The 72089-nt window shown below is 34.3% G+C and overlaps 2 protein-coding genes and 1 pseudogene across 2 annotated transcripts; all 3 read left to right on the forward strand.

Moving 5' to 3' along the window:
* Positions 1-8543: 8543 nt before the first annotated feature.
* Positions 8544-12378, forward strand: LOC133338012 (replication protein A 70 kDa DNA-binding subunit-like). The gene is made up of 5 exons (XM_061546198.1): positions 8544-8770; positions 10636-11595; positions 11666-11918; positions 11989-12183; positions 12259-12378. The coding sequence occupies exons 1-5, from the start codon at positions 8658-8660 to the stop codon at positions 12370-12372; spliced, it is 1635 nt and encodes a 544-aa protein (XP_061402182.1). The 5' UTR covers positions 8544-8657; the 3' UTR covers positions 12373-12378.
* An 8399-nt stretch (positions 12379-20777) lies between these two features.
* On the forward strand, positions 20778-51801 carry LOC133338010 (replication protein A 70 kDa DNA-binding subunit-like). The gene is made up of 6 exons (XM_061546197.1): positions 20778-21361; positions 49857-50571; positions 50970-51031; positions 51102-51354; positions 51425-51619; positions 51688-51801. Exons 1-6 carry the CDS (start codon positions 20778-20780, stop codon positions 51799-51801), a joined length of 1923 nt encoding a protein of 640 aa, XP_061402181.1.
* A 9168-nt stretch (positions 51802-60969) lies between these two features.
* Positions 60970-72089, forward strand: part of LOC133338011 (replication protein A 70 kDa DNA-binding subunit-like) — a 32004-nt pseudogene continuing 20884 nt past the window's right edge.

Below are 72089 nucleotides of genomic sequence, written 5' to 3' on the forward strand. Positions count from 1 at the left end.
CATGAGATTTTTTCTAGGAGCCTTCATTAATTTTAGATAGTTTTTGAATGTAAAACTCATGGTGGAGGGTATAAAAAGTTAGTCCCGACCGAAGTTCTTGGCAAGATTTGGTTGAGCCTTCATCGTTATCAATACGATTTCCAATGGTATTTTATTTGTTGTTTTTCCAGAATAAATCTGATTTTTTTCTTTTCATATTTCTTTCAGATTGGTTTTTGTCATTATGAAACTCACTGTTCTTGTGTCGGGTGAAAAAGTATTACAACAAATAGGGGAACCGACCAATTTTAAAGAATCCACAGAATTTAAACAACAAATTGAACTCACGACTGGTTTCACAGCGGTAAGTATTGCTTAAATTATATGTTTTTAATATTTCAAAAATATATATATTTACATTTGGTCCATTCCAGTCCATGACTGCTAACGAAACTATCGCAAAAACTAAACCGGTTTTACAGATATTTGCTTGCAAACAAACTCAAAAACATATTTATCTATCACTTTCGGATGGTACATATTTCTGTAAGAATTGGATTTTAGATAAAGAATTGGAATACATGTTTTACGAGAACAAATTAACAGACAAAACGATTATTAGGGTGGAAGATTATATCATAGATACGTTGCCCAATCGTAACACAATGTAAGTCCATTCAAACAACATATTTCAACACTTGTATAACCAACTGCAGTGTGCGGATTGTATATGATTTTTTTTATTATTCGTCCCCACCACCCACCAATATTGCATTTATTTCGCAAATTGCTTCATTTGTTTTTTTTTATTCATTTTTTTAATTCAATTCCTATAGGCCTGTACTGAAAATTATGGCAATGGTCATTCTTATTCCTGGCGAACTTTTTAATAGAATAATTGGTAAACCTGTTTATTATGAACCGAAAATATCTACGATTCCTGAACTATCACAAGGCGATTTATGGGTAATTAAATTTTGTAATATATTGTGGTTTGTAAAATTCTAAATTTGCTTATATTTTTTGCTTTCCATTTTGTTCTTTTTGGTAGCTTATGTTAAATGGTTTTGGTGCGGAAAATTCAGTACTTCACGTTTTGGATGTTAAATGTGTAACTATTGGTTACAGCGAACGTACCCTTTTATTACTTACAGATGGTAATTCTTGTAATAATTGCTCCATGTTGGACAATAATATAAATGCCAGCATAAAGCAGAACTTAACAAAAAATACCACAATTATGGTGAAGAAATATACCAGGACCAGGGTCTCGCTAGACAATAACGAGATGTAAGTATTAAAAGTGTTATTTTGAAAACAAAAACATACTAAAGCACAGCGGATCGGATTTACGCTCCGTAACGATCCGAGATCAACTCGGGCAGGGATTGTCAAATCAGCGATAGCTCTACCAAATCAATGTTCTTTTGCACATGTGATCGAATCAGGTCGCCAGATTTGCTTGCGTTGAACCATACCCAGTTCCTGATGTCTGGGTTTGCTGGTTTTGCGCATATGCGGATGACTTGCTCATCATGATTGAGGGGGATAGTCACCTTGAACTTAAAAATCATGGTGTTCAAGCTATGCAGATTGTGCAGGCCTGGAGTGACCGAGTTGGAGTGGAGGTGGCCACCGAGAAGACGGTGCTGATGCTGCTGAAAGGCAGGTTGGACACAGCCATCCTCCATGCTTTCGAGCTGGTGAACGCGGAATAAGGTATTCGTGTACGGTTGAATATCTCGGGATAACGGTGTCCGAGCGGTTGAATTTTCTTCCCTGCGTTCGAGCTGGTGAATGCGGCATAGGGTATTCGTGTACGGTTGAATATCTCGGGATAACGGTGTCCGAGCGGTTGAATTTTCTTCCATACTTCGATCGGTTGAAGGACCATCGTGCGCGGTGTGCGGGCTTGAATAGGTGTTCTGTGCGTATCATATATGGTGGGCTTGTTATTGCCTGTACAACTTATGGTGCACCTATATGATAGAGTATAGCACTATCTTTCGGGAGTGTGTTGTTGATAGGTGGAGGACAAGGTGGACGAACAGCGAAAAAGGGTGACGGTCGTACGAATTTATTCGTGACGGGTCATGGCTCTCTCAATGCGTTTCTGAATAAAAGAGGCCTGTCCCAGACGGATTTATGTGGGTGCGGGATGACGGAGGACTGAAAGCATATACTGTCGGAATGCTGTTACTATGATGGCATTAGAGATTTAGCAAATATGCGTATATCGAATGGAGGGCGTCGCGGGATTTTAGAAGGGCTCTTGAAGACAATCGGATCTTTAGTTGTTTAAGTAGTTAGTGGAGGTGGTCCTCGTGCATAGCCCCCTTACAGGTGGGCTCGGTCGGTCTGCTGATGTTTTGCATCGTGTGGATGTTGTGAAGGCTGTCCGTGAGGGCAGTTTCGTTTAGTTTCGAACTGAGAGAAGCTTCGGTCTCAAGCTTGATTGGAGGTTATCCGTACCGCGGGTGGATCCAGCCTGACAGTTGGTATGGTCCCCTGGGGAGCTTCGAGGGGGTTGTGGTTTTGCCCCTCACCATTGGGGGGAGAGTGTGCCTTCTGCATGCTCTCCGATTGGTACAGCACTTCGGTGTTGGTGGGCGTAATTCCGCCTGTGGCTCAGCCACTGTGATGTAGGCCAATAGGCAGGTCTCATCTAAAATCTCTCAATATACTGTCTGGGTTTGCTCTGTGTGTTGAGGTATCACTGCAACAATTTGTGTCACCTGAGGTGGTGCTCAGATCTCACCTCAAACCGCTACTGGTCGCTGACTGGTTATCCTATAAGTGATTCCAGTACTACGGCTAGCCCCCTCCGTCTAGTTCTTCATCTAGTAGTATCACTATTAGTCTTCATGCTAGTACTCAAGTTAGTAATTCTACTAGCTTCTCTACCTATTCTATAGCTAGCACTCCGTCTAGCAATTCATCCAGTAGTATTTATTCTAGTGTTCCGACTAGCACTCATTCTAGTCCTGCAATTTTAACATAACATCCCATCCAGACGACAGTGTAGCTGACAGGTTTTCAATTGCCAAATAATTCCATCCGTCTGCCTTCACAAGGGGGTACCTACAGCAGCAGTACATGCAGGGGAGTGATCCAAATACCTTATTCTTAATGATGCAATTTTAATTGTAATGTTCTTAGAAATAAGGAAATTGTAATCACAAACGTCATGCATGAAGAAAACTTCCTCATTACTGCTTTGCTATAAACGAAGCTGACCAGCAGTTGTTCTCTAACCTCCTCCTAAAAATAGGGTTGTATTTGAAATTATCTCGATTTAGCATAGGATTTCTAGAAAATCGAAATATTGAGTGGATTTAACTTTGTATGGTAAATTGAGCTGGATTTAGCAATAAAATAGTGATAATGTTTATATTTACGAAATCCACTGGATATCAAATGTCAATTTCATACCGTAAAAACCACTATTTATGGTAAATTACTGGACCTTTATTCAGCGGAATTTATAATTTATTTCATGAATGAATTTACATTTATTCACACTCATTAAAATATACGCAAGTTTGAATATTTCAATTTCTAATTCCTATTTTATTAATTATGTTTTTTCTTCTATTTTTAGAAAAATTGGTTTATTAATTAGCGACCTGACTATTCTTGGTGAGCAAACGAAAAGTTTTGATCAACTTATTGATGCTGATGAGAACAAATTTCCAATTGTGACACACATACATTATGATCCCCAATCGTTTGGCAGTTATGATTTAAATGTTCCGAACACCACTATTGTCAGACATTATAATATAAATCAAAAGAATAATGAATTATTAGCGTCGAGGACCTATAAAAAGAAACCCAAGATTATAATCAAATATAAATATCACATTAATTTGAAATCAATGCTTAATAAAGCTCTTACATATGCAGTTGGTTATGGTGGTGGCCCTAAATCCAATAATGAAAAATGGATGCTTATATTAATACTATTGTTTATTTACTCTCTTCAAAAACAAACAAATAACAAGCCAAAACAATACAAATAAGTTAATATGATACCTGATATCTATAAGAGCTTCAAGTAGCTTAAAAATAAATATATATATATATATATATATAATAAAATTGAATTGAATCAAGTGAGTATATTTAGAATAATTAGCATGTCAATCGTAGAGTCCAAGGTGTATTTATAAGGATATAAATCCACCTCCAAAGACTAAATCATGGAAATTGTGTTGGCCGTATAAAATCTTTCCATAGGCGTATTTAACCTCCGCCGAGAATTCTGACAAGCACCAAGGGGCCGATTCCAATGTAGGCTAACATAATCTCCTCGATTTTATGAGTAGCTGGGATTTCTGGACAGATTTCCACACATAACATAACATGGACCAATCGACGAACGGGGATATAACTCAGCCTAAGTTTCCTTTCCGTCCCCCACTATGAATGAGCTTTCTTGAATTATTATTATTAAAAAAGCCTAAATTTAAAGACCATTTTTGAAATCGAGATGTAATATTGAAAATGCTTTTGACAATTTACTTTACAAACAATAAAGAAAAAAGTTTGAAACCATATGATTGTCACCAAGGTATATTCATAAGGTAACCGTATCAAGGCAGCTGATGGTAACATTATATGTCAAATAGAATTTTGTTATTTTAATTCGCCGGTAGATGAAAAGAGAATTTAAATTTAAAAACAAAAACAATGCGTTTGAATTTTTTTATTTTTATTGAAATACATGTTATGAAAGAATTAAAAAAACCAATGAGAAAAGAAATATAGTCGGACGGCGATAATATAAATCTGGAATATTGGACTTAAATTTTTTGCGGAGCAAAACTATGCGGTGATTATCTTATACTTCAGCCTCTAACAATACCATAGTTATGACCTTCATAGAAAACGAAATAAAGTTTTTTGGTCCATTTCAAAATATCATTGCCAAAACTATTGGTTTTGCCTTTGACCAGAACGGAAAGAACATCATTACTTAATGAAGTACAGATGGATGGGCACACAGATATGACTTGAATTTCAGTTGATACAACAGATAACATAAGAACAAACTCTACCCTTAAAGAAGATGAAATTTAAACAGACAAAAGATAGTGGAAACATAGTGGATAGTGGAACAAAATTCTACATCCAGTATATTTTGTCTGTATTTGTGAATCTTGGAGCAGTTACATTTTTGCTTGATTTCCAACACCGAAACACGTTTTGTATGCCTTTATAATGGTATTTCATTTGTTTCGAATTTCATTTGGAGTCCATGGAATGCATTAAAATTCAAGGATAAATAGTCAACGTCCGGTTCCGTTCCTAAGCTCTTCATTGAATTTAAGTCGCTGTTTGATGTTATTTTCCATTCACCAATCTGAATTTGCACAAACATTCACAATTTTAAAAATTAAAAATTAACAAAAAGTAAACAATCATGTTTAATATTTCAAAATGCTGAATTCTGATTGGTTGAATGAAATTCGCTTCAAATTTGATATGTTACGGCGAATCAATTATTATTCGCCTTGTTAACTATTTTGACATATCATGTTCCCAATTCGCCGATGCGGCTACCTTATGTATCTACCTTGATTGTCACTTACACCTTATTAAATACACCTTGGTAGAGTCAATGTGGATTTTTTCGTTATTCAAAATTATGGGAGGGCATAAGAAACCAAAGAGTATTTATAAGGTGAAGGTGAAGATAGTCATAGGTCTACCGACTAAAAATATAGCTGATAAATAAAAAATGCAATAAATGCCAGTCTTATGGAAAGAATTTATCCAAATATATTCAGCCTTATTCTGGACATTCGATAGGGAAAGATCTCGTTTGTGAAACATTTTTCGCTTTCACATTCTCGCCCTATTCTGGATGATGACTAGGGGAGAAGCAAAATATGCGGATTCGAATTTTCGAAAATGGTGGTTGAAAAAAGATTTGTGTTGAAATATTGTAATTTAAGTTGTAATGTGTGTTGTCCGTTGTAATTTAATTTCGTGATATTTTTAATATTTTATTTATTGATTGTTTTTACTTTTTATTGTATTTTAAACTTTATAACAATATAAATTTGAAATGACAAGAATCTGCTTAAAAATTGCTTTGTAATTAAAATAATACATACAAATGGCAGCTGTTTATTGTTTTGATGCAATTTGGTACAACAACTACAACAGATTACAAATAAAATAACATGTTTATGATGGCAAAAACCGCATTGAACGATGTCAAAGGCACATTTATTTCAAATCATGGCCATAATATATTTTTCATAATTTTTATTTGAGTGTTCACTGTTAATCGTCTCATCAGGCAAATTTTTCATATAATAAATATTTTGTAGATATTTTTCTTCAAAATATTTAATACATATATTTTGGAAGTGAGCTCCCTTTAAATTTATTAGCGAAAAAATTCGCACAAAATGTAATCACATTCTCCCTCTTCCTGTAATCCAAAATAACTATTTTTTCCCCCAAAAATGACTTGTTCTCTGATTATGAGATGACCTTTACTAAATTTGACCTTTTATAAATTTTTGACCTAATGGGGATTGAAATGAGTGAAATGTGTAGATATACGTAAATAAATAACAGCTATCAAATCAACTTTATATAATTTTAATAAAATACGTTTATATTTATCGATCTTAAATGCCAATTCTAAAACGCATACGTCAAATATTATCCACTGTATTTGGGAACATGTCTGAATGTGCTTTTAGATTTACGAAATTCACTCGATTTCAAATGTCAATTCCATGGCATATACATCAAATATAATCCACTGGATTTGTGAAAATGATTATAGTGACGTATACGCTATGGAATTGACATTTGAAATCTAGTGGATTTAGTAGTCTAAACGCGCTCTAAGTCTAAAAAGCTAGGATTTGTGTACGTCGTTTTAGAAACCAGAGTATAAATGCGTTTTAAACGTGCTTTAAATAACATCGACTTTAAGCCAAGCAGATGCGAAATATTGAAGTTGAAAACTACTGAAAATAATATTTTTAAAACCAATTAAAAATTCATGTTTAATGAATGTTATAGAAAGTTTACATTGTATCGGATTTCATTAACCCAGTGGGTTTTAATTGTCAATTCCATTATATATGACATACGTCCTCTTTGACCATACGTCCTCTTTTTTTAGAGGACAATCATCTATTTTAATTTATGTCCTCTATCTGTCATCTATTTCTATAATCTGTCATCTATATTTGTAAAAACTTGATCAATATTTATTTTTGTATACTAAAACAATTTAATAAATTTTATGAAATTTCCGTGAAATATTTAGTCTGCTCCAGTACTTTTTTAATAGTAAAAGCGATTTTACATATAACATTTAATCATGAAAACATACGAAAAAATACAACTCTCTCATAATGTACCAAAATTTGCAACTGTTTTCACATGTTGTTTGTTTTTATATTCGACGGCCAAAAGAAAAATTAAAAGAAAACAACAATTATTTATAGAATTTCTGTGATTTTAGTTGATTTTTTTTACATTCCAAATAATCACAGCATTACAAAAACAATTGCATTGCATTTTTCTTTTCATTTTCAAATTGCAAACAAACATCAGCTGGTCGGCATTTATATCATGATTAAAGGCATGTGTAAACAATTGGGGTGTATTTCAGGATTTCGTTAATCGAGTCGATTTAAAATCTTGTAAAAAGGAAACATTTCAAAATCGCTCTCAGAGTAAAAAATAATTTGAAAAGATCGGGAAATCAAATCTTGTAAATATGCCAAAATTAATACTTAATACAAAATTAATATACCAATACTTCAAAATCAACATAACAGCCTTATATAAAGATCACAAGACTATTCGCTTAGGACAAAAAAATTGATCGAAATTAAAGAACTTTAACCCTTTTTTTATATTTAGAAGTAAATCAAAATGTACGTTATATACACACACCATGATTTTTATTAAAAATATACTATTTTCATTTTCAAAATCTGGTCGACTTACAAATAAATGTAAATACCGTTTTATATGCCGTTCTTTTGAATTGTGTATCGATTTCTTTTTAAAATTTCCATTTAATTATTGTTAACCATTTATATATTATTTTTAAAATTTCAACAATTTAAATAACCTCTGTTTTGTTGAAAACCGCCTTCATATGTCGCACGCCGTTCTTTAGGTGCACTCAATCGTGTGTGTCATTCATGGGAAATTTCCCCATTGATAACACAAGCAAATATTCCCGCCTCTTCGGCGTGTTGATGCAACAAAAGGTTTGCAAATTACAAGCAGCAAACATTCATTCTAAAACAAAGCCGTCGCATAGATAAGTTGTTACATCTGCTGGTTTCGGAGAAGCAAAAAATACGTTAACAAACTGAAAAGTCAATATATTGTCAATTTATTTAACTTAATAATATACATACATTTATATAAATTCATTCCACAATGCCTGGCATTCCTGCACTATCAACTGGCGTCATACCGGTAAGTACACCCATTGATCATTCAACAAATGTTGCAAATGTTGTGAAATTGCAAAAATGTTTGTTTTGTTTGTTTAGCGAATTATGTCTGGCGAAGAAGTAGAAGGTCCAGTTTTTCAGATATTGGGTGCCAAAAGTATTAAAGGCGGTGAATCGGAACGTGTCCGTCTATTGGTATCCGATGGTAAATATTTCAATAGTTATGCTATGATGGCGACCCAATTGAATTCAATGTACCACGAAGAAAAATTACATGAGAGGACCATTGCTCGCGTGGATAAATACATAACATCTGTGGTCAATAAAAATGATGCTGGAAAGTAAGTAGCAGACATTATATTGTTGATTTGCTGCAAGACAGGCTTAACTCAAAAAAATGTGATTTTTGAGTTAATGATGCAAGATTGTTTGCTATAATAGACGTCAAGTTGTGTAAAAAAATCATATGAATATCTCTTACTCTAATTGAGAAGCTGATGAAGTTCCTCTGTCCCATATAAAGTGTAAGTAAATTGAAAACTTCAAACGCATTTTCTGCAAAATCGTTTTTTTTTTTAGTTATGCCTGTCTTGCAGTAAATGAGCGATATGTATATATCTTTCGTGGTTATATTTTTTAGATTTGTGTTTATATTTCTAGTGATGGAGATTTTAATTGCTCTAATTTCAATGATCAATGATTCACTCTAATATCTATATATTACCATTATATTTCCCAAGCAGGGTCTTTTGGAGTCCGTATGAATTTTATGAAGGATTTTTGTGTACAAAATTATCTATCTTTGCTTTGTCATACTCCTTTTTATACCCTTCACCACACTGTGGTACAGGGTATTCTGTCTTCGTGCATATGTTTATGACAGGCAAAAGGAAACGAGATGGACGCATGGTTCCTTTTGAGAATATGCATAGAATCACTTTCTAAGTCGATTTATGCATGTCCGTTCGACCGCCCGTCTGTCTGTCCATGTTAAATTGTAAACAAAGTACAGGTCGCATTAATGATCCTAATTGGATGAAATTTGGCACAGCTCATCTATTTGGCCCAATGACGAACACTATTGAAATTGGAAAAAATCGGTTCAGATTTAGATATAGTTCCCATATATATTTTCGTCCGATTTAATGTAAAAGGTGTACCAAAGTCCCTATAAATCTTCCGATTTGCACGAAATTTGGCATAGATAGCGTACGGAATTAAGTGTATAATGATGTAAAATTTCGTGAAAATAGGTTCAGATTTAGAAGTACAGATACAGCACATATATTTCCGACCGACTTAATTGGGTTCCAAATATTCAACGGGTGTCCAATTGATATTTGTTTTGAATCGATTTACATAATTTTGTCCCATTGTATATAAATATCACATATTTTTGTTCATCCAATTTAATGTTAATGGCCCTTCTGTTAGGATGCATCTTTTAAATATACCCACAGTGGTGAAGGGTATCATATAGTCGGCCCGTCCTTACTAGTTTTTCTTACACATGTTTTTGACAAACATTCTGGACTTGAATTCAGAACGCAATCCAATGTTTGACCGATGACTAGGAGACTATGTCATTGTAAATTGTGTGCTTTTAGGACACAAAAATATCAAAAACCATCAGGTCGTAGTTTTTGCCATAAAAAATAATAAATCTTCATTCAGGTCACGGTTTTTCTATAAAAAACGTAGACCCTCAGGTCGTAGATGTTTACATAGAAAAAAAATCACAAAACCTTCAGATAGTTGTTTTTTTTTATAAATTGGGGGCCTTTTGAATTCTTAATTACAAAAAAAAATATATAAAAATAAATAAACAAAAAACAGATGTTTGGACAATTTAAGAGGTGAACAGACGTTATATATCGTTCCATTAACTCGCGTGCAATGCGTATTGAGGCAGCTACACAATCCTAAACTCGTTTGCAACAAAAATACCAAGTTTGTTCCTTTAACTGTGGATCTTGAGTTGCTATGGATGTCGGATGTTTTTCAACGAGTGTATCCGCTTTGTGTTCTTAAACTGATTGTTGTTAATGTAGCAGCAGTACTGTTTTTACATAATGGGCTTAGGTGGTGACCGTCGTTGACCGCGACAAATTCTGATCATTAATCCCACGGCGAACTTTTTCATTTTCACTTCATTATCAGACCGCGAATATGTTCCTAATATATCTTCCGTTTTCCTCTTCTTTAGACGTGTTCTAATCATTTTGGAAATGACCATTCTTATGCCTGGCGAACAAGTGAAAGAGAAAATTGGCGAACCTACTAATTATCAAGATGCATTGGGAAAAGGTGGAGCTGCAACTGCTGCTCCTACTCCCAAAGCTGTCGAAAGCAAACCAAAACAAGTATATACCAATCACAATAACAACAACTTGGATTCAACAATCAATTCCGGTCTAACACATCCAATTGCCAGTCTTAGTCCGTATCAGAATAAATGGGTTATTAAGGTACGTGTTACAGCCAAATCGCCCTTGCGTACTTGGAGTAATGCCAAGGGTGAAGGTAAACTATTCAGCATCGATTTAATGGATGAATCTGGTGAGATACGTGCCACAGCATTTCGTGAGCAGTGTGATAAATATTATGATATGATTGAGGTGGACAAACTCTACTATATCTCCAAGTGCCAATTGAAACCGGCCAACAAACAATACAGTACACTGAAAAATGATTATGAGATGACCTTCACCAGTGACACAGTTGTCCAACCCTGTGAGGATGATGATGACAGCGGAGTACCGGTGATCAAATACGATTTAGTTCCCATTTCCCAGGTGGCTAATATGGAACCAAAAGCATCCGTTGATATTGTTGGAATTTGCAAGGATGTCGGCGAATTGCAGTCCTTTACGTCGCGTACTACAAACAAGGAGTTTAAAAAACGCGATTTGACATTGGTGGATACCAGTGAAGCGGCTGTAACTGTCACCATATGGGGAGATGAAGCCGTCAATTTTGATGGCCACGTACAACCAGTGGTTTTGGTAAAGGGTGGCCGTATTAACGAGTACAATGGCGGGAAGTCTGTTAGCATTGGTAATGGTTCGACGTTGAAAATAAATCCAGATATACCAGAGGGTCACAAGCTACGTGGTTGGTTTGATAATGGCGGTGGTGCCAACATAACCAATTCAGTCTCAGCCAGGTATGACAAATGTTTGCAGTATTAAAAAAGTTTATTCTGTTATTAATTCTTCGAACATATCTTATTTTAGAACCGGAACTGGTGGTGGTTTCAGTACAGAATGGCGCACGTTCCACGAGGCTCGAAACCTGGGTACTGGCGACAAACCCGACTATTTCCAAACAAAGGCCGTTGTACATTTGATTAAGAGTAATAATGCCTACTACAAAGCTTGTCCCCAACCCGATTGCAACAAGAAAGTTATCGATGAACAAAACGGCCACTATCGTTGCGAGAGATGTAATGCCGATTTTACCAATTTCAAATATCGTCTTTTGATCAATGTTAGTAGGCAGCAAAGCATTTAAATTCGATACAAATTTGTAAAATCCATTATTTGCTATTTTTCTCCAGATGAGCATTGGTGACTGGACTTCAAATCGTTGGGTTACATGCTTTAGTGATATGGGCGAACAGCTATTGGGACGCAGTGCCCAAGAAATTGGTGAAGCATTGGAAAATAATCCCACAGAAGCTGAAGAAATTTTCACATCAATAAATTTCCATTCATATGTTTTCAAATTGCGTGCCAAAGTTGAAACTTATGGGGTAAGATATATTATATCTGTTAAATTTGATTTCAGAAAATAATAAATATATATATATTTTTAAATTTTTCAATAGGATATGAGTCGCAGCAAATTAACCGTACAATCGGCATCTCCAATCAACTATAAAGAATATAATAAATATTTGATTGACAGTCTGAAAGAAATGACTGGTATTAATAAGGCTTAGTTTTAGAATTACAAAACAATAATTATACATCCATACACATACTATATTTCCGTTTATTTACGCATCTTGAAATCTATATGATTTTTTATTGTAATTTTTTATCATATTTTTTGTACTGTTTTCGTTTTGTTGTAAACCCGGAAAATTACATTGTAATTAAATATTATTTGAACTTAATTTTGGAGTTATATATTTTTATGAGAACCGAGAAGTTCTGAGAAGCAATAAGAAAAATAAAATATATTAAAATTATTCAAACCTTTAAATTATGTTTTTTAGCCTATATAGCTGAAGGTTATAATGGCATTGGATCGGAAAGATTGAAATTATATATAACTAAATTAAAATTGAGCTTTAAAATTTTGCACATCCACTCCTAGGATGTTTGGTATTTTCAAGGTTTAAACGCATTTTACGATCGAATTGGTTTTATCTTGGAATTCCGGTATTCCAGGAATGTGAAAAAAACAAGCGATACAGATATATGTTTTGCAATGAGTCCCATATTGTTGTTAGTCAAATCTGTATTCGCTTTGTTTCTAAAATTCTATAAGGCGTTGATTTAAAAAAAATGTTTTTTTAGAATTCCACAAGGCGTGGATTTAAAAAAATATATATATTTTTCAAGAATTCCACAAGGTCTTGATTTTAAAAAATATATTCTAAAGAATTCCACAAGGCGTGGATTTAAAAAAGGTATTTTTTAGGAATTTCATTAGCTGTCAATTAAAAAAATATTTCTTCAAGAGTCCTACAAGGCACGGATATTGAAAAAAATATATATTTGGTCAAGAATTCAACAAGGCGTGGATATTTTAAAAATTTATGTTTTTTCAAGAATTCCACAGATCTTTGATTTGAAAAAAGATTTTTTTCCAGGAACTCCAAAAGGCGTTGATTAAAAAAATATTTTACAAGAATTCCACAAGGCGTGGATTAATAATAACCAGTTTTAAACAAACATCGATTATTTTCCTTTGGACCAATTGACTATTTTTACATGGGGATGAGCGGGGTTGTGCCAGTTAATTTTCAACTAGTTAAAAACAAGTTATTTTATACCGATTCATAGTCAGGTTAAAAAAGTGCAGTTATTCATCGGTTAACCCTTTCTGTGTTTTTATCGAATATATTCGACATTTAAAATTACTCTCTTCCTTTGCAATTTTTCGGTTATCATATGTACCGTTAAAATTGATGTCTTTGTTTTTGCTGAAAGATTTGATTCCAACGTAATACTAGTGTCAATATGAATTTGACAAATAATGTTTTTAAAAAATCACCCAACAGGAAAATTGGGAACGCATACAATTTGAAATTGTTCTTTATTAATGTGCTCCCGTATTCAATTTACTCAATCTGCCTGCTGGGAAAGTTTGAGGAAGCAAATCTTTCTTGAAGGAATAACTCGCTATTCCCAGCATTGTCATATGTGTTACACATATATATGGCAATGGCTTAATTAAAGGAAATATGTGGAAGCGATAGAAATATGAATTTGATAGATGTTCATTCATGGTTTTCAATTTTTATTTTGAGGATTCGAAAATATTCCATTTTCAAAATAAAAATAATTTGATGATAATTTGTTTGTTTGTTTACATTTTTCTGTCAAATGAGTTGACACTAGTAGAACTAACAACAACAAATTTCCATGTGGTTGTTGTATCGTTTTTTGTACAACAACACTTGCTGTTACCTTTTATTATTATACCATGTGTATCAGTGAACTCTTCTACTGTGAAGGAGTCACATAGTTGCGGGAAGCATCTTCTTTTGTTACTAAATTTACGAAATCTAAAAATTACATGCGCAGCTGTTTAGATTCTGTTGAACGACTCGGACTTTATAGGTTATCCGTATTTGAAAACACACGTGTTAGTTAAGCGAACGCTTAACAACCGCCATTTTGTAAAAATCTATTTTTTAAGCCCGTGGGCGTATAATACTCATTTAAACTTTTTTAGGTCACGTCTTTCTTGTGAGCCGTCCGAGGACGAACCGAAAAAAATAATTTGTTTGTAAACTAGTTAATGAAAGACTTACAGTTAGTTAATGAAAGACTTACTTGATAATTATCTCTCACTTACGCTCTCACACACTTACTCTCGATTTAGTTCTGTTCAATTAAAGCAGTGTTGGGCAAAATTAAATTGAGAGCAAGTGTGTGCGATCGTAACTGAGAATTCACCATTAAAAACGACTAACGTAAAGAGAAAGAAAGAGAAAATATGTTTACCAATCGACCCTCCGTTACGGTAGCGTATATGGGTGAGCATGCCTGGTTTAGTTACTAAACTTTAATCTGACATCGACAGTTCATATTCTCAGACATCAGTTGCATTTTACTTCTCAGCGGTGAATAGTCGTGTCGCGTTTTTCTCAATCGGCAATCTGTTATCTCAATATACTCAATACAACCGGTATTTTATTATATTTTTGCAAGTGCACACATACATATCTACATAAACATAAACAAAAATCTTATTTGCGATCTTTGTTTATTTAAGTTAAAATACAATTTTTTTTTATATTCTACACCATTCATTTATAAGTAAGAATTTTGTTTGTTTGTATATTTCTATTCATAATTATTTCAGATTGTGAGAGATTGCGAAATAACACAAGAATAGGAAAGTAGTATATAATTCCATAATTAAATAGAAATCCTCAAAGGAGAGGAATCCGCCCAGTTCAAACACCAAAGTTCCCCTATGCTTCTCACGTATTCCTCCCCTACCTTGTCGTTGGCGCGTATATAACGGCTGCTCTTCTTGAATACATTTAGCTTTCGTTAATTACGCATACGATGACCAACGGCTACAACACTTAAAGGCTAAACACAATGTTCGCGTTGAGCGTTTTTTGCTATCGCGTTAACGCACGCAAAAAGTTAAAATATATTTAACTCCGAAGCGCAGCGCACAACAACTTCGAGCGTTTGTGTTACCGTTTCCTTGTGGCTGTTGTATTTTCGATAACATATAACGCGACGGATGGCTCAACGCTAGCATTCTGCTTACCCCTTTATTGCGGTGTACACACTAGCATTTTTGAATGGCACTCTTGCCCAAATTTTGCTTGTTTGATAGTGTGGCCTCACATGTTTGTCATTCATCAGGCAACCACAAAAATATTTATGGTTGTTGGATAGTCAGTAATCGATAAAAAAGTTGACAGTCAAAAATGATAGTGTGTACACCGCTTAAGAGGTCCGTCGCTTTATGTGTTATCGAAAATACAACAACCACAAGGGAACGATAACATCAATGCTTGATGTTGATGTGCGTTGTGCTTCAGAGTTAAATATATTTTAGCTTTTTGCATGCGTTAAAAAAACGGATAAAGCGAACAATCTCCTTAGAGTCTAAACACAACCAGAGAGTCTAGAGTCAGCGACGGTCGTTTACCGTGTGTTTCTTATTGGCAACGGGAAATCCCGACGGCTGACGTTCGCGTCCAGCGGCTTGACGCTTGAATAGACTTTATTAATTTTTGGTCAGAGTCATACATATCAAAAACCAGTAAGGAAAGTAGTAAAGTCGGACGGGGCCGACTATATGATACCCTTCACCACTTTGAGTATATTCAACAGATGAATCCTAACAGAAGTCGCATGTTTAAAGGACCAGTAAAATGAAATTGGAACCATAAACACGTCATTCTGCAACCGATACTAAATTGTTCATTTGGTCAGATATAGAAGCTATATCTAAATCTGAACCGATTTCAGGAAACTTAACACACATCATTCTAGACCTAATTTGTTACGCTGTGCCAAATTTCGTGCAAATCGAAAGATATATAGGGACTTTGGTGCACCATTTACATTAAATCTGACGAAAGTATATGTGGGAGCTATATATAAATCTGAACCGATTTTCAGGCAACTTTACACACATCATTCTAGACCTAATTTGCTACGCTGTGCCAAATTTCGTGCTTAAATCGACTCAAAAAGTGATTCTATGCATATTCTCAAAAGGAGCCATGGGTCTATCTCGATTATTTTTGCATGTTACAAACATTTGCACAAAAACATAATACCCTGTACCAGAAAAAAGAATTTGGTTCAAGAACATCAAAACCTGGGGGCTACCAGAAAAAATTGGCCAATATTTATAATTTATAGTGGAGAGATGTGCTACCTAATAAGAACTCGACGTACTAAATTACAGTCATTGGTCGAAAAATTCGATCAGAACCCTCAAAATACCAAACATTTTGGGGTACCGTTATATGGGTACTACCAGAAAAACTGGACCTATATTTATAATTTTTAGTGGAGTAATTTGGTACCCAATAAGAACTCAATGTACAAAATTTCAGCGAATTTAGTTATAAAACGAGCCCAAAAACCCGAAAATACCGAAAATTGGGGGTGCCCTTATATGGGGACTTTCCGAAAAAATGGACCTTTATTTATAATGTTTGGTAGGGAGATTTGCTACCCAATAAGAACACAAAGTACCAAATTTCAGTGAATTCGGTCGAAAAATGCGATCAAAACCCCCCAAAATACCGAAATTTGGGGGTAATCTTATATGGGGGCTATCCGAAAAAATGGACCTTTATTTATAATTTTTGGTAGGGAGATTTGCTACCCAATAAGAACTCAATGTACAAAATTTCAGCGAATTCATTTAAAAAACGCGCTCAAGAACCTCAAAATACCGAAAATTTGGGGGTACCCTTATATGGGGGCTATGCGAAAAAATAGACCGTTATTTATAATTTTTGGTAGGGAGATTTGCTACCCAATAAGAACACATTTCAGCGAATACGGTCGGAAAATGCGATCAAAACCCCCAAAATACCGAAAATTGGGGGTAATCTTATATGGGGGCTATCCGAAAAAATTGACCTTTATTTATAATTTTTGGTAGAGAGATTTGCTACCCAATAAGAACTCAAAGTACCAAATTTCAGCGGATTCAGTTAAAAACGCGCTCAAGAACCTCAAAATACCGAAAATTTTGGGGTACCCTTATATGGGAGCTATGCCTAAACGTGGACCGATTTTCTCCAATTTCAATAGGGTTCGTCCTTGGGCCAATTAAGTGACCTGTGCCAAATTTCATCCAAATCGGATCATAAATGCGACCTGTACTTTGTTAACAAAAATACATGGACGGACGGATGGACAGACGGACGGACGGACATGCATAAATCGACTCAGAAAGTGATTCTATGCATATTCTCAAAAGGAACCATGGGTCTATCTCGATTTCTTTTGCCTGTTACAAACATATGCACAAAGACATAATACCCTGTACCACAGTGTGGTGAAGGGTATAATTACAGTGCTGTTAAAATATGGCATATGGCAGTGCTGTAAAAAATATGGCATATGGCAGTGCAATATAGATTTTTGCTTACTTTAGTCGAAAATTGCAATAATTTTGCTCCGAGTTCCTTGGCATTATTGTTTATTAAATAATAAATTGAATAAATAAAATGTTCTGTCAGAAAATGAGAACAAAATAATTGACATTTTGTGCCGCTAAAACGGCATTTACGTTAAACTTTTTACCGGGTTAACCTACTTTGTGAGGATTTATTTGACATATATGCAAAGGAATTGACAATTGAAACCCACTGGGTTAACGAAATCCGGTTAAATGTAAACGTACTGTTACTCTTTCGTTTGGTTTTTACGCCTGCGAAAAAGTATGCCGCTGACTCCTGTCTCTCTGGTTGTGTTTAGACTCTTAGCCCATTGGCAAACCGCCGTTGTAAAGGAGACTCAGCCTAATTTACTATTCTAATAAGAACGGTGGCAAACTCTTTTATAAAGCTCGATCCTTTCCAACTGCAAGCTCCGATCATCTTCCTCTCACTGACTAATACGCCGCTTGCTGTCAGCTTTGTCAATTAATGCTACTCCCTTATCATCCGGAACCAAAAAATTACCAGTCTACAAAAACTTATAATTACATTTGTATAAAAAATAATACGAACACCCTCCACTTATAAAATAAAACAAGCAACATCTTAAATGGCTAAACAGAATGTTCGCGTTGAACGTTTTTTGTTATCGCGTTAACGCACGAAAAAAGTTAAAATATATTTAACTCCGAAGCGCAGCGCACATCAACTTTGAGCGTTTGTGTTATCGTTTCCTTGTGGTTGTTGTATTTTCGATAACATATAACGCGACGGATGGCTCAACGCGAGCATTCTGCTAACTTGACAAGCAATACTAGTAAAAGTAATAATTATTTGCTGAAAAAAAATCTGACTGCAATTAATTCTTATCGTGGTTATTATCCACCAGTTGCCGCCTAATTTGCAAAGATAAGAAAAGTTCAACACTGTACAACTTCTCTAAAAAGAGAAAGATTACTTTCGATACGACATATCGAAATTTTGCATGTCAAAATGTAGGCCTTTGTCACACTTAACATGATCAACAAACTCAATATATATATATACAGGTTCCTGTTTAGCCTATGTATAAGTAAATCGATTTTTAACTAATCGATTGTGACTTTTGATCTTTGAGAAAATCGCCAAGACGACTTTTCAAGATTGACTTTCGATTTTCTTCATAAATACTTGGTTTATTATCATGAAGCCCAAATTGCCCAATAATTACATATTCCAGAACTTTATTTTATCTGTTGACAACAATTCATATAAAAATCAAAAAATTTATTTGCTTTGCTTTTGTCGGTAGAAGAGGAACATCGATTTTGAGCAGGTTTGACAAAATCGAAAGATCAAATATAGACTTTTGCGTCAGAGATAAAAATCAAAACGTCGACTTTTGCGCTCGACTACGTATTCCTAGTAAAGCCTTAGCTCTTGATTCGACTTTCATCTGCCCACTTTCCTTCTTTGCCGCTGTACGGAGAGTGGAAACTCCTTCGCTGTTCAGGGATGCACCACTGAATAGTTTTTATTGATGCTTTATTTGGATAGTCTTTTCACCGCCAAAAAGTGTTTCCTAATTCGTGAAAATAGCTTCTTCTGTATTTTGAGTATTTACTCAAAAATTGGGTATAAACTCATTACTGCCGACCCACAAAGGTACCCCTATTTTGAGTATTTACCCAAAAATTGGGTATAAACTCGTTAACTGCGGAACCACTTGACATAGGCGGCCAAAATTTTGCATACATGTTTTTAATGTCAAAGCAAATATAGAAATCCAAAATGTGGTCCTTGGGTCCAAGTTTTGATATAGCCCCCATATAACCGTATCTCCCGATTTAAGATATTTTTGGCCTATTAGACACATTTTACAACCAAATTAACTGTAATTTGGCACAAAGTGTCCTTTTGGGGTACCAAATGTCCATGCAAAAATGTATGTAAGTAGGTCCACGTTTACTGGTAGCCCCCATACAAAGGTACCCCTATTTGGAGTATTTACCCAAAAATTGGGTGTAAACTCTTCTTTGCCGCTGTACGGGGAATTGAAACTCCTAGTTTTCTTGGGCCTATATTTGGATAGAGTTATTCGTACTTCTCCACTACCTTTAGGTGTTTCGTATTTCGTAGAAATCTCTTGTTGGTTTAAGAGTTCGGGTTTCTGTCGACAAATAGTTGGCAGTAACAATTTGAATTCAATACGATCTCCAGTTCAATGCTTCTTTGGTTTTCGAACTGTTTGTTACGGCAGTCAACAGCGGGATTTCTACTTGTGACTGCATTCTCCGCAGTTGTGTTCTGACATTGATGCAGTGGCTATCTGTCCATTCATCATATGCAGCACTCATGTCTCAATTTTATTTACTGAATGACACGAGGTCGCATAACTCTCCAGCGTTAAGGGGATCATTATTCAGGGTAGCAGACCTTATGCATCTCCACATGCGGTGCAGGTACTTTTGAAAGTATCTATGGCATTTACTATTGGTTAAAGTTATAACTTACATCGCCATTTCTTCTGGGCTCTGGTCTTTTCTTCATAGGTCGAGTATTTCTGCACTTTGTCATATATTATCTTTAAGAATGTTCAGATGCATAGTTTTGTCCGTATTTCCATTCCAGTTGTGGCCATACATGCCCAAATCATAACAGTAGCGCCACCGTGTTTTAATTAAAGTTCTGTATTGGGCTTCCGCCAAACGTATGACTTCCCATCTGAGCCAAATATATTAAATTAAGATTCATCAGAAAATATAACTATATTCCAGAACTCATTTAATATATAGTTATTTGCAAAGGCTGGTCTGCTGACTTTTGACTTATAATAGGATCACACCGTAAAATATATATGTATAAAAACGATTTCATCTTACCATATCTATATTTTATTATAGCAAATTAGAATGGCTAATTCTCAAATATGTCCAGTGGCCAATCTTTCAAATACATCTGGGAATAGTACTATTAAAGTAAGGCTTGTTGGCAAAAGTAATTTACGCCCCACCCGTAATGGAGGGAAATACTTTAAAATGGAATTGCAAGATTCATCTGGAAAAATAGGTGCCACAGCGTTTGACGATCACTATTTTGATATGCTCGAAGACGGTAAAGTCTTCCTGATCCAATATTTCAGAGTAAACAATGCCAATAAACAGTATAATAAATTAAATCATCAATATGAAATTACATTCACATATTCGACTCGAATCTGTCCATCGTCGGATGAAGATGTCCCCGAAATAACTTACAATTTTAAAGAAATATCGCAATTGGCCAATGTGGGATTAAATGATTCATTTGATTTGATTGGTGTATGCCAAAGAGTTGGAGAAATGCAAACGTGCGGCCAACACCAGAAACGTCTTTTGACTTTGGTGGATAGAAGTATGGCGGCGGTAGATGTAGAAGTATGGAATGATGAGGCGGCACTATTCGAGAATAGCCAGCATCCAGTTGTTCTTGTAAAAACAGGCAGTATTAATGAATATCACGGAACGAAAAGTGTCAGCACTAATAATGCTCTAATAATCGATCCTCACATTAGGGAGACAGATGTTTTAAGGGATTGGTTTCTTAAAGGTGGTGCGGCAAATATTCACAGGAACATATTTGAGTAAGTATCGTAAATAAAATGTGATATGTTTAATTACACTGTGCAGCACTAAAATCTTGAACCAATCGAGACCCCCAAAATCTTGAAGCTTGTGATGGTGGAAGAAAATCCCTAGCTGGGTTTTGCATTATTAGCTAAGTTTTTTTTTTAAATTTAAAATTTTTTTTTTAAATTTTTTTAAATTAATTTTAGCACAATTTTCGAATAATACTATATCTATATCTCGTAAACTATTCGAAATATTGCTTTTCTCTCTTAAGCAATATTTTTCCTCTTAATTAGATCTAAAAATTTTCTTTTGAGATAAAATCAATAAAACAACACCATCATACTGAAAATAGCACAACTGCAAGAAAATTAAAATTTCGACTTACTTTTTCCATGTTTAATTTTTACTTCAATTTTGTACCTATTTATTGAAAAAAGCATAGCAATTTTTATTTCTATAAACATACAATTGGGAGTGAATTTCTTTGGTTCATTTTGATGAATTTGTGAGGCTATAACTATGTGAAGGAGTCAACCAATGAAATCGGTGTTTTAAGAAGAGTTGTTTGATTTGCTATTGGCTATCTTTTTGTCATATATTTTTTGTCCGAGTCAGTAGCAGTTTCTGAAATAAGTGTGAAAAACATGGAAAAAGTATGTCCAAATTTTAATTTTTTTTGCAGTTGTGCTATTTTCAGTATGATGTTGTTGTTTTATTGATTTTATCTCAAGAGAAAATTTGTAGACCTAATTAAGAGGAAAAATATTGCTTAAGAGAGAAAAGCAATATTTCGAATAGTTAGAGAGATATAGACTCAATAATAAGTACGTATTATTCGAAAATTGTGCTAAAATCCTCCCCAGTCGAATATTTTAAAAATTAATTTAAAAGAAATCCTTAGCTAATAATGCAAAACCCAGCTAGGGATTTTCTTCCACCATCACAAGCTTCAAGATTTTGGGGGTCTCGATTGGTTCAAGATTTTAAAGTTGAAAAATGTGTCACTGTGTTATATTTATTATTTTGATTTATTTTTTTACATATACACACACAGTTGTGTTCATTAAAATACAGCTGGTTTGTTTGTGACAGAACATTTGTTCCATAAGCTGAGTTTAAAAAAATATTACCGACGAGTCGGTATTTTGCGCACCTCTTCCAATTTGAAAGATCATGTTCCTAGATATAGTCTTTCACTTGATCTTTCCATTGAATTCGTGGCCTTCCCCTAATGTGCGAGCCGTCCGTTGTCTCGCTGTTGTGCTGAGGCATCCTCATCCATTCTCACAACATGACCTAGCCAACGTAGTCGCTGCAGCTACATACGTCTGGCTATGTCAATGTCTGAAAATATATATTACAACTCATGGTTCATCCGATGGCGATATTCAACGTCGACACAGATCGGCTCATAGATCTTTCGCAGAATTTTTCTCTCAAACACTCCAAGAACTGCATCATCTGCTTGTGCATGTACCAAAGCTTCTGATCCATACAGCAGCACGGGTAGTATCAGCGTCTTGTAGATTGTTAGTTTGGTCTGGCGAGATATGGCCTTGTTTCCAAATTGCTTACTTAGACCAGTAGCATGTGTTGGCTATCACTATTCTCCTCCGACTTTCAAAACTGATGCCATTAGTTATATTTATGGCGCGGTACGAGTTCCACGAGTTGTTTTGTGTGCAGAGTGTCATATCTGTTCACCTTTTCTTCTCGTATTACCTTTTCCAGCTGTATGTTAAAAAGATCACACGACAAACTATCATCTTGTACGTGCTCACCTTATGCCAGTTAAAGTTATCCTGCATAGCCGTATTAATTTTACGGCTTTATAGTCAACGATTAGTTAAAATGTTTCGATGTATTTTTCGTGGATCTTTTCCAGGATTTGGCGCAGAGTGAAATTTGGTCAATGGTCAACACGCTATCTGTATCTGTCACCATGTTTCCATTTTCATCTCGATAGGAAGATATGCATGCAACAAAGCCTTCGGTGGTTCGTACTATTTTCTTTCATTAGTATTTTTTTAATAGAAAAAAACATTTTTTTCCGGAATAAAAGTGTTGAAAATAATAGAAAGAAATAAATTAAATTAAAAAAAAAATAAAAAATACAACCGTGCACTTACAAATCAACTGCACTACTATTTTAATGAACACAACTGAACACACACACACACATATATATATATATATATATAATTTGGATTTATGTATATACTTATATTTAGACCTCAATGGCTCACATTGGAAGAGTCGTTTAACTTGGGCATGGATAAGAGAGAAGTCTTCGTGACCAATGGTGTTATAAATTTAATCAATAGCAACAAAATTGTCTATAAAGCCTGCCTTCTATGTAGGAAAAAAGTCAACGAAAACGAATATGGCCAGAATCGCTGTGAAACTTGTGACATGGATGTGGACGATTTCGAATATGCTATGAATTTAAATGTAAGTGCATAAAATTAAATGACAAAAAAAAATGAGAATAAATAATGAGAAAACGTCACAGAAAAGGATTGCGAAATGAAAAAAAGAAAGGAAAAAATATAGATCATTACAAGGTTGACAAATTAAAATTGCAGAAATGGTTCAAAAATTTCGAACGAAAAGCGGTATTGGTTTGGGGAAAAAACTCTTATTTCAACAAGTAAAAAAAACTCCATAATCGTGCAACACTTATAATAAAATATTTTTTTAAATATGGATTTATGTATCCTTGATATAAATATTTGAGTATTATTTTATAGAAATCTCGTAATACTCTTACCGAAACAAACTGCTCAAAACATACCCCCGAGATATGTCATCGGATCCTAATTTCATATGCAAATCAAGCAAGATAATTAACTATGCGTTTAAGTTTACAAAAAATGCGATCAATCGTACCAGACACAATCTCCAACCCATAAATAATTTGAGACATAAGAAGAGCTTTGGCCACCCGTTTTTTAACCCACAATGGAAGAAATAAATTCGTTGAATATAGCCTACGAATAGAAGCAAATGTCCTTCTCGGAACATTGGGTTTCGAAAGAAAGTTTGTCGTCTACAAAAATGCCCAAAATTGTATATCTATTTACAAAGCTGATCTTGTTCCCATCCAGATAAATATTTAAATCGTCTACATTACAACAAAACTTGAAAGGATTAAGAAGAAATTATCCAATGATCATTGCCTAACACGACTAATGGCGGAAACACATACAGTATTCCCCGCTTAATTACCTCCACGGTTAATTAATTCGATTTCAGAATACCCAGTTATTTTCAGTACAATCTCTTACAAAATTGCACGTTTAATTACCCCCTTTTAATTACCCATTTCATTTATTTGCCCCTAAATAACCTACCCCAAAGTAATCGTACCTTTAAATCCGTACCATGTAATTACCCAATGTATTTTTTTAAATCTGGCAACTTCACTTAAAATGGCTTACATTTGCTAGTGCACTTGCCACACATGTGCAAATAAAATCTATTGTTTTGAAAGTTTTCGTGAAATGTCTCCGAGGAATACATCTTTGTCTATCAAACTAAAGCTCCAGTTAATATTTCAAGCAAAAAAAAGAAAGAAAGAAAAAAAAACAAAACGCCAGTGTCCACCGATATTTACCCTTGCAGGGTATTTAACCAGGGTCCACGGATAATTTCCCTAGCGAGGTAATTAACCGTGCTCGCTTAATTACTTTCCACGGATAATTACTCAAAAATTCTGACATTTTCACTGAGGTAATTATGCGGGGTTTACTGTACATAAGTTGGCTTCGTATAAAAATTAAATTTATAAAGGAATATCAAAGTCAAGCCCTATTTTCAACACTTATATTTTTTTACAATTAAAGCAGCTATCTTAACATGCCAGATCTGAAGTCCCTTAAGGAAAAAATTAATTGAGTTCGCTCTTCGAATGTGATAGGATTAGCACTATTGTTGAGAAAACAAAAGCGGTGTACAATTAACATTATCAAATCACTCTCTGAGGCTATTAGTATACAAAATAAATATCAAGGGACCTAACACTGAGCCACTGAGGCATACCATACGTAACCGAAGCCGACCTTGAAGTTATGCCATTGTATACAACAAATTGGGATCTATCAGACATATATGATAAAATAAGTTTACCAGCTGCAATTGGAAATTTTAATTCATCTATAAGCTTTCTAATTAAAATATGATATACTGAATTAAATGATTTTGTCAAGTCCATCGAAACTACCTCAGTATCTTTATTCAGATTCATATTCCCTTTAATTATTTCGGTTGCATAAAGAAGTAACCTTGTGTGGTGGTGTGATTCTTGCGGAACGCAAATTGACCTTTATATATGTATCTACCAAACAGGTATACGAATTATAATTATAAACCAAGATCGAAAGTGAGAAAATTAATCATTCAGGGGGAAACCATGATAATTTTGTTCTATTCCCTTACATTTTTTATAACAGTGAATCTAGAAACATCTAGAGAGTAAGTAAAAAATCTAGAAACATTTCAAAATCGCTCCTAGAGCGAAAACATCTGGAATCAACACATTTAATCGGTAATTTAACATTTCGTCCTAACGAATTTCGAGAATGAAGCCGAATAATATTTTTTTTCTAGATATGTATTTGTGACTGGACTGCATGCGTTTGGGCTGCTTGTTTTAATAATGTCGCTGAACCATTACTAGGCCGAAGAGCACATCTGGTAGCAAAACTACTTAAAGAGGATCCTTTAAATTGTGAGGGGATATGTAATAAAATAAATTACGCCAACTATATCTTTAAATTGAGAACAGAGATTGTAAAATTGGATGTATGTATTTTTATTATTATTAGAAATACAATTATTGTTAAACAATTAATTGTTGGTATTCTTATTTTCAGGATGGCACAGAACGACGATTTTATAATGTAATATCGGCAGAACCATTGAATTATAAAACATATAATCAAAAGTTAATTGACAATATAAAAAGAATGACATATGTAGGGGTTAATTAAAAGTTTATGTAGTATTTTTTTCTATATTTTATGGAATAACGTGTATATGGATCATAACATTATTACGCAATAATATATTATTTCGAATGAAATGTTTACCTGAACTATAAATATATAATTTGCCCACAATAATGCGAAAATACGTGCAACAGGTGGTTTAGGCCGGGACAATCAGCACTCGTTGTCTTCAGTAGAAGCAGCAGAAGCCGACTCAGTTTAAATGGGTATTTTTATAAGCCCAGGGCCGTTCATTTGGTTTGAAAATTACAAGAATACATTCGAAAGAACCTGAGCCAACTACTACCGTTGACGATATCCAAAAACCGACCATTTCATCAAAAGCCAATAATGTGTAGAAGACAAAGGTAAGTTTAATTTTTTGAATGAAAAGTCAAGTCCCAAGTCGAAATGTGTCTTACAGTAGATATCGGATATAAGTACATCTTATATAAGAAAAAATCGCATATAAGAAAGATTTTCAAAAACACCGAGGTTATACTTTCTCATGTCCGATTCCACATATAAGAAAAAAAAACGCATATAAGAAAGAAATCTCCGGCTTTTTTTTTAGTTTCTTATATCCGATATCTACTGTATTAAAATTTCTCTGCAGAGACCTTAATTAAAAACCACAAATACAATTTTGGACATCCTGTTGGCAGCCTAAACTAGTTATTGTTTTAGCAATATAGCTAATGACATACTTTTTGAGGACATGGAGAATATTTCCCTCCGGTCATAACTGAAACATTTGATAATCAAATATATATATATATATATATATATATATGAACGCCAGTTATACGTGGAGTTCCGGTATAGGAAGTCCAAACGCCGTAAAGTGCAGCAAGGAGTTCCCACAGCATAGATATATCTCCGGAACTGTTTAACCTTTACATTCCCCGGTATTCCAATCCGCCAGATGAAATTGAGATGATTACGTATGCAGATGACTGTACGATCATGTTGTGGGGCCCAACGGTTAGCAATATAACGCTCAAGACCGGCATAAGTCAAAAATAGTAATTTTTGAGTTAATTGAGCATAATCAAATCAAAATATTTTATTCACATTGATTGAAAAACGGCAGAAGTTCTTCTGTTTTCTGCAAAATCGATTTTTTTTAATTATTCCGATCTTGCGGCAAATGAGCGATATGTATACGTAAACTTGAACTCGTAATCTTGCAGATTAAACAGCCTCTTTCCACTAGAGGAATATGAAAATAACCGTCAATAAATCTTCAGCCACATGTCTACAATTTGGACTTCGGAGATGAAATGTCTTTATATTGGGGTCACTCAGAGACATAGAACTCAAAATATTATTATTTATATATTATTCGGTTACCCTGAAAATACCAAAATTTAATAATTTAATTTTTTAGGGAAAATTGTTACTTAATTAGAACTCAAGATATAAAATAACAGATGACTCGGTTGGAAAATATGTTTAAAATCTTGAAAATACCGAAAATGTGGCCAGTTATGTGGTTTTTCCTGCTATGACTCGGATTTTTTATCTAAGTATTTGACTGGAATTTCATAAAATGTATTTATACCCTACACAACTATTTTGTCAGAGCGTTATAGCTTTGTACCAAGAGTTTGTAAAGGGCTAAGCAGAATGCTCGCATTGAGCCATCCGTCGCGTTATATGTTATCGAAAATACAACAACCACAAGGAAACGATAACAGTAAAGCGCATATCGTTTCCTTGTGGTTGTTGTATTTTCGATAACATATAACGCGACGGATGGCTCAAAGCGAGCATTCTGCTTAGCCCTTAACGGCGCGAAATATTGGTCTTAGACCTACCTTTATGTCGATCTAGGCATGTGTGTCCGCCCGTTCGTCTGTCTGTCCATTATAAATTGTAAACACGGTAGAGGCCACAGTTATGGACCAATCGTCACGAGTTTTCTTCGGACCTAATACTTAATATTTGCCTGTTTTGATAAAGATCGGTCATTATTTAGCGGGTCAAATGGACCCTGACTTTTGTGTGAAAAATGAAGGACATATACCCCAGAAGTCGATAGTATATCCAAGAGGAATGGTTGACCTTTAAATTGATACCAATTACATTGTCGTAAGTTCTGGGATGTGGTACGTACACTTCTATATTTACAGGTGCTTACGTATTCAGATATTATTCAGTAATCCATTACCACACTGGAGGGCCGATCGCTTTGAAAATTTCCATTTTTGTGTTTATTTTTCGAGTCGATCTATTGGCTACAAGCCAAACATCACAACACGATGAAGGGAATCTGGACAAATAGCTAGAAGGTCTGTACTGAATTCGGAAAATATATTAGTGTCGGGCAAGAGGGTGCAAATATCACGGGCAAGAGGGTGCAAATATCACGAAATATTGCCAAGGCTCGAAATAAACTCTAAGTTACTAGTTCCGTGGTAGTTGTGTAGGGTAGGGTATGGTACGGTCGGCCCCGATTAGATTTTAGAAATATAGATGACAAAGATGACCGATTATAGAAATAGATGACAGATAGAGGACATAAATTGTATAGATGATTGTCCTCTAAAAAAAGAAGACGTATGGCCACCTTAATTTTATACAACGAATAATAAAACATGTGTATAATAGACCTCCGCAAACCATAGTCTGAGGGTGTATATTTGTCGGCAACACCGAGTGGCACTTTTTATTTGTTTTCGTTTTAAAATTATGAATACATCCTTCAAAATACCCAAAAAAGTGCGAGCATGTCGTTATTTTTCTGAAAATGTGTTTATCGAATATCAAAACGTTTTTTATAACCCGTCATCCATACAGCAAATCAAAGCGATTAGGATAATTTTGAAATAAACATAATTTTCATAGTTATCTGTTGTGAAAAAGCTTGTCCATGGAATTGCATATAAACAACACATTCTACCCTAACAAATAGTGAAAGTTTCATCCAAATATCTCAAAGCATTCTAAAGTTATATCCACTTGAAGTTGACCTTGTGTCCAAAATATAGCGGCTACACGATTCTGTTTGCCTAGTACCTCAAATGAGAAAACACGAAGAAATTGCATCTACGCAAACAATAGAAAACTGAAGCGGCAACGTTGCCAGACTATTTTTGTGTGTTATGCTTGAGTTTTAATGCAAGTTGGTAAATTGTGAGCATACTTTCAGGCGCATCACACACAATAGAAATATATGCGAAAAATGTCGATGTCAATGGGTTGTAATGTAACGCCTAAATGTATGCTCATCATTTTGAATCTAACAATAAAACACTATGAAAGCGATCTGGTAACACAGCTAGCTAGTTGAATTTTTTGGGGTTTCTTTTCAGCCTTTTTTCCAGTTTTCGGTACTAGGCAAACAGAATCGTGTAGCCACTATATTTTGAACAAAAGGTCAACTTCAAATGGCTATAACTTAGGTATGCTTTGAGATATTTGGATGAAACTTCCACGATGTGTTAGGGTAGAAGGTATAGTTTTTATGAATGTCAATAAAACAAACATATTCAGAACGGGGAATTATGAAAATGGTGCTAATTTGAAAAATTGCCCCAATTGCTTTGCATTGCTGGATGCATGGGAATTTAAGTCATTTTCAGAATAATAAGAGCGTTTTCGCCTATGTTTGTGTATTTTGAAGTTAACTTCATAGAAGTCCTGCTCTATATTTGCAAAAAAAATAGCAGTAAGGAAAGTAGTAAAGTCGGACTGCACCGACTACATGATACCCTTCACCACTATATTCTACATATGTATCCATACAATTGCATGTCAATTTTCCTTCGAAGGAAAACACTCACGTCTTTCTGCAACCAATGATAAATTTTATTTCATTCGAGCCGATTTGGGGTCGGTTTCTGGTATCAAATAGTGGCGTTGAAGAAGATACCCCAGAACCAATAAGAGATGATGGTATAGAATGTATACCACCTAGCCAAGATGAGGTCATAAAAGTAATTAATCGGCTCAAGAACAATAAAGCAGTAGGAGCCGATGGGTTACCAGCCGAACTATTCAAGACTGGTGGCCAGATGCTGGTCAGGAGCATGCACCAGCTGATTAGTACAATTTGGCTTGAGGAAAGCATGCCCAATGATTGGAACGTCAGCATCCTGTGTCCCGTGCACAAAAAAGGAGACAAAACGATATGTGTCAACTAAAGAGGAATAAGTCTCCTTCCCATCGCATATAAAGTGCTATCCAGTGTGCTGTGTGAGCTATTGAAGCCAATGGTTAATGGACCATATCAATGCGGCTCCAGACCTGGCAAATCCACCATTGACCAGATTTTCATTCTGCGCCAAATCCTGGAAAAGACCCCGCATTCGACAGCCCTATCCGTTCAGAGGTGTTTAAAGCGTTCGGCATTTCTGCAAAATTAATTAATAACTTTAAGTGGCACAAGGTCAGCAGTTAATGTATGAAAGGACCTATCGGAGCCCTTCAATACCGAACGAGGATTCAGACAAGGTGACAGTTTGTCGTGCGATCTTTTTAACATCCTGCTGGAAAAGGTCATACGGGACGCAAAGGTGAACAGAAATGGCACTCTGTACACCAAACAACACATGTTACTCGCCTACGCCGAGACATCGATATAATGGGTCGAACATTGAGAGCGGTAACAGCCACCTTTGAACAAATTGAAAAGGAGTCTGCCAAAGTGTGTTTGGCAGTAAACGGCGAGAAGACCAAGCTGATGGTATCAACACGCAAGACGTCCAGTAGACTCGGACCTACTGTGGAACTTGAGAACTACAGTTTCGAGGTAGTTAAAGACTTTATATACCTTTTGAAATTCGGAGAAGGATTGTGATGGCCAACAGATGCTACTATGGTCTAAGTAAGCAGTTTAGAAACAAGGCCACCTCCCGCCAGACCAAACGCACACTTTACAAGACGCTGATACTACCCGTGCTATTATATGGATCGGAAGCATGGGTACTTGCGCAAGCAGATGAGACAGCTCTTGGGGTGTTTGAAAGAAAAATTCTCCGAAAGATCTACGGGCCGATCTGCGTCGACGGTGAATATCGGCGTCGAATGAACCACGAGCTTTACAATTTATACGCGGACATCGAGATAGTAGTATTGAGCTGCAGCGACTACGGTGGCTAGGCCATGTTGCGCGAATGAATGAGAATGCCCCAGCTCAAAAGGAATATAAAAACGAGACTACTGATGGTTCCCGTAGAACGGGAAGGCCACGTTTTAGATGGAAAGACCAAGTACAAAACACCATCTTGGAACGTGGCCTTCCAAATTGGTGGATTTGCGCAAAAGACCGACGCGCTTGGAAATCTTTTTTATGCTCGGCTTTACGATATTTTACGATATTTACTGATTAACTGTTACATTAGAATTTATTTTATTGCATTTCTCAATGATCATAAGAATTGCACTTGCCAGAAAATTAATTAGAAAACATACAAAATGCCATAGCACTTCCAATACAATATAAAAAGGGTTCTAAAAGTAAAATGTTTGCTTTGATTTTGTAACAGAGTAAAAGAAAAATCTATTACCAAGCTTGGCGTAGTCGTAAATTTTATATAATGCCGACCAAAAACGCCAACGAGAGATGGCGTACTGCGACTACGCCTACCGTAATAAGGGTGTTTATAAAACCAATATGGAAACTATTAATTGTTGGTATTCTTATTTTCAGGATGGAACAGAACATAATCAAAAGTTAATTGAAAACATAAAAAATGACAAATGTAGGTGTTAATTAAAGCTTTATTATATTTTTTACACAAAAATTGTTTTCATATTTTAAATGTATATGTTTAACAGCAAATTTCGGTTGTCGCATCACATTGATGAAACGGTGTTGTGGTATTGGTATATTAAAATTGTTGTAATTGGGCAAATAAATACCCGCAACAGGTATAGGCCCGTGTAATAGGCACTCTTTGTCTTCCGTAGAAGTAGCAGCAGCCGTCTTACTTCAAATGTATACTATTATAAGCCTAGGACCGTCATTTGTGTTAGAAAGGAACACTTCTAAAGAACCTGCGTCTACGATTCGAAACGACCCGAGTCTTACGTCAGTCATCTCAGTCCATTGTGTAAAATCGAAAGGGCTGCTACAACAACAACAACTACCGTTGATGATCAGGGACCAATCAATTTCAAAAAATGCCAATAATATGAAGAGGACAAAGGTATGTTTAATTTTTTTGGATGAACAAGTCAAGTCGTACTATCATTTCGTGGGGTCCAATCGTTGTGGGCATATGTGTAAGGTTGAATCTCGTTGCTCATCTCGCATTCACAGCGTAATCATAATAATGCATTTTTTATCCGTGTGTATTTTTGGGTGATCATAAATAAAGACCATAATTGTGTCAAAACCCAAATTGCATTGTAGTTTTATGTATTAATATGTAGGATTAGAGTTAAGGAAATATTATGAATAAAATGAGTTCACCTCGAACCACGGAGGCATCAACACCGCGTGTTTCATTTTTAATAGTTTTCTCCCGTCACACCTCGTGATGAGCTATATTGTTCAACAGTTGGACTGCGGAGATGAAAATGCCATGAATGTGCAGTTCGAGTGGGATACAATTCGGACTACCAAATACCCCAAAAATTAGGAACAAGGGCCTAAAGTTGCTTGGCGACGGGAATTGTGGCGTAGATTAGGAAACTATGATTACCTCTTTTAAAGCGATTGGTCGATTAATGGCCAGCTATACGGTACCTGTAATGTCCGCGAATGGAGAAGTATTCAGACCCGTCAGAAGGAAGAGACCCCCTTACGTCAGCATAGCAATAATGTTGGAAAATTCTACTAAAACCAGCTAAATACCGATAATAGTTATAGCTAGGTATATTTACAAGGGCCACGTTAAAACTTAATGATCGCTTTCTTGAAATGAATGGTAAATTAGAGCATCTTTGATTAGAAAATGTTGCAAAAACACTCAAAATACTGTAAATTGGGCGGAATCTTTATAATGATGCGCATGATTTGAATCATGCCGATCAATAGATGGCGCCATAACTTTATTCGTATTGCAGATCTTAAAATAAAAGTGGTGTCTTTCGAAAGGTACAATTAGATCCAAAAATATATCATGCAAACTTTAAACTTGATTTATGTTTCCTCTAACATTTCACCTACTTTAGATATTTAAATAAAATTGACTTCTCGAAAATCTATGCCAACTATTATATAATTGGAATCAATATAAGCAATTGCGTGAAGACAAAAGGTATTCTGAATACATGCATATGCTGGTGTTTCTTTGGTTTGCTGGCCACGAATCTTGCAGTTTTCGTTACATTGCTGATCGGTTCGATTTGGCAGTATCAACTGTAAGGTTAATAACAAATAAGCTATCAAAAATGTCTCGGCTATCGATGTTATTAATTGGCCATGCGAGGAAAAAAATGCAATTGGTAATTATATTCCAAATCAACAATCACTTTTTCCACACATATAGTTATAAAATAATAATAATATAATAACACTGATTAGTAATATTAAAGGTAATATTGTTAACCAAAATATAGATAACTTTTAAAATAATCAAACGATATCCCCGACCCCCTACAATTGCCGCCGAACATTGAAATAAGTAAGATCCCTCTACATGTGTCGCCAATCATTACAAAAATGTAGGTTACACCATAGTTGGAAAAATCCAATTTTTCATCACTGATATAGAACTTCAACGTGTGAGATTAAAAATCACGGTGGACAGCCAGTTCGTCACAATATTAAGAGAGGTCACTAAAAGCCAACCAATTTTATTGTTACAAAGTTGTGAAATTTTGTCATAAAAATAGGATATAACAATAAATTAAATCTTTTCGTTCACATTTTATATTTAAATTAACACAAATTTCAATATTTACAATTTGTTTGTGAATGACACTTATTCAATTAGTTACTAAATGTTGTTCGATAACTTTTAAACATATTTTTACATGTTAAAACAAAAAAGAAACAAAAAACAAGAAAAACAAGAATTTCATAAGGCGTGGATATAAAACCAAAAATCAAGAATTTAATAAGGCTTGAATTTAATTTTTTTTTTAAGAATTCCACAAAGCGTGGACTTTAAAAAAAATATTTTTTTCAATAATTCTTGTTTCGGCTTCTCCTTTAACTGAGATAAGCGGGAATGCAAAAAAATATTAATTTTCTACCTAGCGAATATCCAGAAATTGAATTGAATTTTACTTCGCAACGGTCAACAGTCGTGTCGTGTTTTCTGCAATCTAAATATACTCAATACAACCGATTTTTGTTATATTTTTGGAATTTCAGACATATATATCTACATAAATAACAACAAAAATATTACTTGCGATCTTTTTGTTAATTAAATTAAAACACAATTTTTTTAAAAATATTCTACACCATTCATTTACAGGTAAGACTTTTATTTCTTTGTATATTTCTATTCATAATTGTTCCAGATTGTGAGAGATTGCGAAATAACAGAAGAATAGAAAACTAGTATATAATTCCATAATTAAATGGGAATCCCCAACGGAGAGAAATTCGCCAGTTCAAACGCCAAAGACAACGACGTTAATTATGCATACGATGACTAACGGCTACAACACATAGGCTGAGTCATCATAGTCAGAGTGAAACCGAAAAGCCATACGATACTACATGCTATTATAGTTATAAATAATGTTCGAAGAAAAAGAAGACGACATTATTCAAACGAATATGCAAACTAAGAAAGAAATCGAAAGTATGGTTTCGAGAGCACCCAAACGATACAGATATAGTTTTATTCGTACTTCAATGTTTACAATTTGTTTGGCTACTAAATGTTGCTCGATAACTTTTTAACATTTTTCATTAAATCCTCGACATTTTTCACATGGCGAGGATTTAAAAAATAATTTAATTTTAAGAAATTCACAAGGATAGAATTTAAAAAAAGTCAAGAATTTCATAAGGTTTGATTTTTTTCATGAATTCCATAAAGCGTGGATTAAAAAAATATTTTTTTCAATATTTCTTGTTTCGGCTTCTCCTTTAACTAAGTCAAGCGAGAATGTCCAGAAATTGAAACATATGTTTTTAATTTGTTTCGTTTCAAATCTTTAAATAAGTTTGTCAGCACAAACAGCTGTTCTGATTAATATAGCTTTTTAAATGTACCTTGCAAATTGTTTCTTTAATCTGACATCGACAGCTCGTATACTCTCGAACATCAGTGGCATTTTTCTTCGCAACGGTTAATAGTCGTGTTTTCCGCAATCGGCAATCTGCTATCTAAATATACTCGGTACAACCGGTTTTTATTATATTTGTGGAATTTCAGACATACATATCTACATAAATAAGAAAAATATTATTTGTGATCTTTTTGTTTATTTGAATAAAAACACAATTTTTTTTAAATATTCTACACCATTCATTTACAGGTAAGAATTTAGTTTATAATTGTTCGCGATTGTGAGAGATTGCAAAATAACAGATGAATAGGAAACAAGTATATAAATCCATAATTAAATGGGAATCCCCCACGGAGAGAAATTCGCCAGTTCAAACGCCAAAGACAACGACGTTAATTATGCATACGATGACTAACACATAGGCTGAGCCATCATAGTCAGAGTGAATCCGAAAAGCCATACGATACTACATGCTATAATAGTTATGGTAATATTTATAGTGTTTCAATGCTATAATATGGCAGAGTGAGTGCTATAGAGTGTAAAGCCTAAAAACACCTAATTTCACAAGGCGTGGATTAAAAAAAAACAAAAATCAAAAATTTCGAAGGCGCGGGTTGAAAATAAAAAAAAACAAAAATCAAGAATTTCACAAGGCTTGAATTTTATTTTATTTAAAATGCGAATAAATTAAAATAAAAAAGAAACTCAAACAGAGACAAAGCGAGTTCTTGCTATAAACCATGGCTCAGCGCAAGCGAGACGTGCAACCATTGCACAACTCGCGTCGTCTCGCTTGCTCTATTCCATAATTATACACACGGAGAGGTTTATAGCATCGTTTAGCGGCATATAATAGCATCGCTTCTTACGCGTACTCTGATGTCGGCCTTAAGAGGTCCGTCACGTTATTTGTTATCAAAAACACACTGTGGTGCAGGGTATTATGTCTTTGTGCAAATATTTGTAACAGGCAAATGGAAACGAGATAGACACATTTTTCCTTTTGAGAATATGAATAGAATCATTTTCTAAGTCGATTTATGCATGTCCGTCCGTCCGTCTGTCTGTCCATGCACAGGTCGCATTTATGTATCTTTCGATTTGCACAAAAGCTGGCACAGCGTACTAAATCAAGCCTAGAATTATGTCTGCCAAGTTTCGTGAAAATCGGTTCAGATTTAGATATAGCTCCCATATATATCTTCGTTCGATTTAATGTTAATGATGCACCAAATACCCTATATATTTTTCGATTTGCACGAAAGTGAAAAATTGAGCCTAGAATGATGTGTGCTAAGTTTGGTGAAGATCGGTTAAGATTTATTTATGGCTCCTATTTTCGTCCGATTTTAGGTACATGGTGCACCCGACTCCTAATGTTTGTCCGATGGACACAAAAATTTGCGCAACGTATCTAATTGGTGTAGATGCAGACATAGCTTCCATATATATTTCGCAATGGTGTCTGATTGAGATTAAATTTTGAACAGTGCGGCATATCTATTAGCGTCTATTAAGTTTGCTATAAATCGATTTAAATAAGTTTGTCCCAATGTACGCAAACGACACTAAATCTGCCCGAATTAAATGAAACATAGCATATGTTTCAGAATATACGTTCGGATTGACGTTAGTCGGTTCACATATAGATAAAAATCACATATTTAAGTTTGTTAAATTTCATGTCAATGTTCCTTCGAACAGGCGAAAAGGATTTATATGTAGAATATACTAAAGTCGTGAAAGGTATCATATAGTCGGTCCAGTCCAATAGGGCTCGAATTGGAATGCGTCGATCACCCACGACCAGTTGTGCCACTAGAGTGGGCCCTAGAGTCACAATGGACTGAATGGATTGGGAATTTGTATAGGCGGACGTGAAATGGTCTGAATGAATTGTGAATTAGTACATCGGTCGGACGTGAAATAGCGGACCTAAACGGATGGACTTGAAGTTGTTCCTGCGATTCAGCACGTGATGGGTGTGTTGCAGGGATGGCCCGTGTGACGAATTTTTAGGTTTTCGACTGTCAAAAAGGAGTAAACGTCGAAAACGTCATATACCTGTATAAAATGTAATAAATGTAGTAAACGTCTTTTATTTCAATATTATCAGCATATATATTTATTTTCAAGAATATATATAATTTTGACATATATCTGACTTCCTTAGTAGAACTGATAAAAATTTCTAAATTTTTTGAGAAGAAAATTTTATATTAATTTGCATGGTACAATTATAAAAGGTAACAGCAAATCCTAGCTGATTTGATTCCAACGTAATATAAGTGTCAATATGAATTTGACAAATTAGGTTTTTAAAAATCACCCAACGGGGAAATTGGGAACGCATACAATTTGAAATTGTTCTTCATTAAATATGCTCCCGTATTCAATTTACTCAATCTGCCTGCTGGGAAAGTTTGAGGAACCTAATCTTTCTTCATTGAATAACTCGCAATTCCCTGCATTTTCATATGTGTTACACATATAAGTGGCAATAGCTCAATTATAGGAAGGATGTGGAAGCGACAGAAATATAAATTTGATAGATTTTCATTCATGGTTTTCAAATTTTATTTTGAGGATTCGAAAATATTTCATTTTCAAAATAAATATAATTTATTTGTTTGTTTACATTTTTCTGTCAAATGATGTTGACACTAGCATAACTTACAAAAACAAATTGCCATGTGGTTGTTGTATCGTTTGTTGTACAACAACACTTGCTGTTACCTTCTACTATTATACCATGATTAATTTGAGTAAAGCATGCGTAATTTCTAAATTGATTAATGGAAATAGCTATTTTGTCAAAAACCTAATGGATTTTGGTAGGTTTCCGACATTTCATTCCGTCATTTACGTCACTATTTCTGACATTCCATCTCTGGTGTGTTGTATCAGATTGCACTCTTGACATCTGGAATTGATTTTGCACTCTCGCAGAGTGTGAGTTGTGGAAAGGCAATTAGTGCAGCTATTAGGCTTTTCCAGTATTCGCACCTTCTTTCCCAGTGACATGGTGATGAAGCGCTTGTATTTGTGTAGTGGATGCTACCGTCGACTCAAAATGCAGAATTTGTTTTCACTTTTCGAGCCTGTTTTTTCCTTTTGTCGCTTGTAAGCCCGGTAAAACCAATTGTCAGCGACACGAACGCGACCGTCGATACCGGGAAAAACTTTTATTACGCGACCTAACTTCCACGCTGGAGGAGGTAATTGCTCATGGCGAATGACGACAATATCATCCGTTTGCATATTGACCTGGTGTCAACGACACAATATTTTCGGTCATTCATTGGACAAGGATGCCTAGAATTCAAGCACGCTTCAATTCGAGAAAGCATCGTAGATAACTCTTCAAATGTATATTTAATGCAGGCATGCTTACCCATATACGCTACCGTAACTGAGGGTCGATGGGTAAACACATTTTCTCTTTCTTTCTCCTTACGTCAGTCGTTTTTAATTCTCAGTTACGCTCGCACACACTTGCTCTCAATTTAATTTTGCCCAACACTGATTTAATGCTAGTCGCATAACTTCTTTATTTTCTATGAAGGGATTCAAGTATAAGATTGAGCTCTTGGAATCAATGGACCTGCCATTCAGTAAACAATCATATTCTTCCGCATAGTAAACCTTCTGAGCTATCATAGCCAGGCGTAACTTAACCATATTTATTTCAGATGTCGTTGGATATTTTTCTTGGAATGTATGTCGAATTTTATGGGTTGGATGAGTTTTATAAAAGAAGCGATAGATCATCGCCATTCCGTTTTTAACTCCTCCAAATAATAATTTCAGACAAGAAAATGCTTACGAAGTTCCACAGTATGAAAACGTTATTTTTTTCCGAAATTTTTGGCATACGGCATTTGGCATATTAATACCCTATAAAATATATGTATAAAATTCGTAATCTATTTCACCATACTATATCTATTTTTTATTTTAGCAAAGCATAATGGCAAATTCTCAAATATGTCCAGTGGCTAATCTTTCAAATACATCTATGAATTGTTCTATTAAAGTAAGGCTTGTTGGCAAAGGCAATTTACGCTCCTATGGTAACGGAGAAAAATTCTTCAAAATGGAATGGCAAGACGCATCTGGAGTAATAGGTGCCACAGCTTTTGACGATAAATATTTTGATATACTTGAAGTCGCTAAAGTCTTCCTGATCCAAAATTTCAAAGTAAACGATGCCAAAAAGGAGTATTATAAATTAAATAATAAATATGAAATTACATTTAACAATTGGACTCAAATCGATCAATCGTCGGATGAAGGTGTCCCTGAAACAACTTACAATTTTAAAGAAATATCGGAATTGGCCAATGTGTGATTAAATGATTCATTCGATTTGATTGGTGTATGCCAAAAAGTTGTTGAATTGCAACCAACCGGCCAAAAGCAGAAACGTCTTTTGACTTTGGTGGATAGAAGTATGGCGGAGGTAGATGTAGAAGTATGGAATGATGAGGCGGTACATTTCGATAATCCAGTGGTTCTTGTAAAATCAAGCAGAATTATTGAATACAATGGAACGAGAACTGTCAGCACTAATTTCAATTTCAATTTCTTTCTTTATTGCGAGTAATATAGATAATAGTTAAGAAGACATATAATATATATACAAGAGGTTAGGAATTTAAAATCCCTTTTCTACTTTATAATTATGTTTATTTTATAACAATGTTGGGTATGTTAGTTAATATTTAATATTACAGGAAAATTTCGCAAAAAAAAACCTCTCTAATTAGTTATGGGAGAAGAAGAATAAAAAATTACAATAGAATTAGTTCATTAATATGTTGATATTGGGACATTTGACATCTCAAAATGAAATTTTCAGTCAGCCTCTTAACCTTCTGCTGAACAAGCTCAAAACCCGTCAAATGGTGTAATCGTTTCGTGGAATATAACCATGGAAGGTTATATATGATTTTGAGAATCTTGTTCTGGCAGATTTGCAGTTTTTTAATATGACATTCAGCTGAAGTCGACCACACTGGAGCTCCATAAAACATCACAGGAAGGAAAATACCTTTATAAATAAGGATTTTATTTTCTATATTTAGTTCAGAGTTCCGGTTTATTAATGGATACATCATTCTTGTAATTTTATTGATTTTGTCAACAATGTGAGGAATGTGACTCTTGAAATTTATTCGAGTATCAAGGATTACTCCAAGATACTTTACATTACTCTTCCATATGATATCCTTATTGTGAAAATGTAATGATCGCTGAGGAATAAAGCGTGCGCAACGTTTCCTTGTGAAATATATCGCTTCAGTTTTCTCATTGTTTAGAAAAATTTTCCATTTTGAAAAATAATTGCTTAACTCCAGTAACGGTGCTTCTAGGGAAACAATTATATTATTACTAAAACAGCCTGAACAAAGAATTGAAGTATCATCAGCAAACAGCGAGACAGTACAGCCTTGTAATTTGGGAATGTCTGACGAATAAATGTTGTACAGTATGGGAGAAAGACAAGATCCTTGTGGGAATCCTGCAATTACATCTTTCCTTTCAGAGTAACATGAGCCGATTGCGACAAAGAATGAACGTTCACGTAAAAAACTCATTATTATTTTAATTATTTCTATGGGAAAGTTTAGCTTGTACATCTTGTAAATGAGGCCATTATGCCAAACGGTATCGAAGCCTGATTTAATGTCGAGTAGAACCATTCCGGTGGAATTGCCAGAGTAGAAGTTATCGTGAACAATATCCCTTATTTTTAACAAAGGTTGTGATGTGTTGTGTTACTTTCTAAATCCAAACTGTTGTGGAGGAATAATGTTGTGCCGATCAATAAATTGTAAGATTTTATCTTTTATGATTTTTTCATACACCTTACTTAAGGAAGAAAGTAAGCTGATTGGTCAATAATCCGATGTCGAATCTCCAGTTTTGTTTGCTTTTAGTATTGGTATAATTTTAGAGCACTTCCATGTATGAGGGAAATAACATAAACTTAAGCAAGAATTTAAGATGAATGATAAATATTTAACTCCATTTAAGGGCAGGTTTTTCAAGCATAAGTTATTTATATCATCGTAGCCAGGAGCTTTTTTGTTTTTTAGTTGTTTTAATAAAGTGCCAATTTCATCAGAATTTGTTAAAAACATATTGAAGACTCTGCCATTAATTTGTTCAACCTCACAAACACCTTTATTTACCTCTTCTATAGTCATTATATCGCTCAAGTGATTCGACAAAGAGTGATTATTTTGAAAATGCTCTGCTAAAATATTGCATTTCTCTTTAGATATATAATATGCAGTGTTATTATGTAGGATTGTAGGAATTTGTTTTTTTTTTTTCAAAACTTTAGAGATGTTCCAAAATGGTTTAGATCTTTTGTCTAATTTCGATAGGATTTCATTCCACGATTTATTCCTGTGTTTTGTCATTTCTTCCTTAATTATTTTGTTAAGCCTGTTCATTTGGTATCGATCATCTGCATCACGAAAACGTTTAAAATTTCTGCAATATACATTCCTGTGTTGAATTAATATTTTAATATGATTAGGTAATGGTGTTGTTGAATACTTTATTTTTTGTTTTGGAACGCTATGGTCAACAGCATATTTTATAATTCGAATAAAACTCTCCAACGTTGAATCAATTTGATTTTCCTCTATGGGGGTATTTTCGGAGAAAGATGTAGGTATGTTCCTCTTAATATACTGACGATACTTGTTCCAATCCGCTTTCTTGTAGTTATGAAAATGATTTTCTTTCGATGTCACACTAAACCCAACTTTACAAAATAGTGGAAGGTGATCGGAGCCAAGGTTGTTTAATGTTTTAACTTGTCGAACAAGTTGAGACGAATTTGTTATGTACAGATCAAGATTTGACGGTTGTCTTCTGTGATCAGAGGGAATGTATGAACAATCAAGTGAAAATAAAATTTGTATGTTATTAAGTTGAAGTTTTTCATAGAGAATATTTCCCCATGCATTGCTTCTATTACAGCCCCAGTACGCATGCCTCGAATTAAAATCACCTCCGTGTTGCGTGTGGCGATGAATTTTCTCAGGTCGGAGGAAAAGCAAACTTTTTTTGATGCGAGATTACTATTGCCTCCTGGGAAATAACAGGAGTAAATATCGAGAGCATCGTTGTCGGAAAAAACTCGTATACCAATATTTTCAATTAAAGAGGTATTTACACTAGACAATAAACGGTGTTCTATACCTTTTTTGACTAGAATAGCAACTCCACCACCTCTTCGATCTTGACGGTCCTTTCTGTAGCATGTAAAATTTCGGTTCTTAATCGAAAAACTACTGTTTAGCCATGTCTCGTTAAGCAGACAGATATTAATATTTTGGGTTTCCAGAAAATAAAATAGTTCATTAAGTTTGCTTCGAGCACCTCTCGCATTCCATGAAACTATATTTAATTGGGTAATACTCAATACAAAAATTTAAAAGCCAAAGAAGTAATAACTTCAAATTGATCTGCCTTTGACTTGCACTTGCATAAATTTGAAATTAACTCAACGGTTAAATTTTTCATTTCTTCTAAAGAAAATAATTTATTTTGCTGATTTTCTTGAGGTATATTCCATCCGCTGGAACGTGGAACTTCTTGATTCAGCGTATTTGGGAACATATTATTGTAATTTGCACTGTTATTGTATTGTACCGTTGGCCTAGTTTGACGTCTCGGCTGAAATTTCTGCCTAATTTCTAAGAACTTCTTGCTTGCAGGACAATCCAAAAAAGTTGATTTGTGCGGACCAAAGCAGTTAGCACATTTTTCTATTAAAACTTTACAGTCAGAAGCATTATGGTTTCCAGCACAATTGGCACAAAAAGTTTTAACGCTGCAGCGGTTTGATCCATGACCAAACATTTGACAGTTGTAACATCTCGTAAGTTGGTTTCTGTTAGGTTTTTGATATGATTGATATGTTTCAATGTAGAGTATCCCTGGCGCAGTTCCTTTAGGGAAATTGACATTCTTTTAAAATATACTACATATAGTACATTTTCTTGGGAAGTGTTTTGTACTTTTCTGGACACCAATTTGACGTCTAAGCTTTTCAATCCCATATTATAAGGTCCTTTTTTAATATATTTGGGTCCATTTTTTCCAAATCTAATAGTAAGGCTTTGTACGGTTTTTCGTGTTTTGCCGTATATGTAAAAAATTCTACACTTTGATTTTCCTTTAGAGCTTTGCAGACGGGATCGACATCAGCAGCGTTCGTTAAAAAAGTTTCAATCCAATTGAAATCTTTCTAATGGAGTAATCGTCTATTTTGAGTATTCTACATAACTCATGAATTTGTTCAATTTTGCACTTCAGTATGGTGATGGGTGGAACCTTAGCATTTATCGAATTATCGACAAGTATCTCATCATTATTGTTCTCATCTTCAATATCATCATCATCTAATGTTTGGAGAGGCAAATAAAAATTTTGGTTTTCTGCTCTCTGAGAACCACTTGGTGTTGCTTTTTTGCTCATTTTTGAACGCCTCGGAGAGGCAAGAACATCGTCGTCGCAGTGTCTTTTAATTTTGTTGTAAATATTTTATTCTTGTAAATGTTAAAACAGAGCACAAAACAAGAGTAACTGCACTTTTGCTATTTGTTGTAGGACTCAGTAATGTAAGTATGATTTAAGAAAACACGTCTGTATAGTATAAGCGGCACAATACGACTGTGATCAGCACTAATAATGCTCTAATAATCAATCCTCACATTAGGGAGGCTGATGATTTAAGGAGTTGGTTTTTAGAAGGTGGATCGGCGAACATTCACAGCAACGTAATTGAGTAAGTAATATAAATAAAATTGAATGTGTTTAATTATATTTATTACTAGCAAAGTGTCCGCTACTTCATATGCGGAAACGGTATAAAAAAATAATATTTCATATGGAAGTCGTGAATGCTGTATAATTTGTTGTACTACAGTTCTGAATTCCACCTCTATTCCTACATATAATATCGAGTTTATTACCATTTAGTACTCTTCATACACATAAGTACTATTTTCCGAAATCTCTTATTTCCATTACACAGATTAAAAATAGATCAGAATTCCAATTATATATTTACGAACACTTTCCATTTAGCACTTTTCAAACAACTAAGTACACATTTTTAAGAATACGTCCATACCATACTTTGGTACTTCTTTCTAACTCTCCATCAGTGACCCAATTCCAAATTTTAGGTTTTCTCAATCCGATACCCAAACCGAAATTTAATGCATTTGCTATTCTATTTACTATTATTACACCTAAATTCGAGTTTCCAAAGTTATCTCTATGGATCAATACTACACTTCAACAGTAATCTTTATTCCAACACTCGGGATTCAACCAAATCCAAATTGTTCGAATTTTTAGTACCTAACAGTAATCTTAGTTTCACCCGTCCAAATTGTACCAAATTTAGTACTTTTCGTACACATAAGTACAAATTCCAAATGCACCTGCACCATTTAGTACACATAATTCAATCTTCAACAGTAATCTTAATTCCAAATTTTAGGTTTTCAGTTCTATCCTTTCAAGCAAAATCTAAATTGTACTAAATTTTGTACTATATAGTACGTTTCGTAACTACGAATTTTCCATACTACACTCCAACTGTCATTTTAATTCCCAATTTGAAGACTCTAGCTTTACCTGTTCACCTAAATCCAACTAGCACCAAATTTAGTACCATTTAGTACTTTTCGTTCACATAAGTACGATTTTTTAAAGCTACATCAATCCTGTACTCCAATAGTAGTACTAGTTCCGATTTTCAGGATTCCATCTCCATACACTCAACTAAATGCAAATAGTAATAAATTTAGTACCATTTTGTACTCTTTATACACTTAAGTACGGATTTCTTAAACCATTTCCATACATCAACACCACTTCCCAGACTGTATTCTATAAAAATGTTCAAGATTCTACCTTTATATATGTTCAATATATATACAATTAGAACTGATCGCCCATGTGACATGTTCCGAGAGTTTTTGAATTCCCATACTTTTTTTGATTCCCATTTTGGGCAAAAGTGGTGTGCCCAATTTCGATCGAAAGTGCGACTCGAAACTTTAGCTTTGTTCAATATGTTACGAACTATGTTCACTAACTACCAACAAAAAACATATGTTTTTTAACGTATTTTCTATTTGTTTAACAACAAAATTATGAAAAACTGCAAGCTGGCTTGATAATTGCCCTGATTTGTACTAGAAGAAGGCTAATGATATTGGAACGTTTTAAACGACGTCGCCTTAGGGAATCTGTGTAAGTATTTCGATGTTTGCAAAGCTATGCAATCCTGAAAAGGTTGTCGAAATCGTAAACGTAGGAATGTATTGTTTAAAAAATCTGTCATGTCTGCCATATCTAGCTCACAAAATTCTAGCAATCTTTACGGCGGCGGAGGAGGCGGCAGTATAATGGGTATATGCTTTGGCAACAATCTGTTATCGAAATTTCCCCCTATAAAATGACAGCATCCATGGCCATTTTGTTGGCCTCACCATCCAAGTCAGCTGCGGGCTCATCGTCAAAGAAAAAATCCACAACATTCTCTTCGACGTTAGCATCCTCGTTAAATGCGACGGCGCCAGGAAATTAATGACTTTTTATTTTCATTAATTTTAGTATAAAATCTAATTTGAATACTAGGTTTTTTAATTAAATGTTGTAAAAACAAGTTAAATATTAAATCTGAATTCATTTTAAACTTGTATGTGCTCAGAAAAGCACGTACAATATCATTTCTTTTTCGATCCACAAGGCTACATGTGGTCGAATTGTATTCCCAATATTTTATTGGGTATTCGGAATGGAGCCCACAAAATGTGGGAAAATGTTTCACATTCGAGCAAACTCGAAATGCAGCACATGGGCGAATTATAGTAAAGTTTAGTACTTTTCGTACACTTATAGGTCGGATTTGATCCACATTTCAAATTTCAGAATTCTTCCCGTTCGCCTAATACAAAGGGCTCCATATTTGGTACATATTAGTACTTTTCGTACCCTTCTAGTTTCCCATTTCGTACACTCCTAGTTTCGAATTTCCAGAAACCCAGCCTTATCTCACGCCCAAAAACCAACAACAACCCACACTCAAAATTTCAAGCTTTCTTTCAGCATGATCTGTCATCTATTTTATATAATTGGGGTCGTACCTAAAACACATGTATTTCAATTAATGTTACCAAATACGCATTGCGTATACAAATATAAAGTTGACAATTTTCAACATTGACAGATAGAAATTCAACAGAAATTCAGTCATTGAAAAGTTTGTGTTTTTATAAAAGCAAAAATTTTTCGATTAATGAAAAAAACGTTGTCAACAAATTTCGCCGTTTTGAAATGGCACAGATGTAAATGAAGTCCATGCGTATTTGGGTAATACCATGATGCAATAATAAGGTGATGTATCAAAACAAAAACCTTTGTTTTTGTCTCGATTATCTGTCAATTTTTTCCATATAATATTTCAAATGATTGGCAACACTGCACATCGAATTCAAGTAGAAGTTAGCCACTTTGACAGTTAATCAAGACATCAGCTGCGCTAAATGGACTACCTATTCATTGTGGCATGGTACTACCCATGGCACAATGATTGGGTAGTCCATATATATGGAAAAAATTTACAGATAATCGAGACAAAAACAAAGGTTATTGTTGTGATACCTCACCTTATTATTGCATCATGGGTAATACGGACGGCTAACAAACCCCATAAATGTTAGTATTTTTGTGCGGAGCGCAATAAATTAGATATTGACTTAAGCTTCATTTACACGATTGAGGGTCTCTTCAAAATACTTAAAACTCGTGTAAACAGCAAAATTTATTAAACAAAACTTTTGAAGATTTTATTGTTGCCGTGTAAATACCCTTCAAAATAGCATCTGGCAATATTGATGACTAGAAATATTTTGACAGCATGTTCATTCTTCATCAATACATATCATATGGTTTTGTTTACACATTTTTATTGTGGCAATTTAATTAAATCAATTGCGAACTAAATTCTAATTAATGAATTAATATGAGTTGGCAAGTATTAAATATTTAATAACAATATATTTGTGATGAATTATATAAATATTTTTTTTTTTAATAGTGATAACGTTTATGATAACATGCGCTACAATCGCAAGCAACAAAAAATGTGGACAGGAGATGAACTGAGACTTTTAATCAAAATGGTTGAAGAACGCCCGCCGATATGGAACTACAAAATTGATGGATACAGAAACCGGCATGAAAATGAGAAGTGCTGGTTAGAAACTTCTGATGCAACCAATCATTGCGTAGCCGACTGTAAATCGCAATTTAAGGCTGTGCTATCACGTTATAATGTAAATTGTTATTTTTTGTTTTGTTCAAATTTACAAATATTATTATACATTAAAGGCGGAGCACAAAAAAATAAATTCCTCCAAAAGTGGACAAGGTGGCACTACGTATGTATCAAAATATGAATATTTTGCAGCTCTACACTTTTTAGATACTTTGAGATATCGTGGACCAGGAGGTACAGAATCAAACTCCGAGACCTTATCATGTTCATCTTCTGAGGATGACCAGTTTCAGAATTTGGAATCTCACTGTTCAATTGCAAGTTCTATTCATGCAAAGCGTAGAAAAGTACAAGAAGTTTACGAAAAACTTTGCCAATTACTATCCCAGAAAGAGTTCCAAGGAAAAAAGACATAAGTTGGCAGAAGAGCTATGGAGAGTATGTTGGGCAGCAGCTTTCTGCATATTCAGAATCAAATGCCCGCAAGTGAGTTTGAAATGAATGGTACTCAAATAACATTTGATGCATTTTTTTTTTTTATTTTCAGACTGAGAACTATAATTAATAATGCCATCGACTCATTTGAAGCAGAGGAAAACAATTAACTTTGTGTTATTTTGTATTTAATTTTAATATTTTATATGTGAACTGAATGCGATTTATTTTTAATACTTTAATCTATTGCTTTGCATAGAAACTGTATGTAATTTTAAGTTGCCAACTTAATGAATTGACCTTTTTTCTTTTAATTGGATTTTTTAATAAATATGCTTGTATTGACATGAAACTTCTCCTTGATTTGAAAAAAATATTCCGTAAATTCTTGTCGAATGAGCTTGGATGTATCGCTTTGGCATCCTTGGTTGCACAATGGTTGTACCGAAGATAAAATATACTCAGATCGCGCTTCTTCACGCCATCGTCCATCCGTTATAGACCCTCTTGTTTGTGCATATGTTCCACATTTGCGTTTGTTCAAAAAATTGGGTACATCACATACTGCGAGAACTACTTTGACAACATTTCGATGGGGAAAGTTCCATTGTTTTTCTGACAATGCGAAATCGGACTGATATTAATCGAATCACGGCTATATCTGGACAACCTGTCATTGAAAATGCTTTCCTTCGTGTTTTGATTTCGAGAAATATTATGGTTTCATAATATTGGAATTTAAGGGAAACGCATCATCTGCAACAATCACATATGGAATTGGTTTTGTCTGCAGAGCAGTGGTTTTGGATGCGGCAAATTCAACGTGTTATTATATAATCCATTCGATAGCGAACATCTACTGAATACACCGACATCGCACTCTCTACCGTTTGCACCACCGTCGATATAAACAAAATTGTAGTTTGCGTCCACAAGAACCATTAAAACAATGCTGTTTTTCTTTTTATAATTGAAATATGTGTTTTCACATTGAGCTGGTGCTATAATATCGATGTGTTTTCCATCTAGTGCCCAGATTGAATTGGGAAAATTCCAAGTTTTATTTATACTTTAGGAAATACCCTCCCATTCCTCTTCTGTTGCTGGCATAAATATATATTGTTTTACGTAATAAATTCGGGTTAACCTTTAAAAAATTATCTTTAAATACTTTACATAATGCAGTGCAGATGATCTCGATCTTGTAAACAAAAAATCACTATGTTATTCCCAGTCGTTATCCGGGGCATTTAGATTTCCTCATATTAGTATTGACCTTTTCTATTTATGGAGTGACTAGTTCAAGCAAATAATCTAAATCTTCTGGTGACATTCTCACAAATAAGTATTGTACTGTAAAAAAAAACATTTTATTTATTTTTAAGAATTGCTATTCGCAAAGAAATATATTTTTTATAAAAAAATGGTAATGTAGGTAAATGGTACAATCGAAATCATTTAAAATTATCGCTTATAGCGACCAATTTCGCCGGAGCATTGGCCGTCGATTCCGACTGTAGTAAGTAAATATAAACGAAAAAATATATCACAACATAAATGATTAGCGTAATATTTTGATACTCTTATAATTTGTTGTAAATCTCTTATATTTAGTACAGCCCCGAGACGGCGCGGCATAGGGTTGACAAGGCCGATTGCCAGTCTTAGTCCGTATCAGAATAAATGGGTTATTAAGGTACGTGTTACCGCCAAATCGCCCGTGCGTACTTGGAGCAATGCCAAGGGTGAAGGAAAACTATTCAGCATCGATTTAATGGATGAATCTGGTGAGATACGAGCCACCGCATTTCGTGAGCAGTGTGATAAATATTATATGATTGAGGTCGACAAACTCTACTATATCTCTAAATGCCAATTGAAACCGGCCAACAAACAATACAGTACACTGAAAAATGATTATGAGATGACCTTCACCAGTGATACAGTTGTCCAACCCTGTGAGGATGATGATGACGGTGGAGTACCGGTGATCAAATACGATTTAGTTCCCATTTCCCAGGTGGCTAATATGGAAACAAAAGCATCCGTTGATGTTGTTGGAATTTGCATGGATGTCGGCGAATTGCAGTCCTTTACGTCGCGTACTACAAATAAGGAGTTTAAAAAGCGCGATTTGACATTGGTGGATACCAGTGAAGCGGCTGTAACTGTCACCATATGGGGAGATGAAGCCGTCAATTTTGATGGCCACGAACAACCAGTGGTTTTGGTAAAGGGTGGCCGTATTAACGAGTTCAATGGCGGGAAGTCTGTTAGCATTGGTAATGGTTCGACTTTGAAAATAAATCCAGACATACCAGAGGGTCACAAGCGGCGGTATGAAATAAGTCCCCAAACAGAAAATGAAATATGTCCCTAATTTACATCAAAAATCAAAAAATTACATCACAATTACTCCTAATTTGATTTAAAGATTTCGATTCCATATAGAATTGTTCTTCATTCGGATGATTATGGTCAATATAAAGTTTTTTGCAAAAAAAAAAAAAAAAAAAACTATCAATTTTCTACATACCCTAGCTTAGCATGTTTTAATTCTTCATTCAAATTTTTAAACACTTTGGTTTTCAGATTTTTATATAAATCATTTTTTGTTATGACCGTAATTCTTGGAAAATATCAATTATAGTTTTTTTTGTTTTGTGTATAAAAAATTGGGGACTTATTCCATTTTCTGTTTGGGGACTTATTTCATACCGCCGTCAGAAGCTACGTGGTTGGTTTGATAATGGCGGTGGTGCCAACATAACCAATTCAGTCTCAGCAAGGTATGTCAAATGTTTGCAGTATTAAACATTTTTATTCTGTTATTAATTCTTGGAAAATATCTTATTTTAGAACCGGAGCTGGTGGTGGTTTCAGTACAGAATGGCGCACACTCCACGAAGCTCGAAACTTGGGTACTGGCGACAAACCGGACTATTTCCAAACAAAGGCCGTTGTACATTTGATTAAGAGTAATAATGTCTACTACAAAGCTTGTCCCCAACCCGATTGCAACAAGAAAGTTATCGATGAACAAAACGGCCACTATCGTTGCGAGAGATGTAATGCCGATTTTACCAAATTCAAATATCGTCTTTTATTCAAAGTTAGTAGAAAGCGAAGCATTTAAATTAGATACAAATTTGTAAAATCCATTATTTGTTATTTTTCTCCAGATGAGCATTGGTGACTGGACTTCAAATCGTTGGTTTATATGCTTTAGTGGTATGGGCGAACAGCTATTGGGGCGCAGTGCCCAAGAAATTGGTGAAGCATTGGAAAATAATCCCACAGAAGCTGAAGAAATTTTCACATCAATAAATTTCCATTCATATGTTTTCAAATTGCGTGCTAAAGTTGTAACCTATGGGGTAAGACATATTGTTAGATTTGATTTCAGAAAATAATAAATATATGTTTTTTTTTTAATTTTCAATAGGATATGAGTCGCAACAAATTAACCGTACAATCGGCATCTCCAATCAACTATAAAGAATATAGTAAATATTTGATTGACAGTCTGAAAGAAATGACTGGTATTAATAAGGCTTAGTTTTAGAATTACAAAATAATAATTATTTATTTACGCATCTTGAAATCGATATGATTTTTTTATTGTAATTGTTTATCATATTTTTGTACTGTTGTACTGTTTGTTGTACACCCGAACTGTTGTACTGTTTGTTGTACACCCGAAAAATTACATTGTAATTAAATATTATTTGAACTTAATTTTGGAGTTATATATTTTTAAAAGAACCGAAGAAGTTCTGAGAGGTAGTTCACAAATATTTTGCATCATTTTTCTGTGGTAAGAAATCAAATATATTAGATTTATTGAGACCTTTAAATTATGTTTTCTGACCTATGTATATATCTGGAGGTTGTAATGGCATGGGACCGGAAAGTTTGAAATTATATAAAAATTTAAATTGATTTTCAAGGTATAAACGCATTTTATGATCAAATTGTATTTTATCTTGGCATTCCGGTATTCCTGGAATGTAAAAAACAGGCGATATAGATATATTTTTTTTTTTCAAGAATACCACAAGGCGTGGAAAAAAAAATCAAAAAATTCCACAAGGCGTGGATTTTTTTTTTTAAATATTATTTCAAGAATACCACAATTGATTTTAAAAAAATATATTTTCCAGGAAATCCAAAAGGCGTGAATTTAAAAAAAAAATTAAAAATTTCGAAAATTTCCACAAGGCGGATTAAGGGAACCACCCCCCCCCCATTCTCGGGGTCAAAATTTTTGTAGATATAATTCGAATCTACACTGATTAAAGAATGTCTCTACAAAATTTCAAGTGAAAATCTCAAGAACTCTTGAAGATATAGACGATTTATTGTGTCAGCATCAAGTGACGGCTGAAGGGCTTCTCAAACTTTAAACGCGTTTTTCTCTAAACATTTTTTTGTGAATGGCGGGCACGATAACTCAAAAACTAATAGTCCAATCGGTTCTAAATTTTGCAACGTTTCTCTGGGAGTGTATAGCTCTCGTATGAACTAGGATAAAGCCAATCGGTCAAGATCTTCCTTATTTTTTAACTTGGTTTTTGGTGAAAAATCGGCGATTTTCCAAAAATATTTTTTCAAAGGTCCACCATTTTGTTAATTTTAGAGCGAAGTCAATAATCCTAGTTCATACGCAAGATGCATTTAAGGGAACCCCACCCCCCATCCCCCCCCATTCTCGATTTGAATTTTTTAAGATTTTCAATGGGCTGGTAAATCAATACCAATGCTTGTTAAGGTTTGTAACTTTGCACATATATAATTGAAGATTTAAAAGAGAAGAAAAATAATTTACAAAAAAATTTTGTTATTGTTTTGTTGTTGTTTTTTGTAATTAAAGAAAAGTCCTTATTTTTGATGGCGGGCATGATAACTCCTCACTGGAACATCGGAATCCGAAAATTCCAACGGTGTTAGAAAGAGTACATGTCTGGCTCTCGTATGAACTAGGATTATTGACTTCGCTCTAAAATTAACAAAATGGTGGACCTTAGAAAAAATATTTTTGGAAAATCGCCGATTTTTGACCAAAAACCAAATTAAAAAATAAGGAAGATCTTCACCGATTGGCTTTATCCTAGTTCATACGAGAGCTATACACTCCCAGAGAAACGATGCAAAATTTGGAACCGATTGGATTATTAGTTTTTGAGTTATCGTGCCCGCCATTCGCAAAAAAATGTTTAGAGAAAAACGCGTTTAAAGTTTGAGAAACCCTTTAGCCGTCACTTGATGCTGACACACTAAATCGGATATATCTTCAACAGTTCTTGAGATTTTCACTTGAAATTTTGTAGAGACATTCTTTAATCAGTGTAGATTCGAATTATATCAACAAAAATTTTGACCCCGAGAATGGGGGGGTCCCCTTAAGTGGGCCACACACCTCAAACATGTGCATTCGATCGGTGTGAAGCTCCTAGCCCACACACGTCAAACGGATCCACTAAACTTCATTTCATATTTATTTTTGAAGCGTGAAGATGGACCGCGATAGTGATGACGGAAAAAAGACGAAATATTTTTATTTAATATAAATGTATTAAATACTTTTATTTTATTCCGGGAACAACATTTTTATTTGCCACACAGTAGAATATGTGTAAAAACATCAAAAAATCTTCCAAATACATATGTATTGCATTTGTCCGCTGATCCGCACTCCACGAAATTTCTCAACAAATGAGAAAATATCCACACACCAGTAGGCCTATTCTGTAACTTTAAACAACATTCGATATTGTTAAAATTTCTTTTGTTATTGTAAAAACAATAAAAAAAACAAATGAAATTGTTGTTAAAAAGTTACAGAATAGGCCTACAGGCCACAGACGTCAAACATGTGCGCGTCGCACAACGAAAAATTAAAAATTTTTAATATCTTTCGATCGGTGTGCGCACCGGCAAATCGGTGTGAACACCGTACCACACACGTCAAACATTGCTTCGATTCACACCGATCGAACGCACATGTTTGATGTGTGTGGGCCACTTTAATGATTAAAGTTTAATCTGACATCGACAGCTCATATTCTCAGACATCAGTTGTATTTTACTTTTCAACGGTTAATAGTCGGGTCGTGTTTTCCGCAATCGGCAATCTGTTATCTCAATATACTCAATACAACCGGTCTTTTATTATATTTTTGCAAGTGCACACATACATATCTACATAAATATCAACAAAAATATTATTTGCGATTTTTTTTTATTTAATTTAAAATACATTTTTTTAAATATTCCACACCATTCATTTGCAAGTAAGTATTTTGTTTCTTTGTATATTTCTATTCATAATTATTCCAGAATATGAGAATGCGAAATAACACAAGAATGGGAAATTAGTATATAATTCCATAATTAAATAGAAATTCTCCACGGAGAGGAATCCGCCCAGTTCAAACATCAAATTTAGCTAAAAATGAAATAAAATAAAAGCTAAAATGCAACAAAAAATTTAAAATTGACTTTTTTGAATGAATATTGTGAATGTCAATAAACTACATGTGTTGACACAGTTTTACACGTCTGCGGTCAAAAAATGAGCTTCTATTAACAAATCTTCATCTTCATTTGACATGTTTATAGTTTTCATTCATAATAGTTTTTTGCTTCTCCTACACAATTATGCTTTTGTTAGTTAGAAATTGAAACATAAGTTTTTAATTTGTTTAGTTTCAAATCTTAAAATAAGTATGTCAGCACAAAAAGCTGTTCAGTTTAATATACCTTATTATACAGAAGAATAGGAAACTAGTATATAATTCCATAATTAAATGGGAATCCCCAACGGAGAGAAATCCGCCCAGTTCAAACACGAAACAATGCCTAACGGCTACAACACAGGCTGACGTCAGAGTGAAAACGAAAAGCGATGCTATACTACATGCTATACCATAAATATACACACGCAGAGGTTTATAGCGTCGTCTAGCGGCATATAATAGCATCGTTTTTAAGAAAAAAATTCATGAACTTAACAAAAGGTTTCTGCATGGATTTCGGTTATTTTGTTTCATATTTTATATTCATTAAAATGCGAAAAAATTAAAATAAAAAACAAAGAAACTCAAACAGAGACAAACGAGTTCTTGCTATAAACCATTGCACAACTCGTGTCGTCTCGCTTGGCGTCGGCCTTAAGAAGTCCGTCGCGTTAAGTGTTATCGAAAATACAACAACCACAAGGGAACGATAGCAGCAACGCTTGATGTAGATGTCCCAATTGAGAGTATTAATCGAAAATAAAAATTGAGTAGACCCAACCCGTTTAACTATATTTATGTTTATATTTATTTTTTTATCTTTTAATTAATGTTGTAAAATTAATTTTAATATTGCAGATATTTGAGTAGTGCCTAAAATGTTGTAATTTTTTAATACTGTTTTAATAACCACGATAACATGATACAATACATTTTTTAATTATTTATTTATATTAAGCTGTTTCCGTTCGATCTTCGAGTAGAATCTTGGTTGAAGTCAGAAATTTTGTTTGGGTTTCTGTAAATAATTACAACTTTTACTATTATTGCTTGTCAAGTAAGTGGAATGTGGATGTATTATTCATGGCCCGCAATTGCCGTGATTGATAAGATGTTGCTTGATTTATTTTAGTGTAGGATTTTCGCATCATATTCACCACACTGTGGTACAGGTTATTATGCATTTGTGCATATGTCTGTAACAGGCAGAAGGAAACGAGATAGACACATGGTTCCTTTTGAGAATATGCTATGCAATCATTTTTTTAAATCGATTTATGCATATCGTATTGAATTAAGAGTAGAATCATGTGTGTTAGGTTTCGTGAAATTCGTTTTATATTTAAATAGAGCTCCCATATATATTTAAGGTAAATGGTGGACCAAAGTTCCTACATATCTTTTAATTTGCACGAAATTTGGCACAGCATATTTAATTAAGCCTAGAATGATTTGTGCTAAGTTTCGTGAAAATCGGTACAGATTTAGATATAGCTCTCATATATATTTTCGTTTGATTTCATGTAAATGGTGCACCAAAGTCCCTATGTATATTTCAGTTTGCACTGAATTTTGCATATCGTACTGAATTATGTCTGCTAAGTTTCGTGAAAATTGGTTCAGATTTAGACATACCTCCCATATATATTTTCGTTCCATTTAATTTAAAAGATGCAACAAATACCCTATATATTTTTCGAATTGCACGAAATTTGGCGTAACGTACTGAATTGAATAATAAGTGCTAAGTTTGGTGAAGATCGGTTAAGATTTGAATATAGCTCGTCCGATTTTAGGTAAATGGTGCACCCGAATTGGTGTAGATGCAGACATAGCTTCCATATATATTTCGCACGGGTGTCTGATTGAGATTAAATTTTGAACAGTGCGGCATACAGAAGTTTGCTATAAATCGATTTAAATGAGTTTGGCCCTATGTACGCAAACGACTCTAAATCTGCCTGAATGAAATGAAACTTAGCATAGGTTTCTGAATATACGTACGGATTGATGTTAATCGGTTCACATATAGATAAAGGTCACATATTTAAGTTTGTTCAATTTCATGTCAATGCTCCTTCGAAAAGGCGACGTCTATTAGGATATATATGTAGAATATACAAAAGTGGTGAAGGGTATCATATAGTCGGCCCACTCCAATAGGGCTCGAACTGGAATGCCTCGGTCACCCAGGACCAGTTGAGCCACTAGAGTGGGCCCTAGTGTCACAATGGGCTGAATGGCGAGCATGTGTGTGGGATTGGGAATTTGTACGGGGGGACCGATAGTGGACCCACTAGTTGACATAAACGGGGGGACTTAAAGTTGTTGTTGCGATTCAGCACGTGATGGGTATGTGTGAAGAAGCGTGTGTGTGACATCTAGAATTTATTTGTGAGTTGTGGAATGCCAATTCGTGCATCTATTACGCTTTTCCAGCATTCGCATCTTCTTTCCCAGTGACATGGCGATAAAGGGCTTGTATTTGTGTAGTGGATGCCACCGTCGACACAAAATGCAGGATTTGTTTTCACTTTTCGAGACCGTTTTTCCTTTTGTCGCTTGTGAGCCAGGGAAACCAATGCCGCTTATACGTCTTGCGATGGCCGTCGGGTTCCATGCAATCTCTATTGGAGGAGTGTCCGAATTCGTGCTCCCATTATTATCTTCATTAAATTTATTTGGTTTTTCTGACTTAGTCACCTGTACTACAGCGGCAGCGTTGACCCCTTCCAGAGTGGTATGTAAAATGGATGCAGCATTGTTCATATTAGGAATAGCATCCTTCATTATTTCCTGCGGCTGGTCATCTACTCCTCTTTCCTCATCCGACATGGGGACATCATCCTCATCATCAGGAAGAGATGCAGCCATCTTACTAAGATGTTCCATTCTGTGAAAGTGCAATTGTAATTGGTCAAAATGACCAATTTGACTACTGGTCGTCTTACAATGCCGTTTTCCGTTTGTAAGACGACATGGGGACATCATCCTCAACATCAGGAAGAGATGCAGCCATCTTACTAAGATGTTCCATTCTGTGAATGTGCAATTGTAATTGGTCAAAATGACCAATTTGACTACTGGTCGTCTTACAATGCCGTTTTCCGTTTGTAAGACGGCGACACGAACGCGACCGTCAATACCGGGAAAAGTTTTTATTACGCGACCTAGCCTCCACGCTGTAGGAGGTAATTGCTCATGGCGAATTACTACAATATCATCCTTTGCATATCGCGCTCGGGATACTTCCATTTATATCGTTTATGGAGACTTTTAAGGTACTCATCACCGTACAATATTTTCGGGACCGTCATTCATTCGACAAAGAGGCATAGAATTCGAGCACGCTTAAATTCGAGAAAGTATCGTAGATAAGTCTTAAATGTATATATGTATAAGCTTTTTAGCGCAGTTTCCCAGAGACCACCCATATGTGGAGCTACAGCTGGAATAAATTTCCATGAAAGTCCTTGGTAACTATATTGGAAGCAAACCTTTTCTTGACTTGCACGAAGTACAATTTTTAACTCACACCCTAAATTTTTTGATGCGCCAACAAAATTGGTACCATTATCCGAATATATAGTCTTAGGGCAACCACGACGAGAAATGTATCTATTAAAGGCGATCAGTAAAAATTGTAAAAATGTTGCCGTTGATAAATCCGATGTGCAGCTTTCGTACACATAGCCCTTTGTAATTCTACAACATCGACCTGTACATGACTTAATATCCAAAAGAGTAGATAATTTGTAATGGTAAGGTAACAAAATAGGATGTCTTTCGGAATATGACAGAGTTTGTGATTGAGATAAATGGCCATTGAGTCGCATAACTCCTTTATTGTATATGAAGGATTCAAGGATAAGAGTGAGCTTTTGGAATCTATCGACCTGCCATTCAATAAACAATCATATTCTTCGGCATAATGAACCTTCTGAGCTATCATAGCAAGACGTAACTTAACCATATTTATTCCAGAGGTCGTTGGATATTTTTCTTGGAATGTATGTCGACTCTTATGGGATGGATGAGTTTCATAGAAGAAGTGATAGACCATCGCTATAACGCGTAACGCTTTATCTAAGTTAGAAAAATCTTCTAAAACATCCTGATATTGCGAAATGAATGCTACATGGCACTCTATAGCGCGTTTTTCAATGCCTATATCCTGACGAGTCTTGAATAACCCATGTGGAACTATCCTTACGAAGCCACTGTGGCCCATGCCACCAAATTTGTGACGAAGAAAGCTCTGAAGGCGAAAGCCCTCGACTGCCTAAGTCAGCAGAATTGTCTTCCGATCGAACATGATACCAATTACTCTGACCAACATTTTCGTGAATCCTACAAACCCTATTTGCAACAAAAGTGGGCCAAGCACAGGTGTTTTCTTTAGCCAGGAAAGGAGGATCGTAGAATCAGTCTAACAGTAAACCTTTTTAATAACAATATTAATATCAGCTGCATTGGCTTTGCATAATTCCGCGGCTAAAACGGCACCGCACAATTCTAGTCGAGGGAGCGAAATTGATTTTATGGCTGCTACCTTTGTTTTGCTGGATAAAATATTTGTAAAAAATTCACCATTTGGAGTAATGATACGGATGTATTCTATCCCCGCATATGCCTTTTCAGAGGCATCAGAAAAGATATGTAGTTCGGCTTCCACATCAGGAGTATAATTAACCCAGCGAGGTATTTGAACGGACTACGATAAAAAACTTGTATACTCAATGCCTGAACGATTGAATGAAGTTTTAAAACTCAAGGGATATCCTACCAAATATTAGGTAAGTCAATTTAATTGTAAAAATTAAGTAATATTAAATAATTCTTTATTTTTTTTTCTCCAGGGATACCAAGATTTATGCTGTGCAAAAATATGGACTTGGCACTTTGTCGATTTTATTTTATATTTTGTTTTAATAAAAAAATGAAATACACCTAAGTCTGTTTTTACACGGTCTTTTTGTACGGTTTGAAAATTTAATATTTTTATTGAAAATTTATGTACTTAAATTTTTTTTTGTCAAATTTAATTTTTGCGAAGTATGTTCATATCACAAAAAAGTATTTATGAAAAAAAGTCTGAAACCATCGATAGTATCGATAATTTGCGAACACTAGCTTAAAGATTTAAGTGAATTCCCCTTTAGCGCGTACAAACAATTTTTACTGGTCAAAGCAAATGTGAATAGCACTAATTTAGGGGAATTCCGTTTATGTGCATACAATAAAATTTAGTGGTCAGAGCAATTGACCACTAAATTTATCGATACTATCGATGGTTTCAGACAATTTCATGACAATGTTCCTTCGAGGGTATTGAACGAAATTAAATATGTGATCTTTATCTAGAAGTGAACTGACTATCATCAATCCATACATATGCCTTTCTGCAACCTATGCTAAATTGCATTTGTTTGTGTACAATGGGACAAATTTGTGAAATATATATAGGGGCTTTGGTGCACCATTTACATTAAATCGGATGAAAATATATATGGGAGCTATATTTAAACCTAAACCGATTTTCACGTAACTTAACACACCCCTTCGTCATAAAAGTTCCTAGAAGCTTTACTTAGATAGTCTTTTTCGTAGTTCCTCACTCTCTTGAAGTGTTTCCTAATTCGTGAAAATTCCTTTTTAGTTTTCTGTCGAAATATCGTTGGTAGTAACAAATCGCCTGCCAATAAGCCTTCCTATTCAGTGCTTCTTTGGTTTTCGTACTTTTGGTTACGGCAGTCAACAGCGGGGTTTCGATAGTAGTATTGGAGTTTCCACTCGTGACTACATTCTCCGCAGTTGAGGTCTGAGACTGAAGGCTATCTGCCGTTTGACCATTTGCAGCACTCATGTCTCAATTTAAATTGCTGAAAGGCACGAGGTCGCGTAATACCCCTGCCTTAGCAAGTCATCCTTCAGCGGTGGAGACCACGAACCTTATGCATTTCTACATGGATACATGCTTGGCGATGTCATTCCGTTTGTATCTCATCGATATAATATTTTCAGACCTTACATGTCCACGATGTATGTCTACAGTATGAAAACGTTTTTCTTCGAAAGTTTTGGCATAAGGGGTAAACTTATTAATACGCCTTGTTAGGACTACTTGGATCACACTCTATAAAACATGTGTATAAAATTCTTAATCTATTTCACCATACTATATCTATTTTTTATTGTAGCAAAACAGAATGGCAAATTCTCAAATATGTCCAGTGGCCAATCTTTCAATTACATCTGCTAATTGTTCTATTAAAGTAAGGCTTGTTGGCAAAGGTTATTTACGCACCTTCCGTACCGGAGGAAGAAAATTCTTCAAAATGGAATTGCAAGACGCATCTGGAGTAATAGATGCCACATCTTATGACGATATATTTTTTGATATGCTCGAAGTCGGTAAAGTCTTTCTGATCCGCAATTTCGAAGTAAAAAATGCCCATAAAGAGTATAATAACTTAAATCATCAATATGAAATTAAATTTACAAGTTCGACTCAAATCGATCAATCGTCGGATGAAGGTGTCCCCGAAATAACGTACAATTTTGTAGAAATATCCCAAGTGGCCAATGTGGGATTCGATTTGATTGGTGTATGCCACAATGTTGGTGAAATACAACAGTGCGACCAACGCCAGAAACGTCTCTTGACTTTGGTGGATAGAAGTATGGCGGCGGTAGATGTAGAAGTATGGAATGAGGAGGCGGCAAAATTCGATAATAACCAGCATCCAGTTGTTATTGTAAAAACGGGCAGATATAACGAATATTACAGAACTGTCAGCACAAATAATGCTCTAATTATCGATCCTGACATTGAGGAAGCTAATGTTTTAAAGAGTTGGTATTCGGAAGGTGGATCGGCGAACATTTCCAGCAACCTAAATGTGTAAGTAACATAAATAAAATTTAATATGTTTAATTATATTTATTACTAGCTGAACCCGTGGCGCTTCGCTGCCCCTACTTAAGTATTAACATAGGGTAGTCCACGTAAATGCAATGTTTTTTTAAATGACCTACCATTTGATGGAATTTACCCTTCTGCAAAACCTACTGCAATACCCTTCATTCCCATTGCCACCTACTTTTATTTCTGTATTTTCAGCAGTTTGCCCATAATATGGTTTGGATCCCTTTCTCGCTCCGATTAATATCACAGAGATACTTGCTGCATAATCCTTGCTAGCTTGAAATTTTGTATCTTTTTTATTGCCAAAAAAGGGTTTCAAAAAGAATACTTTATATTTTTACAGAACCTAGATTTATAATTGGACTTACCATGTAATTCCATGGTATTTTTAAGAAACTAAGATCAATTCCGAAGATGGAGTGACAATTAAGTTACTCATAATCATTTCAAGTCAGCTGTGATGATAATCCATCAGAGATTTTTGAATCTTTATTTTTAAAAATTCCAATTTGTAAAGAAATATATTTTCTATAAAAAAATTTGGAAATGTAGGGAAATGGTTAAACTTTGCTCAGTTTTTACAAATAGTACAATCGAAATAGTTTAAAATTATAAAGTTTTTAATAGGATATCCCCTATAACGACGGTATCCCAAAAGTCTCCCTAAAAGTTATTGCCTTTATTTGGCATCGTTTATAGCGACCAATTTCGCCGGAGCATTGGCCGTCGATACCGACTGTATTAAGTAAATAAAAACGAAAATGTATCACAACTGAATTAATTAGCGTATAATTTGTTGTAAACCCCTTAAATTTAGTACAGCCCCAAAACGGCGCGGCATATGGTTGGCAAGGCCATGCATCGCTGACCTGCTTCTTCATAGTTCGACTTTTACTGTTGCTTTGGCATTTGCAACAAATCATTTTAAAACCAGTGAGCGGAGCAGTATAGTCGGACGGGGCCGACCATACGATACCCTACACAACTACCACGGAACTCAAATTTTCTGCGGATTTTTATTCCGAGCCTGGGCAATATTTAGTGATATTTGCACCCTCTTGCCCGATTAGAGATAAACAGCACCTCTTCCTCAACATACATATTTTCCGAATATTACGAGTATTCAGTACAGCTATTGTCCAGATTTTCTTTCACCGTGGGTTGTATTGTGATGTTCGGCTTTCATTTGTGGTCTATAGATCGACTCGAAAATAACACAAAAAAGTAAGTTTTCGGTCCACTACACTCCAAAATTATTATCTGATATTCACCGAAAATTATAGGCGTTGTCCTTGACCATAAGTGGAACCTCATGGAACATTTCAAAGCGATCAGCGCTATAGTTCCGCTCTCTAGAGTGATAATGGGTTATTAAATAATATACGAATACGGAGATACCTGTAAATATTTAGGTGTAACTCCCACATCCGAGAACATACAACAACATAATTGGTATTAATTTAAAGGTCAACCACTCCTCTATGATAAAATATCAACTTCTCGGGTCTATGTCCTTCAGGAGTAAATATATACGCTATAGAATACAAATTTTGTCATTTTTCACACAAAAGTCAGGGTCCATTTGACCCGCTAAATATTGACCTATCTTTATCAAAACAGGCATGCTTATTGTTTGGCCCGATCCCCTTCTCCATGCAAAATTTCACGATGTTCGGGCCATTATTGCGGCCTCTGGAGCGACCAGAAAAACCGACAAAAATTTAGTATTTGGTCCATTTCATCCCCTAAATATTAACCGATCTTTCCCAAAAACAATAGGGGTCTTCATTGGAAAGAACCCATCCTACATGCAAAATTTCGTGAAGATTGGTTCATAACTGTGGCCTGTATCGTGTTTACAAATTATAATGGACAGACGGACGGACGGACGGACACACATGTCTAGATCGACTCAGCTAGTCGAGATATGACGATCGGTATACTTAAAGGTGGGTCTAGGACCAATATTTCGCGGCGTTACAAACTTTTGGGGCTGCACAAAGCTATAATACCCTGACAACATAGTTGTGTAGGGTATAACTACCCATAAATTTTATTTTGTTTTTTTTTTATTTTAAATTCTCTATTGGATTAAGATCCGAAAACTGCGTTGCTCTTTTCTGCTTCTTAAACTTAATGCCATAGTTCTACATTTGTTGCTGCTTTAAAATTTGCCACAAATCATTTTTAAGATCCGAAGACTGCGTTGAGTGTGATACAAAATAGCACTTAGTGTGTTCGCTAGTATGTTTAGGGTAATTATCATGTTGAAATATCCATTTATTTTTTATCAAAAAAATATCAGTCGAAAAAAAATTATGATTGAATATAGTATTCCGAGTTTATGGGACATACTGTCTGGGTCCTGGTCCATCATATAAGGCAATATTTATTTAATCTGTCTATCATATTTTACATTAAGCTAGCTCCGTTGTTAAACCACTCATCGCAGTTGGGATATTTCGTGTGTTATTTATCGCTCTCTCTCTCTCTACTTATTTAGATACAGCGGAATCCCAGCAACACAAACCCATAATGCTCAAATAATCACTCCTCGCCGCCCTGATGATTTAAGGAGTTCGACGTACATTTACAACTACATAAATGTGTAAGTAACATAAATAAAATTTAATATGTTTAATTATATTTATTATATTGACTTATTAGTTTCATACATACACACACATTTCTGTATAAATACAGGTATATTTATTACAGGCATACCATGGCATAACTATACAAGGTAGTCTCATTTGAGAAATTGATAAAGGGAACCCTTCTTAATATGGAATTCATATATCAACTTCAAATAAAATGAAAAACAAATTACATCAAATGTTACGCACGGCGTTTGGTAAATTTTCAACAAAAAATATATTTTCAAAAAAAAATATTTTTTGTAAAGCTCCACATTGTTCTAAAGATTTAACTAAGACATTCTTAGTTTAATCTTGAGAATTTATATTTATAGGTTTTATAGGCAGGGAACTTCAAAATATTTATAAATATAATGGTTAATGATATAGCAATTTTTGCCACTGATCAAATTATATGCGTACATTTCGAATGAAGATATTTTCATTTAAATTTTGATGTGAAAGGCAAATTTATGAAAAAAGTGGAAACATAAAAGAAAGAAATATATTTTCTATAAAAAAAAATTGGTAATATAGGGAAATGGTTAAACTTTGCTCAGTTTTTACAAATAGTTCAATCGAAATCGTTTGAAATTATAAAGTTTTTAATGGCATATCGCCTATAACGACGGTATCCCAAAAGTCTCGCTAAAAGTTATTGTCTTTATATGGATGGCATCGATTATAGCGACCAATTTCGCAGGAGCATTGGCCGTCGATTCCGACTGTTGTAAGTAAATATAAACAAAAATATATCACAACATATGGGATTAGCGTAATATGTTTATACTCTTATAATTTGTTGTAAACCCCTTAAATTTAGTACAGTCCCGAAACGGCGCGGCATAGGGTTGACAAGGACATGCATCGCTGTCCTGCTTCTTCAACTACATTTCATAGTTCATTTTAAAACTACCCAGAAATTTTTTTATTTGACATTTTCTATTGAATTAAGATCCGAAAACTGCGTTGATCGTTTCTGCTTCTTGAACTTCTTTCATAATTCTACATTTTTTGCTGCTTTGACATTTGCCACAAATCATTTTTAAGATCCGAAGACTGCGTCGAGTGTGATACGAAATAGCACTTACTGTGTTCGCTAGTATGTTCAGGGTAATTATCAAGCTGAAATATCCATTTATTTTTTATCGAAAAAATATCAGTCAAAACAAAATGATCATGGAAAGTTTAGGGGGCATACTGTCTGGTCCTGGTCCATCATATAAGGCAAGGCTAGCTCCGTTGTTAAACCACTCATCGCTTTTGGGATATTTCGTGTTTATTTATCGCTCTCTACTTATTTAGATCCAGCGAAATCCCAGCAACACAAACCTCTGATGTTATAAGGAGTTCGTCTTTAGAAGGTGAATCGACGTACATTTTCAACAACATAAATGTGTAAGTAACATAAATAAAATTTAATATGTTTAATTATATTTATTATATTGACTTATTATTTTCATACATACACACACACATTTCTGTATAAATAGTTATATTTATTACAGGCATACCATGGCACAACTATATAAGGTAGTCTCATTTGAGAAATGGATAATATGGAATTCATATATCAACTTCAAATAAAATGAAAAACAGATTCCATAAAATGTTACGCACGGCGATTGGCAAATTTTCAACAGATTAAAAATATTTTTTCTAAAGCTCCACATTGTTCCCAAGATTTAACTAAGACATTCTTAGTTAAATCTTGATAATTTATATTTATAGGTTTTATAGGCAGGGAATATAAAAATATTAATATGTATACATGATTAAAAAAAGGAACACAATTTAATTTAAATTTTGAAAGCTGAATGTTGTCAAAATCAAATTTATGTAAAAATTGGAAACATATGACCGCATGAGACTACCTTGTATAATTATACCATGCAGGCATATTTATGGAAGGTAGTCTCACTTGAGAAATTACTAATGGATACTCTTTTTAATATGGAATTCATACATCAATTTCAAATAAAAGGTCGTACCTAAATTCATACGTATGCGTACGAATTTAAAAACCTTTGTGTTTGTCTCGACTATCTGTCAATTTTTTTTTATAATATTGCACATGGTTGGTAACACTGCTCATCGAATTCAACAGTGACATTTAATCGAGATATCAGTAGGTCGATTCAGTAACTTATAACAATCCGACAATCGACAATTTTGTCTACACAAAAAATAGTTTGCAGTAACGAAAATCTTATTCTGTAAAAATGTAGGCAAATTGACGATAAACTTTCAAAAAGCTTTTAATTTTAAACATTTTGAAAACAAAATACATAAAAATTCAGAGCAAAACAAGGCATGTTCAATATTGAAAAATATTTGTCGATAAATTAACTTCGAATATTTTGTTGTTGTTTATTAACAACATTTTTAACAATTGTTGATAAAAAGTGTTATAGAATTGAAATATTGTTTATTTTGTCCTTATAATAGTTTATCGATTTGAGAATTGCTTAAATTTGATAGTGAATCGCCCCCAGCTGCTCTAAATGGACTACCTATTTATTGTACCATGGTTAAATACATGTATTTCAATGAATGTTACCCAAATACGCATTGCGTATCAAAATATAAAATTGAAAATTTTCAACATTGACAATGGTATTTTAAATTTTTTGTTTTTTGAAAATAGAATTTCAGTCATTAAAAAATTTGTTATTCTATACATGTAAACATTTATCGATCAATAAAAAAAAATATTTTTATTGGTACAGATGCAAATAAAGTCCTTGCGTATTTGAGTAATACGGACGTCTAACAAACCCTATAAAGGTGTGAAGGCGAGTATTTTTGTACGGAGCGCAATAAATTGAACACATATTAAGCATTCGGCATTTAAAGGAGACTCAATCCTCATATGTTTTCTAAAAAACAACAAGGGTTGATTTCAAATGTTCCCACTGTAAAACGAATCAACGTATTTGGTTTACCACAAAGATCATCACACAATTCTGCACATAAATAAATATTCTTCAGAAAACTTCTTTGAAGACATAATGTACAAGTTCCGATACAGGCGTATGGACTTGTAGGGGTTCTAAATCCACAGAGTAGCTTTAGAGCCGAAAGTATTTGTTGCACAAAGACGAACAACAATAAATATGAATATTAGACAACACAACAAGTATAAAGTATGCGCAATGACTCAAACCAAATGTTTTCAAGCCAATTCACACTACTACTCCTTAAAATCATTCAACTTCTCATTTCTCATGTTCAAGCCAATTTTTGTACAGATAACAACACATTTCTTCAACGAACGGCTCTATTTCAGATACAATTTTGCTGCATGCGTCGTCGATTCATTCTTTCGCGATCATTTGTTGCTGAAGAACATTCTTTTGAAAAACTCAAAAAACAAATGTTCGCGAATGCTCTCGAGCACTGTTAAAAACAACAACAACAAACAAAAACACCATAAATTCATTCGTAAAATGAGCATAAAATGAAAAGAATGCTTTTCGAATCATTCATTTTTGCGCACTCTGCTGGAAAGCAACACGGAAATATCGACAAAAGCTCCCTAAGGTCTCTTAACCCATTTTAACTTCCGTGCCATATAATAAACGATTCCCAATAATTATTCCTAACAAATCCAGATTTTGTCGTTTATAACTAGAGCATTTGCACCTTTGTCTGTCTCACGCTGATTGCAATTTAATGTGTAGTATGGCTCATTTTCAAGCAAAATTGTTGTTCGCACATTATGGCTCCATTACGACCAGAACGGTGTACTTTGATTTAAAAAGTTATATTTTGCGCCAATCACCCATACTTAAAGGTTTTGTATGCTTATTGGTCTGTTTTACCACAAAAGCTATTCATTTAGAGCCATGTTCCGAATTGTCGACGATTGTCTTTGAGGCCGCACTGACTCGGTTCGTTGGGAGGCGAGGACTACCTTCTCGGATAGTATTTGATAATGGGAAAAATTATATTGGCTCAAGACGTTTCAGATAAGTATGCTGCTTATGGCTTCGAATGAAGTAAAGGCTGCTTCTGGTACCATAACTCGCCCAATTGTCAAGATCTGCTACTTGCCACTGATAAGACATCCGACTAACACATCAATTAAAAAAAAAAAAAAACATCATTGCTATTTCAGCTCTAAATGCCCCCTATTACCTGGTAATCATATCACTTCTCATTTTACACAACTTCATCCTTATACATTCCTTTTCATACATTAAAATGGACTGTACTAATTCATGTCCTATTTCAGATCAACCAATAACCGCAAAGCAATGCCCAGCGGAGGCCGAAATCTGGTTGCATCCAGAAGCGCTCCGAATCGTGCATCGCAGGGGATACGGCCATATCGACCACGACATCAAAAACAAACACTATCGTCACACCAATCCCACAGTTGCAAAATTCGCAAAAATCGTCGCCCCTACCGTCAGCCCCAGAGAGCAAATATCATCAACAACATCTACATCGGTTGCACGTGTGCAAGGCCGGGGCCATGCACATGTTCGCGGAATTAGTATTAAGAATTTGAACTACTGAATTATTGTGATTTATATGAAACAAATTGTACTATGTTAAATAAAATGAACTGTAATCCTAATTACACTGAATGAAAAAGCTTCATAACATAAATGAAATCTTAAGTTCCATCAATGTCATGTATTTTGAACCAATGTAGAGCTTCATTGAATTAATGGAAAAAGTTTCATTGAGTTTGATTAATGTAATATTAACGAAATTATTCATTAATGCAATGCATTTTTTCATTGATGCTGTGAAACAAATTCATTAATGCAAGGAAACTTCTTAGTTAATGCAATGAAACTTCTTCATTGATGCTACGAAACTTCTACATTAATAAAATTACAAACATTCGTTAATGATGATGCTTCTGCATGAATAAAATGGCGAACTTTCATTAGTGCAGTGAAATTTCTACATTATTAAAATGAAACTTCTTCATTGATGAAACGAAATCATTTTATTCCATTAATTAAATCATTTCATTATCCTAGTATTGCAATGAAATTATAGTTTCAAAATTTTGTGATTAAAAGATATGATATTTTTATTTTTTTATAAATAGTTTACTTTATTCATATATAATATTTCATTATAATCTTATTAATTTCAAATTTTGAATTTGAAATATATATATATAATTACATTAGGAATACAAATTAATATTTCATTTCAAATTAGTATTTATAAAATATTCTTTAATTAATTAAAATTAATTCATTTAACTAAAATCAATAAATATGAACTTCAATCTTAAAAAAAATTATATTTAAATTCAATGTTATTTTATATGTAATTAGATATTTTTACTAAATTAGTTGAATATTAATTTTAAATGTATATTCAATTAAATTAAAACATTAATTATTTTAAAACATTTTATTCCGGTTAAAATTGAAGTTCATATTTATTAATTTGAATATTTTTTAATTTCAGATTAATATGTGACTAAAACATTGCATTTGATATCCAAATCTAAATTTCATTTAAAGCTTTGTATTTGAAATTAATATTTATAAAATATTCTGTAATTAATTATTATTATCAGCACCTAATTATAATTAATATTCTGTTTATGTAAATGAAAATTTTATCTATGTCCAGTACAGTGGCTTAGATATAGTTTTCTGAATAATCTGGTGGTAAACCATCCCAAAGGTTCTTGGCGGGGAATAAGAAAACGATTCAATTTTGAATGAACATATTGGAGATTCAGTTTCATCTCTCCATTTTTGACAGTTGTGTTTAAAAATGATTCTATCCCCAAATTTCATTTTTTGAAGTTGGTCATATAAATCTTGATGAGACATTAATAAAAAAATGTTCATCTGTTGGAAAGAATATTATTAGAAATTTATTGTAATGATATATTAAAAAATTTCACTTTTACTTTTAACGTCTACTCGCTTCGAGGAGGAAATACCGAATGAGATCAAGAATAATTTATTTTTTTGGTCTTTTCAAAACAAACGGTTTGTATTTGTGGCTGCTGATATTCGTTTGTTTGTGGTCAATCACCATTCAAAACTTCTTGCTCTTTTCAACGAGAAGTCAATGAAAACGAATGTGGCCAGTATCGCTGTGAAACTTGTGACGTGGATGTGGACGATTTCGAATATGCTATGAATTTAAATGTAAGTGCATGAAACTAAATTTCGAATTAAGATATTTTCATTTGAGTTTTGAAAGCTGAATACTGTCAAAATAGTTACGCCATGATTTATACCTGAAATATAAATATATAATTTGGCCACGACAATGCGAAAATACGCGCAACAGGTGGTGTAGGCCGGGACAATCCGCACTCTTTTTGTCTTCAGTAGAAGTAGCATTTGGTTTAAAAATTACAAGAATACCTTCGAAGGAACCTGAGCCAACTACTACCGTTGGCGATATCGAAAAACCGCCCATTTAAAAATCCAATAAAGTGTAGAGGACAAAGGTAAGTTAATTTTTTTTAATGAACAAATTAAGTCCCATAAAATATTTTTAGAAAAAAAATCCATGACTTACAATTACCTAGGGCTATTTTAAATACTATGCATGTACATATTTATTTTTTAATTAAAAACTACAAATACAATTTTGGACAGTCCGTTGGCAGCCTAAAATAGTTATTGTTTTGCTGTAATAAATAATATAGGTAATGACACACTTTTTGAGGACATGGAGAATATTTCCCTCCGGCCATGACCGAAACATTTGATAATCAATTATATATGAACGGTATAGAAAGTCCAAACTCCGTAGAGTGCAGCAAGGAGTTTCTCAGGGCATATATATATATATATATAACTGTTTAACCTTTACCTTTCCCAGTATTTCAATCAGTCAGATAGCATTTACATTGTTACGTATGCAGACGATTGTATGATCATGTCGTGGGACCCAACGGTTAAGGATATATCGTCCAAGATCGGCATAAATTGAAAATAGTGATTCTTAGTTAATTGAGCAGTGTCAGATCAATATTTCTTTTTCACATTGATTGGGAAACGGTAGAAGTTCTTCGGTTCTTTCCTAGTTTTTCTGTTTATGCCGATCATGCGGCAAATGAGCGATATGTATGCGTAAACGTGAACGCGTAATCTTGCATATTAAACAGCCTCCTTCCACTAGAGGAATATGAAAATAACCGTCAAGAAATCTTCAGCCACATGTCTACAATTTGGACTTCGGAAATGGCATGTCTTTATATTGGGGTCACTTAGAAACATAGAACTCAAAATATCATTATTTATATATTATTCGGTTACCTTGAAAATACCAAAATTTAATAATTAAATTTTTAGGGAAAATTGTTACCTAATTAGAACTCAAAATATAAAATAACCGATGAATTGGTTGGAAAATATGTTTAAAATCTTGAAAATACCGAAAATGTGGCCTAGAGTTGTTCTATATAGTTCAGTTAGCTGATCGCTCTTTTTAGTTCAGCTCTTTTTAGTGAACTAGTTCGGTCTTCTAGTTCAGTAGTTCAATCGTTCACAATTAAGCTCTTTTATTCAGCTGTCGTTTTACTTCGGTCGTTCTTTTAATAGTTCATGGCCCTCCGAATCGATCAGTTGATAGTTTGTGTTCTTGGAAGATTGTGATAAAAACAATATTACAATTTTGTCTTATTTATGGCGAGGATATTACATAGAGACATTTTAGAAAAGTTTATGGGGATCTATGAGGTGTGGATTTTTAAAGGAAATTTTCAGAATATAGGCAACATATTTTATATGTTTACTAAATGAAAGCGCTGTTAATATAA

Source organism: Musca vetustissima, unplaced genomic scaffold (genome assembly GCF_032173495.1).
Source record: "Musca vetustissima isolate MV318-11 ecotype Yass unplaced genomic scaffold, APGP_CSIRO_Mvet_v1 utg24174, whole genome shotgun sequence".
In the NCBI taxonomy this organism is placed as follows: Eukaryota; Metazoa; Arthropoda; class Insecta; order Diptera; family Muscidae; genus Musca; species Musca vetustissima.

What these genes read in the sequence shown, in the direction of transcription:
- LOC133338012 (XM_061546198.1), top strand. Translation starts at nt 8,658, where the DNA reads ATGATGGCGACCCAATTGAATTCAATGTACCACGAAGAAAAATTACAT. An exon ending in ACCAATTCAGTCTCAGCCAG is followed by an intron (nt 11,596 to 11,665) that starts GTATGACAAATG and finishes ATCTTATTTTAG; the next exon opens with AACCGGAACTGGTGGTGGTT. An exon ending in AATATCGTCTTTTGATCAAT is followed by an intron (nt 11,919 to 11,988) that starts GTTAGTAGGCAG and finishes ATTTTTCTCCAG; the next exon opens with ATGAGCATTGGTGACTGGAC.
- LOC133338010 (XM_061546197.1), top strand. Translation starts at nt 20,778, where the DNA reads ATGGAATTGCAAGATTCATCTGGAAAAATAGGTGCCACAGCGTTTGAC. An exon ending in ATTCACAGGAACATATTTGA is followed by an intron (nt 21,362 to 49,856) that starts GTAAGTATCGTA and finishes TCTTATATTTAG; the next exon opens with TACAGCCCCGAGACGGCGCG. An exon ending in ACCAATTCAGTCTCAGCAAG is followed by an intron (nt 51,032 to 51,101) that starts GTATGTCAAATG and finishes ATCTTATTTTAG; the next exon opens with AACCGGAGCTGGTGGTGGTT.